Below are 60,948 nucleotides of genomic sequence, written 5' to 3'. Positions count from 1 at the left end.
CTGAAAAAGTTACAGTGAAGAAAATCCTTCTAATTCACATAAAAAGAAACTGGAATTGCTTCACAGGTCATTTATGTACCTCATGATTATGCTTTTTAAATGATTTATTAAACTAAATTAAAATTAAATATACACCTTCTGGCCTTGACCGAATGTTAAGCTGATAGAGAGCACTAACCACAGCAACACTCCGTGTGAACTTACCCAGCAGATGGTTCTGGGCGAGCCACACATCTTGAAGCAGGATCACTCACTACAAGCAAATCTCTCAAGAGGGTGACACATTCAGCTCCCCCCAAACACCCGACAGAAACCCACAGACGTAGGTTGTCAGAAATCCCACTGTGAAAAACGGAAAAGGTTTCTTTATTTTGGCCTTTGGTTATAAATAAAAGCCACTAATAATTATGGTAATTTATAGCAGACATATAGAAAAATTAAAAAAAAAAATCAATGACTCAATGAACATTTGTTCCTTTTATTCACAAAACATAAGACTTACCCCACTGTTGAGACCCTTTTCTTTATGATTTTACACAAAGGACCTTGAGACGTATTAATTATAAAACATGTCAAAAAGAAACACCTTTAAAATTTACAAACGGGTACTTTATACAAGAGTTCTCTATAAAATCCACCAATGTAAAAAAGACGTTGGAGCTGAGTGTAAGGCATGTTCAGTTGTAGTTAGAACTATTTTTGCTTCGCTGGAGACTTCTCTCTCCTCTGGTCCTGGTTTCTCTTTGATTCTCTAGAATGTTCAGAGTGTCTGCTAGATTTTTCCCGTCTCTCAGCACCGTTCTGATACCTGTCGTCATCACTTTTATGACCTGAATGTCTTCTCCTTTCCCTTGACTTGGAGCGATCTTTTCTTCTAACATTTTCACTGTCCTGGTTTCGGGTTCTTTGCTTCTCATTGTCAGAAAAAGAGGCTCTCCTCTCCCGCCGCTTCTTCTTTGGCTCACCACGCTTGTCCTCCGGCTCTCTGTGTCCATCTTGGTGCCGGCCATTCCCAACTCTACTGTGACTATTTTCTTGGCTTCTGTCCGCCATGTACTTGGCCGAGGAATCTCTCCAGTCTGGATCTCGTGAGTTTTGAGCTCTGTGTCTTTCAGACCTTGCTCTTTCAGTCCGCCCTTCCTGGTGCCTTTGTTCCTCCCTGCCTCCTTCTCGCCTCTTGTCACGTGTCTGGTGGCCCCTGGCTGATTTATCTACTTCTTCGTTTCTGGCCTTCCCTTGTCTCTTTTTTCTTGCACCTTGAGCTGCATGCAAACAATTAATTAGTTTTTATGTTAATCTAATTTAACAATAATTTAACAATAACATTTACCAATATACCACAGGGCACTAATATTTGTGTAAACTGAATGTGAAGCCAAACTGAAAAGCCTAAAGACAGACTATTTTAAAAGATGACTAAATTTTAAAATATGTCCTTATTAATTACTAAGTAACTACAGTTTCAAACTCAACTTCTCATAGGAGCTTTCCATATAGCAAAGGAAAAACAATTCATCAAATTAGAAGCAGCATACTGCCACTTATAGACTCTGACCCAACAGAGCTTCTCGTCAATGAAGCTTTGATGAAGGCATTTCCGTGCATAATCATGAAACATGGTCACCCCCAAACCACTTCCTACTGGGAGGTGTGTTTATGCCACAGAATGAGTGTTTCCACCAAAAAGCCCCGCTCTGTGAACAGTGCTGCTTTCCAGTGCTCTCACAGTCGCTGGCCATACAAGTAAGAGCTGGGTTATGACATTTACGGGCTGAGAGCTATGGACACTTGGCTTCTGACAAAAACTTCTAAAGAGACCATGAGCAATTCAGTTTTAATGATAAGGTTTGCACATTCAGCTATGGCTCCACCATCATGTCTGCCTGCTGCCATGCCCCCTGCCATGACGGTCATGGGCTCAACCTCTCACTGTAAGCCCCAATGAACTCTTTCTCCTATAAGTTGCCACGGTCATGATGACTCTTCTCAGCAAAAGTAACTATAACATCAACTTTTATCCTGTTCTTTAGAGAATATAGACACTGAAGAACTTCAATATAAGTGATAAGAAGCTTCAAAAATGTCAAAGGAGTATGGGAGCCCTGATAGACCACTGAAATGTAAACAGGTTCCTGAAAGAAGAAAAAGGACCCTGGTGTTCTGAGTCATTCATCTACTGCTTTACTCTTCATGAAATTCAGATGAGATCTGCTTATAGTACTGTTCACTGTGAATTTTCACATTCATCAATAATTACATTGCTAATATGAGAAGCCAACACTGGGGGGAGTTGGGTAGGGAGCATATGTGGATTCCCTCTCCTGTAATCTTCTTGTAAGTATGAAGTTAGCTCAAAATGAAACCTTCTATTTAAAAAAATAAAGAACTACTTAAAAAACAAACAAACAAACAAACAAACCCAAGAACCAAAATGGCTCCACATTCAAGGAAGGCAGAATTACAGAGAAGTGAGCTATGTCATACTGACACCTCAACCCTGGACACATCTGCTGTTCCAGGGCTGCTGCTGGGGGAAAACAAAAGACAAAAGGCTCTGGCAACCTCACAGACTTACATGTGAACTGCTTGCTTGAAATATACACATTATATATAAACATACTGCAATGTATTATATGTGTGTGTACATTTTATGCAGCAACACACACACACAGACACACACACGATGGGGACTATGGTTCAAAGCCAGTCTGTGCAATGACGTGAGGAGCAGACCGTATACATACTCATTAAAAGATGCACATAGGACATCAGACACGTATGAACGGCAACCAACGTGGATGGATCAGTTATAAATGGAGAAATATTTTGTGAATGTAACAATGAAGGAAACAGTAGATATAAAGGAGTCCATAATTAACAATTAAAAAGTTAAAACAGGCACTGTCACATAGGCCTCTAAACCTAGCACTTGGGGAGTGTAGGCAGAGAGGACCAGGTTCAAAACTAGCCTCTGTCAGACAATGAATGAACAGACAATCTAGACTGCATAAAAAACTTAGAAAACGAAACAAACAAAAAACCAACCCCTCTCAAAACAAAGAAACAAACAAAAACCAAACAAAACAGCAAACAAGCCAGGCAAACACGGGGTAAAATGCTGTTTTCTGCATGACAGCTAAAACCCAGCCCTTGGAGGCTGGGGGGTGGGAATGCAGCTCAAGGCCATCCCGGGCAGTGTAGTGAGGTGGAGACTAGCTTCAGCTGTGCTGGGAGACCTTGTCTCAACAAGGCAAAAGAGGCAAGACTCACTAATGTACAGAGCAGAACTGCAGCTGCTATGAAGACAGGAGGCTGGCAAGCGCAAGAGGAGCAGGAGTTCGAAAGTACCAGTACTTCTTGAGCTGGTGGAGAGCTACGGACTGCAAAGGCCCGACTGAGCTTATTCACCAATTCACAAGAGTGGATGATGGCAAGTGGTCAAATACAGCTTGACTACCTCCGGTAAAGCCTGAATGCCTGGCTGTGAAGACTCAGCATGGCGTCGGTACGCTAGAACACAGCCGTCACTGGAATCACAGTTAATTGCCAAAGATTTAGCTGTGCCTGCGAGGAGGCTATTACAACAGACAGAACACTGCAGACTGCATCGGGACAGACGACCATCTCTAACAGCAAATATGTTTAAACAGACGGGAAGATAAAGAAGCAGCAACTGAGCCCTCCCTTGCTGACACAAGCAGGACAAGGTGTGGGCGAGCGGTACCTGAGGCAGAGCTCTGACTGCTGGCGGAGGAAGACTCACTCCCTTCGCTGGAGGACTCGGAGCTGCTCTCAGTGCTGTCGGAATCTGAGTCAGAAGAGGCCGACTCTGAGGACGAAGAGCTCAGGGAGGGCTTCCTTCGCTCAGCTTCTGGCTTCTGGGCTGCGGTGACCCTGGGCGTGTTCTTCAGATGTTCCCGCAGCTCATCCCTAACAGAGAGGCGATGTTACTCCATGCCTTCCGGCACCTGGGCCAGAGCCCTGCCAGGAAAAGACAAAGCTCTGCAAAGGTTCTTACGTTAAGCCGCCGAGGCCGATGGAAGTGAAGAAGTTGATGGCAAACCGGGTGTTCCGCGGGTTGTCTCGGGGTAGCAGTCCTTCAAAGAATGGCTGAAGAGTTCTGGGGAAAAGGAATGAAGAAAACGGAGAAAGGGAAAAACAAAAACTCCTACACCCAGTTATCAGATTTCCTATATACTGAATCACTAAGCGAAATACAAGAAAGCGGCCTATGCACTGTCATGTGAGGCGACCCAACACAGCAGGCAGCAAAGAGCAATTCACTGAAGCTCGCTTTTTGCAGTTGAGTGTGCGTGTGTGCGGGTAAGAGGACAGACATGTGGGAGCTGGTTCTTTCTCCACCATGTGGGTGTCAGGACAGCTTATTTCAGCCTTGGTCGCCTTTACCCACTGAGACAGCGCATTGGCCCTTCAACTTTATTTCTGTAATTACACAACACAGCTTTAGAAATGTTTTATATACACACTAAGACACACGCAGAGTATACAGATAGCATGTATACATATGTACATGGGTATATGCACACAAGTGTATTTTGTGGGCATGCACAGAAAAACTCAAAGGCCTTAGCTCTTTTTACATATACATATATACGCACATCTAAATTGTGTGAAAGCACGGGGAAGAGTAGGAATCAGTCAAAAAATATTTCACAGAAAAGGGTAAATTACAGGCAGACTGATTAAGTGTTTGTTACACACATCTAATGAGGGTCACTGCTTCTCCAGTCACAGTGGTAAATGTGCATGAAAACACAGACATCAATCATTACAAATTTTCGATACTGATGTGACTCCAGTGCAGCTGAGGAGGGAGATGAGCCTGATAATGTAGACAGATTATATGAAGGACTGTCTCATCAGTGCAGGCCTTTGATCAACACTTAAGAAAGGCAAAAGTGAAACACTGGCATTAGCACTATAGAATAGACTAGAATCCAATCCCAGTGATAATGAGGACTCTGAATAAACAGGTGTGAACGAGGAGTTACCTAACAGTCCTAGAACAGACCCCAGAAAGGCACGTGTTGTCTCATGTCTTGTAACATGCAGCACGCTGATGCTGCCCCAAGTCCCCATGAAGAGCATACCGTATCTGCTAACATGGCAAACCACAGGAAGACTAAGCGCCAACTGTGATTGTCAACTTACTCATCCTTTAACCTCGCATTCAGCTTAGGAAGACCCATGTATTCACACAGTTCCTGGAAAAAGATTTTGACGAAAATTCTGCTAGATGATGTAGTGGTCTCTTCACTCAGCTTTATACATTCAAGAACCTGAAAATTAAGAGAGAATAAAAAAATTTTTTTTAAAAGACTAGGCCAAGTAGCCGACCAGTTTAAGTTCTGAGAATGACCAGGCCTTTCATCTTTAAGCAACATCTCCATGTCCCCTCCCTTAGGCTGACATGTGTCACTTCTTGGGAAAGTGTAAGACTGCTTCTCTCTACTTTCCAATGCTCAGACGGTACAGAAGTAGGTTTCTTTCCTTCCAAAGGAAGGTGCTTTTTACAGCAGAGAAGATACCCTGCTGTCCTGAGCACACGGCACCATAGCAGACTGCTCACAACCCTCCTCAGCAGAGGGTGATGTAGACAAGGGACCAGGCAACATGCCACCATAACATTCCACTATGGTTCTGTTTAGCATGTCTACACAAGACAAAAGTAAAAACAAAACAAAACAATGGATGACGTATCCTGAAAACTAAGATTACAGCATTTACAAACTAACTTGTGGGCTTTAAAGCAAAACAGAAAAACAAAAAATCTCTAGCTTTTATGGGTATCATGTTCTTGAAAGCCCATTTTCAGCCAACTGTTTAAAACTTGCCTTCTTGTGTAGAACAGGAGAAATGAAGTAAAGAGTAATGACTGGCTGTGGGCTGGCTTGAAAGTGCAGTTGAATGTAGCTGGATACACCTAGTACTTAAGTGCTGTGTACAAACTTGTCCTGTACTCCTAAGACCAGGGGTGGAGCCTCATCCCACCGTCAGCTCGTGGTACTTTACAACATTATCCTCTTCCCTCTGGCAAGTGATGTCTCTCCATTAAAATTCTTCTAGTAACTTTGACTTTTTATGACATATGACTGGCATAGACCTAACTTTCCTCTTACACTGTAACGTTCCTGAAAGCAGGGACCACATAAAGCCTTTGACTGCCCACTACCAAGGGTTGTGACTGGGCATGCAAGTGGTAGCTAAATAACAGCATTTAAATGAACATGTAATAAATATGGGTTTAATGCTCAATTTGATGCATGTTTCCCCATTAGGAATGTATTTCTTTGTTCTAAGTATGATCACAGGATCTCCTCCTGTTGCTGAAACAAAAATATTGACTTTCCACAACCTCCTAGAACAATCCTTTCTCCTGAGTCTTAGTAAGAGGAACTTTGGAAAAGCTACTTTTTTCAGGAAATATGAGCAGGAATTCTGAGGCACAAGTGCCACAAAATAGGGGGTATGCGTCTCTCCTTTCTTATGTGAGTAGAGAGTAGAGACAAATGCATACAGATGTCAAACATGAAAATATGTCCTGTTTCCCCTGAAAATATTGCTTGTCATCACTCCTGAAAAGCAGCATGGGTTTGGGCTGTCATGCGTGGTGATCCACAATGATACTCCTTACACGTGCATATCATCTGACTTAGCCCTCCGACTCCATGCTACCTGAGTGTGTTTCAAGGACAGCGGCCGCAGTCAGAGTGCACTACATAATTCATTTTATTCACATTTACTGAGAGACCAAGTATGGCCACGACATATGAGAACATATTTGAAAACAGCAGAGCTAGGAATGAAGAGCAAACACTGATCCAGTACTTACACTCCATGGAAGTGAATCCGTGTATAAAAGGTGAGCAAACATCTTAGCAACATTTCTCAATTTATTTGTCTCTAAGCGATGGATGGTATCATACTGTTCTTTGAATATGCCTTCAAATGATTCCATATATTCTTTTTTCAGCATGCAAAACCGCTACAGACAAGAAAAACTAAAAGTCAACCCCAGCAGAAACTAAATGTCAATACAACTGGACTTAGTATTCCTAAATTTACTAGGTTAAATGTTTATAAACACTTCGAGAAACATCTATTACCCTATCTTTCTATGCTAAATGATGTTCAGAAAGAAGTTACAGATACAAGTTCTCTCTATCTGGATTTAAATGCTAAAATGAAATTATACATTTAGTTGATCCTAAACACACATTTTACATTATATATATCTACCTTGTGAATGGTTTATAGATACATTTAGGGACCAGAAAGATGAACAATGCTTAGTATTTCATGTGGTCTTGCACAGGATCCAAGTTAAGCTCCCATCAGCTGCATTAAGCAGCTCTGAACAGCCTGTAACTCTAGCTCCAGAGAGAAATCCATCACCTCTGGCCTCCGCAGATATCTGAACTCACGTGCACATTCTCCTACACATACACATAATTAAAATGACAAAAACGAACCTTTAATTTTTTTTTTTTTAGATCATGCTTACCCTATGCTGCCTAAACAAGTTCCTGATTTTAATAACTGCTTTGAGTTTTTGAATAAGTTTAGTTGTTTTCTGCTGGGAAATTGTTACACAATATTTATACAGCAAATTTAATGTGCTGCAAAATGAAGTGGGAAAGGAAACTGAAGGGCATGAGTAATCTCAACGAGGGAACACTGTGCTCTCAGAAAACTCATGTTGTTAGTTAAGGGTAAAGCAGGCCATAAAGCACAATCATTAATTCACTGTATTATTGTTAGGAATTCTTTGAGCTATCTATTATACCCTGACATGAGTAAGGGTTAGCAAGGCTGTAACTCACCCCGGCTAACAAGCCGAAGAACTTTTCATAGGTCCTTTGCTGGGCACAGCAGTCAAGTATCATGTTGCAGAGCTCTTTCTATTTGGAAAGAGAACTTACATTAATGACTCAGATCACAGTGAAGCTATGCTATATCCAACTTACAGGCACAACACTGAATGGATTTTCTAACCAGACTTTTAGAAATTTTGAAAACTTTGAAAACCTATTTTTAAAAACTCAATGTCAAACTCAGCATTAAAAAAAACAGCCTTTGGTCTGGCTAGTATCATCTAAACCTATTTATGAGGATTTGATGAAATAATTCACGAGTATGGAGTATGAATCATTTCTAAACAAACTAGTGCATGAAGCAGGTCAAGGCATGACTGGATATTCTGTCTTTAAAATCTTCTGCGTGGAATTCTCTAATTTTCACCAACACAAATGCCTAACAATTTAAACATAAACTGATGTTTAGATAGTTAGTATGCAAAAAGCAGAATGAGTGTTTATACAAGCATAAATGAACATTTTCAACTTAAATGACCTTTCAATTGATAGAGGGAAAAATGTACAAAAATAAAAATAAAAGAACAGAGAAAAACAGGTTTATGACTCAATTTCCTAAATCCTGAAATAAATGTTCTATGCACAGACTTACCTACAGGGGGATGGGCGCTCTGTGTATAGACCAATGTACAAGGGGCCTCTAAAGATGGACAGCCCAATCCTGTAACTGCTGAAATTTACTGTCCGATCCGCTATTTAAATGCTTTAAAAAACCTCTTCATGAAAAATTTTAGAACTAATGAATAAATCGCTGATCAGAAAATCCACTATCACAAATGGCTGACATCTAATTAACTGAAAAGTATAATTTAATAATTCGTGAAATAATCCTAATGGAGCAGACAGCAATTTCATGAGGAAAAGACTCAGGTAACATAGCAAGTACAGACAGAATGAGGCCACTGTACAAGAACCCTTTTCCATAAATCATTTATTAGAATGTCTATATTTCTACAAATATATTTACTAGAATACATTACATTCTCTAAGTACAAAACAGTCTATGCAAACTAAATGTGTATTCCTTCAGTTAGTTTTTACTTTTAAAAGTTCAATGAGCTATTTTGAAATTTTGTCACAGTCAATAACTGAGGCATGATCTAAGTAAAAATTGTTAACAGCAAAAAATAATTTCGGTAAATAAGCATTTATATCTATATAAGTAATTTGTCAGAGACTCCAGAGTGCAAATGCAGGACAGGAAGTTACACTGTCTAACTATGATACCATCAGCCACAAGCAGCTATTTAAATTATTTAAAATTATACTCTGAGGTCCTTAGTCACAGTACTCGTATTTTACATAATCAAAAGCTGTATGTGCCCAGTTATGGCTGCCGTGAACAGGGCGGCACGAGTATTTCCTCACGGAATACAGCTCTACTGTACACTGTTGCTCTAGAAACAAATGGTTTCCCATGAAGCCACCCTGCCAGAGCTATCACTTTAAAACACAGGAGTGCTTTCAGACACAAAAAAGAAAAAAAGAAAAATCACTCTCAAGTTAACCTAATTAAGGGGAATGTCTATAAATGTGTTAAGTTCTAGAAAGGTACACTTTGTCGAAACTTCATATGTTTCGGGAAACTTAAAATGAAGCCTTTCTAAATTATGCTGTTAGATTAATTTGATATTTAATATAAAATTAACTTTCAGTTTTTCCTACTAGCATTGTGTATTATAGGAGGTTTATCCTATTTTCAGCAAAATGTAGTAATAGATGGATGACCCTGGTGATTGTCAGAAGTACTCACAAAGCAAAACATTCTTTCTCCTACACCAAGTTCAATTATAAGCATTATTATCTATGGCTTGTGTTAATTAAATATTTTAACATATCAATTAAATATTTGAGCAATTTTAGGAGTCTTTTAGCATATGAAATAGACTCATTAAGTTACTTCAAAATATCAGTCAAAGTATGTTGAGGGTAATTCTAGAACAATTACCCTTTGGATTAGCACTAATAAAATTTGTAATGACTTAATTATACTCCTCAAATGTAGCATGGTCACACAGGAATTTCAGTGTCAATTCTAATTTTAAAGGTTAATTTACTAATTTTTTTCCTTCTAGGGATGACGTATCAACTGTAGCCAAGAGTACAAATAACAACTGTCACTAGTTTAAGACTCCTTTAAAAAAACTTTAAAAAGAAAGCAAAACTTTTTAATTCGAAAATGATTTGGTTTTGCAAAATTTTATATGACGGCATTTCAGTAATGAATCAAAGATTTTTCCCCCTGTAAATGCCCATACACTAGATATTTTTCAGGTCAGGGCCACTGTAGTATTGGCCAAAGGTATTCATTCTGCTGCTGTGGTATGGAAACAACAGGGGAAACAATGACCCATCAGTGAGCATGAGTATTCTTTACTCCAATAAAACTTTACTTGTGAAAACAACAGTGGGTGTGGGCACAGTGCATCAACCCCACAGGCGATCATCTGGTCCTGACGCAGCTCAGGACCAGAGACTGGAAACCAAGCAGCCTACTGGAGCACATCCATTTACTACTCCATCTGTGTGGTCTACTACATGTCAGGCAAGGGATGAGGAACATCACCACCAAAGCCTGGGCTCAGGTTCCAAAGACCTAAAAAGCATACATGATGACAACTAGGAAAAAAATACAAAAGTTTTCTTCAGGTTGGTGCTTATTGTCCTGAGCATTAGGGCTTTGATAATAACAACAGCAATTAGGAGACAATGAGAACCATGAGGCTAACAGAAGACCTTAGGTACTTAGTGACACTTTGCTCTTTGTCTGAAACAAGTATATAATCAATTTCTTTTCTTGTGAATGAATGAATGAAACAATACAAATTCTTGTGTGTCCAACTTGAGCAGTGGACACGCACATGCTGTGCTTGTTATAGTTACTATCAAAAGAACTGTTTAGCACATACATAAAGACAGGGATCAGGTAATACTGAGAAATGGAGGCCTCCTCCACCGTACTTTGCTCCTGGGTAACCATGCAGAATTATGTGAGTACCGTGTTTAGAGACTAACACTCTAGCATGCCTTCAAGCCTGTACTCTACCAGAGCACCGTGACAGAACCCCAGCAGTCCTAAGTCTTGGTTTAGGATACAATTATAAAAACTTACATTTACATGGACATTTATCATCTTATTGCTTCAATTCACAAAACCTATCAACTTCCTTAAACATTTTAATAACCAATATGTTCTTCCTAATTAAAAAAAAAAAAAGTCATTGACTCACTGTTTGGCTCTCAGCAAACTCCATTTTCAGCAACTTGTGTGCACATTCTTCAAAATCTAGACTATGGAGACAAGATGGTCATAATATGTTAAAAACCCAATAAAAAACAGTGCTCTTTACAAGTCAAAATATTACTTTGTTACTGTTGTAACTATAAATATATATAATATCCCAGCACAGAAAGAACAGTCCTTAACTGCACAAATGACAAGGCACAAGACGTCATGAGGAACCATAAACTATGCTGTGTAGAAGCCAGACACAAAGGCCACACACAATATAATCCTGTATTCCAAACAGAAAACCCGTGGACATAGAGGCTGAAGCACAGAATGACGGCTAATGGAAACAGAATTCATCTTGGAGTGTCAAAAATACTTGGGCAATGTTTAAACAACTTTGCAAATACTCTAAAAGAACTGCATGTAAGGATAGATTTTACAATACACACACACCTCAACTTTATAAAAGGCAAACACAGTGGGAAAAAGAATGCATATGCCTTGATTCTGATTATTCTCTCAAACCAATCAACCCGAAGTCACAGCAAACGGTTATATTCACCGTTATAGGAGGCCTCCCAGTCACAAAATTGCATTGTGCTTCTTCTGACTCTCACTGAGCACAACAGTTGTAAATCCCCAAGTGTTGGCATCAGGGACCTTTAAATTCTAGAAGCAGCTGAGCATAGGCTAGCTCCTATGATCCCAGCACTTGTAAGGCTGAGGCAGGAAAACCTTTTTTATTGAGTTTGGGGTCCACCCTAGGCTGGAGTGAGGTACTGGATCAAAACAAATGGTAACAGCCCTGTGAGGGATTTGGAAACTGCTCTGATCTGATGCTCCAGTAGAAAGGAGAAATGTGAACTCTAGAGATAGGGAACCTCCTGGTCCCATGAGGCAAGGAGTAACTAACTACCCATGCTCCGGATCCACCCTTTCTGTATTTGTCTATGAAATTAAGTTTAAAAAAGAAAAGTATCATTAATGTTACTCAAAAGTTTAGAAAAACAAACAAACAAACAAACAGGTAGAATGCTTAACAATGAAGGGAAAACATTAAAACTTAAAATGTTACCAGGAGTTTTAGTTTTTCCTGTTTACTTCAGAAAAGGTTTCACGTAGCTGAGGCTGTAGAGGATGATGTTGAACTTCTAACTCTCCTATCTCCATCTCCCATGCTCAACTCACTGCTTCTATATGGATATTTATAAGCAACTAACCTTTTTAAAAAAACGTTTTATTCATTTAACAATTATAAATCCACGTTGAAGTTAGCAACCTCTGCTTCTTGATTGGATAGTATTGTGACTTGGCTCATGCATCTTTAACATCTCAGGTTTAGCAACATTTGATTCTTATTTTACACTGAGAAAACCAAGACTCAGCAGTGTCTGTGAGCCATACTCCTGGACAATATCCCAGTAGTTAAGAATTAAACACAGAGATACTTATGCTTTCTAGCTCAGTGGGAAAGCTGTAATAAATACTGTACTTAAAAAGCTTCCCCAAGATGTGTTTTATGTATTTAGAGAAGCCAGGAAAAAACCCTAACTAAAACAGGTCAAATTTCTTATGCTTCCAGTATTAAAAACCTCAGCACAGAAGAGTAAGTGATACTCTAGCACAGTGGAACCCCACCTTCTGTTCCAGATGCTACAAATCTTAGCACAGTTCTACAACAGCATCTCCACTCAGCAGTGATGAGCTAGGACAAGGGGAAAGCTCTTCCAAAAGCTGCTCTACACACTTGAAAAGTTATCTCTGTTTATACCCAGACACAGGGCTTCTCACATAAAGTGTAACAGCAGTAAATGATGCAAAGCAACTTACAAGGGAAAGGATACATTTTACAATGTCTGCACAGATGAATTTAAAATATCCTCTACATAATTTAAGAGATTAGCATTTTTAATGTGAGGCTGATTCTATTTGCTAATATATCTGCACATTTGCAGACAGTTCAAACCCTCCTGATAGCTACCCAGTACAATGCCCTGGCTCTGAAGGGGTGCTTTCCTTCCTAATAACCAGCCAAAGCAATGTCATGATTCTGAAGGAGTGCTGCAGTTCATCTGTATTTCTAATGTCGAGTACTTATTATAAGCACAAATGGATAACAGTCCAGCATAGTGCAAAGCAGGGAAGAAAGAAGAAAACTAAAATAAAAAATCTTCCCAGTAACAGATAATAGGTGATACTATATGGTACCTAGAATGGACACATTTCAATACTATAACAATAACAATGAATATAATTAAACATGACCTGTTATTAAAAAAACAAAAACAAAAATGAAATACTTGGCCAGAGCAGGAGAACCTGATAATCAAAAGCATGTCAAGTAAGTGATTTAAAAAAAATTTCTGACCATGCAATGTTGGCGCATGCCTTTAATCTCAACACTCGGGATGTAAGAGTTCGAGGCCAGCCTGGTCTATAGAGTGAGTTCCAGAACAGGCAAAGCTACACAGAGAAACCCTGTCTTGAAAAACCAAAAAGATTTTACTGTTTTTATTTGAGTATCAGAGAATAGCTGTATGAGCTTAAATTTTTTTTTTGCTTTCCTTTAAAACATGATTTTGAAGTCCCATTAGCTATAAATTCTACATGAATTAACAATACTGAGTATTTTAGGTATTTTAAGTGGCTAAAAATTTATTTCTAGTAATAAGGGTTATAAAAATGCATTCCTGAACTGTTATGGTCTTGACATGCTGCCTATTTTGAAGAAGTATTTAAAAATGATTATATTGATATGTCCAATTTAAGACACATTGTCAGGAACACTGGAGTCCATCTCTCTCTGATACTACAACTTTGAAAATGCAAAACGAGACCACCATCAACAAGTAAGAAAAAGGAGCGTGATGTCACCTCCCACAGCAAGACCAACTGCTTACTGTGATGTTTTCTGTAACAAAACAGTAATTAGCTAGGCAAGCTGGTGCAAACCTTCAATCCCAGCACTCTATGAGGGAGAGGCAGGTGGATCTCTGTGAGTTCAAGGCCAGCCTGGTCTACAAAGTGAGTCCATGAGAGCCAAGGCTACACAGAGAAACCCTGTCTTAAAAGAATAAAAGAGTAATCTAGGAGTCACAACAGCAGGAGGAAAGGAACACTAGCAGACTAGTGAACAAGAAAAGAGATTTAAAACACCAGGGAGGAAAGGAACACTAGCAGACTAGTGAACAAGAAAAGAGATTTAAAACACCAAGTCCTAGATAGTTCCAGTGGTCATACTGACTTTTACCTGTCCAAGATTTCTTAAAGTAAGGTCCTAGGACAGCTCAGCGATAAAGACTGAGCATAACTAGGTTTAATTCTTAGTCCTGTAAAATCCCATGATTCCCCCAAGTGATTACACGAAAGACCCTCACACCATCTGACTCAGTCACTTCATCCCATCTATCCTGGGTGCTATAAAGACTTCAGACAACAGAGAACACTGGCCATGTGTGTGAAACGAGGACTGGCAGGATAGGATAGTTCAATGGGTAAAGAAGATTGCTGAGCCCGATGGTCTGTTTTCTCCCTTGCCTTCTGGTAAGCAATGCTGGCATGTAATGAGCCGTTTCCTGAGCTGGTTGGTCTGTTCTCAGTTAAGAGAGCAGAAGCAGAGCTCTACGTGGTCTACTTATCTTCTCCAAGCTGACCCGGATCAGACCATTTCCTACATTCTTAGCAAGTCATCATCAACTCCATCTTCAAGGGAGGCATAAACCAGACATTTGACCACATATTTTAGGTAGTGATGACCCATTTGTTTCCTTTGTTGTTCTACACAAAAGCCCTTGACTCCTGTATCCAAAAGGCTTTTGGTAAAGAGTTTGCCCATAATGATTTTGTGAATCTAGTAAAATGCAAAGCTCAGTACCACTGCTTAAAAAAGGTTAGGCTACTTCTACTTTCGATGACCAATGACAGCATCTTTGTCCAGATATTTGATGACTAGCATTTTAATGAGAGCTTATAACTAAAGGGTCTCATACCTAAGTCCTTCAAAATGTGTCTACTGATCACTTGTGCTTTTTCTTCTAACATGTGTATGGGTTTTTTTAAGTCTAATATCCACTGTCTTATATAACTGGGAAAAAAATAACTTGGCATGTACAGGCTGATATTCTTTAACACTGTCATGTAAGGTCTGTAGATGCAAAAACAAGGAAGAACCACTGTTTATAAGTGGCTGCCATTTGAGTCTCAGTGCTTTCATTTTGGCAATTTCTGTGACTTAGAAATTAGCAAAGTTCAGGCAACTTAAACAAGGGTTTCTTCTAAACAGTTATTCAGGGCTGCACTGACATTCTTCCCAGCATTAGAATGACCTTTTTCTGAGGACTAATGTTGGATGTCAGAAAAGAACAGCAGGGAGGTCAAATTAAGAAAATTCTCAACTTCTATTTGTATGGAAAATTTGTAGTTTCTTCATGTGAAAGACAAAGTAAAAGATCAAGACAAAATTTTTTTTCTAATCAGTGTTCTGCTGTTTAATATTACTCTATTTCAAGTTTTCGGACAATAAATACAAGATGACTCCTACTTTTGAATTGTTACTGCTATGACATCATCATACTCATTAGAAACATACAGAATCTAGCAATTACCAAAACTGAGAAAACAGCCTGTATGAAATGTAAACATGTTCCCAGTAAATCAATAGGCTGATTCATATGCAAACTAACAGATGGATTAAGCATTTAACATTCTAGTGCATTTCTCTTCAAATTAAACACTGAGGCTTCAAAGAAAACAGTTTTATTTTCATGATATCCTGGTACTTCTTAATACTACTTCAAAGAGTCTTCAAAACCTCGAAAGTATAACTCACAATTCCATTTCTACCCACCTGTATCTGCATAGCAACCACGCACCTCAACTTACAATCAGGATGAAAAACCACACAGAAAAAGAAACATTAGATTTCATTAACAAATACTGTGATAGCTTTTAATAACGAGTTGGTTGTTTTTAAGGTTTAATTACTAATGCTTAGCTATAAGAAACCGCACACTAAAAAGAAAAACAGTACCTATTCTGGTAACACAATTAGGAGTTTTAAGTAAGTAAAGACAACTTACTTTCTAAGAACAGAACAAATGTGCTGAGAACTCTAAGCATGGGTGCAGGACAGAGTGAGGCAAGCACTATGAGAATATTGAAATGCTGTCTGATTTTTCTGTCCTCAGACCCTAAACTCTATCACTGATCCTGCTTATTTTCTTAGCCAAAATAAAAATAAAAGATAAACTGAACTAAAGAATCTTACCTTGACTGAATAGCAAGATATATTGTACGGCGAAACGAGACTAGGTTGATTTCTGTCTTGTCATGAATTGTTAATTTTTGTCCTGAAATAAATTAAACACAACATTATAAAAGTATAAAAGTTTAGCTGGACATGGTGGTACACACCTTTAATCCCAGCACTCAGGGAGGCAGAGGCAGGTGAATTGCCCTGAGTTGGAGGCAGCCTGGTCTACAAAGCGAGTCTAGGAAAGCCAAGGCTACACAGAGAAACCCTGTCTCAAACAAAACAAAACAAAAAAGTATAAATGTTTGTTCTGTAATCAAATTCAGTAATAACAACAATGCCGTTTTTCCTTTGCAAATCAGCGTCTGCAAAGTTTATGAGCCACTGTGTGTCCATATCACTGTTAGAGCAGGGCCCACAAATATGCCACAAACGCTATTTCAGTCTCTGTATTACTAACTCATTCAGACACTACAGAAGGCTTTGTCCCAGCTGATTCTTCAGTGGATATTACTTCTAGAGGCATAAACAGATTTGACTAAGTGGATGGACTGTATGGACTTATACATAATCATATGTATTCTAAACAGTATTTCCATATAAAACAGAAATTCTCAAGGAAAATATAGTATACACCTATTTAGATGACTTGAAGATGACAGTGGAAAAATCCAATCTACCTTTTTTATAAAATATTGCACAACAACAACTTCACTCTAAGACATGTTAGCATAAAAAAGAAAGACACATTGTAATATTTCTAGAAGTGCAATTCATGTAAATAATGTGTGGTTTATGTATGCTGCTATACTACTGATATTTAACCACAGTAAAGGTCTGAGCTTGTTTTTCTATGAAGTGATGAAATCAGAGCTGAAGAGGAAGAACACCAAGCCTATTTCTGTACAAATGTAGTTGCTGGCCTCCTCATTCTATTTTGCCAAAAAGAACAGCAACTATCTGGTCATTCACATCTGTCACTTTTGCCAAGGTGACATAAATTACACGCCCTCAACATGAATGCAGCTTTAGAAGTGAAGGTCTAAAATACCAAATTAAATGCTGTTAGGAAAAAATGAATTTCCTTGCTTAGTCCTGCTGTGGGCGCAGTGTTCTGTCCTACAGGGTGGTGGACGGGCTCCCGAGTCTTCATCCACTCACTACCACTGCGCTCTTCATAACCCTTTCTCAGGGAGTGGAGAAAGCTGTTTTAGAGTAGTACCTCGAAAGCCACGTAATCCTAGAGTGTTTACAGTACACTTGAAAGACCACACTTTACCTCCCTCCTCTTCTTCTCCTTCTTCTTCATCCTCTTCTTCTTCCTCATCTTCACTACTTCCAGCTTCTTGGTCTGAGTTTGAATCACTGTCTCCTTCATCAAGAATTTCTACAAAGCAAAGTAAGTTTAAGAAGAAAAAAAAAAAAACAAAATCAATGAGCTAGATACATGTACCTCATTTTCATAAGTTAATTCTCATTTTGACAAATCTAATTTTAACTGTTTACCTGCCCCCCCCCCCAAAAAAAAATCACATAAGCCTCAGGTTATGTATGGCAAGAAAGCAATTAAAATGACTTGATGTTATTCTTTGCCAGGTAAAATATCTCCTGAGATGAACAAGGAGATGAAAAGAAGAAAAGGCACAAGATGTTCTGTGTGAGCAAGAGCACCGGGGTGGGGGTGGGGAACCGGAGCTCAAAGCAGCATTTCAAAGTTTAAATGCTATCTTCAGAAAGAGGGCAGTCTACAATGAAAGCTAAAGCCAGATACAGAACACAAGTGTGCAGAGTTAAGAATGAATATGGAATAAGGGGGGATCATTCCAGAACTTACTGTATTCACTTTAAGCAAATAGAATGAACACTTTAAATTAAAACATGTAATTGTTAAATTGAATATTACAACTAATCTAAATTTTTTTTTGCATAAAACTATGATAGAAGTTTAAATACCTTTAAGAAAATCGGTAAAACATCACTATTACTTCTTAAAATAAAACTTTTATTCAGATCTAAATGAATATACATGAAAGATCACATAAGACCACATCAACAGTGTAAAAGACACAGACTAAAATTATATACCTTGCCCAGTGGTACTGTTAGAGCTGACCAAAACTGCACTTTCTCATTTATTATAGTCACTGAAGTTTTAATACAAAGTTTTAACCCACTTTTAGAAAATTCTAATTTCTTTATATTTTGCAAAGCAGTGTAAATCAGGAACCACACACTGAATGTTAGTGGAGAATTTCCTGCTGCAGGAACAATCGTTTGCTAAGCTTGCAGGGCTTCCATTTGGCCCTTACCTGACATACAAATCTTAAAACCATTTCTAGCAAGTGCAACTCCAAGAAACAATCCAGTGTTTAGCTGATTATGCAACAGAGCACAGACTCTGAAAAGAAGAAACTATTTAGTATTCAAAAGTAGGGAGACAGGTACTCCTGCTGTCTTCCCAAATGCTGTAAAACCTAATACACAAGTACACCTGGGTCACGCGAAGCTGCTAATTACTAAAGCTGGGCTCACTCCCTGCTGCGGTCATTTTTTATGCCAGTTCCAAAGGAATGTTTTCCTAAAGATGAAGGTCAAATGGACTGTCTGATAGTTTACATCACCCTCTTTTCTCTCTCCTTAGAATTAGCTTCCCCAAATTCCATAGGCACTGGCAACTGGATTTCATTAGATGAATAAAACAACGATTCAACGAATGTTCTATGATCCCCTGGGGGAAACTGAAACCTGTCAGATGGTCTGTGAGGTCAACACTACTTTCCTAATGATTCTAAGGTATTATCTGCCCTCTCACTGTATTGCTATAACAGCAGTCTAGAGCGATGGGGGTTAAGACTGCTGCAATCTAAGAGCAAATCAAAATGCTAAGATATACCAGGAGTCCACGTTGCTTTCTGCCACACCCACAGTAAGAGAAAAAGCCTATTTTGATTATAAATGTCCCCGATGAGGATGAAAATATTACATCTCCATACTTGAACAACAATATAGCACTTGTATTTAGCACAGACAGATGGACAGTTTGGTGATTACCGCAAGGACATGGTTGGGGTAACTGTCTGAGCCTAAGATAAAGCAGAAACTCTTTTTATTTTTATTTGGGAAAAAATGGGCAATCTCATCTAGAGATATTTTTAGGTTATTTGACAAGCATTTTCAAATGTAACACAATTAACACTCTCATGCAAAAACAGCATACAAACAGTATTTGCCACCATAATAGAATTTAAGTTTGTAAGAGCAAATCTAATTTTTACAAAATTTGTATTTATCCCTCAACAGCTTCCCAATACTGGGACAAACTTCTGCGGAGATAGGTGGCAACGTTAACAAATGGGAGTTTTGATACTCTCCTAACACTTTAGCTTGACTTGGACAATGTTCATGTGCTAATAACATTTATATATTTATATATATATATATAAATTTATATATTAATATATATATAAAACACAGTGAAGCAAGATGTTCCAAATGACTAACATGTTGCAAAATGAGGCATGATGTAATGATCTAATAGAAGTGACACATACATGAAAGATTTTTAACACTTAACTTGGTGTGAAAATTCAGTGATACCATTCAAGATTTCAAATGGAAATCAACTTTTAAGAAACTACTATCAGTTAAATATTGTCGTAGTATCAAGGAGGAATAACACACTTATCTGCAAAGACTATCACAATACTCGCCCCTTTTCTAACTCCATTATATAAATGAAACTAGAACAAGCTGCAGCAGGCAGAATGCAGAAGGACAGAGGATCCATTTCCTAATTAAGTCCCTTTGCTTGATAATGATTTTCATAAAAATGTCACTTATGTTAACGTACACCAGTTGACTATTTTTAAATGAGTTAATATGTAAATATTAAAATACTGACAGATATAACTCGCAGAGACTGAAGCCCTTCAGAGTCTACTTTTAAAGACTATTAAGGACTCAAACCCACAGAACTTGAGAACTACTGTAATAAAAAAGCACAATCACGTACTGGCCAACTGCCTAGACCCTAATGGGATTCCCAAGTTTACACTAGAAAGAAATTATAGCAGGTATCCGGAGGTGGGAGGAGTCCCTTTTTAGGGAAACTATAGGGAAAGGAGTCCAAAAGCAAAGGAAGAATGGGCTTAAGAAACAAAAGTCTAAGCAGAGAAGGAACCACCCCAAGGCAACAGAGAGCTTTTAAGAAAAACTACAAAGAGTTAGCACGTGAAGAAGCGAAGAGCAGGCTTCACTGGGGCTGAACTTCTGTCTGGGGACAGTCAGGGCTATTGACATTCCTGTCAGTTTCACGGAACTATCTACTTTGCTTCGAATGACCCATGCTATTTGTCAAATTTACATACCTTTTTTAATAGCCTTGTACTTCTCTTCATTCTCCATAAAATTAGGATCCATCTTGAAAACATCTTAAAAATAAGTAAGAAGTCAGGTGTTTATTCCTGCATTGACATGTTGGTACCCACGTCCTGCTTCCCATGGCCTCGGCTTACTGAGAACATCTTCTGGATTGTAGTCATCCTCTAAAGGGAGCATATGTGTAAACTGATCATCCTCTTCCACTAAATCAAGTCCTTCTGGAATAACAGGGTGGTCCTTGAATCCGTCCTTCCTTACAGCAAACATAACTTCAATCATGTACTGGACTCGTTTGTCGATTTCAGACTCATGAAGAATGTTTCGGAGGCGTTCAAAGATAGCTGAAGTTAAAAGGAAAGAAAAGACAATAAAACTAGCTCTCTAACACTTGAATAAGAATAGGTAAGAATACAAGCTGGGCAGTGGTGGTGCAGCCTTTAATCACAGCCCTGGGGAAGCAGGGGCAAGTGGATCTCTGTCAGCTCAAAGCCAGCCTGGTCTTCAGACTGAGTACCAGGACTAGAGAAACTCTGCCTTGCAGAGAGGGGAATGTGTACTTACCATTGATTCCTCTTGGTGACACCTGGGTTAGTTTGAGGCCACACTCCTTGAGGAAACCGATAGCTACCTCGACGCTGTCATCTGTTGGTCTCTCCAGCAGCAACGTGAGCATCTCCAGGCACAGAACCTCATGTGCCTTAATGAATTGTGACACAGGAGGAGACAAATAGTTTTACACTACTGACCTGCCACTTTAAGCATAAAGTAGTATACCATAATGATTACAATGTATATAATAGCTTTTCTATACATCTCACCATGTAATTTATAATTTCTTTAACTCACTACACTGAACAGAAAGAAGCATCTGGTTTATGTCTACAAGTAGATGTATTTTAATTTATAAGTAAGAGGAAGCTGGATCCTTGGACTAGTTGCGAATGCTAGGGATGGAACTCAGGTCCTCTGGAAGAGCAAGTACTCTTAACCACTGAGCCATCTCTGCAGCCTCAATTTTTTTTTTTTTGGTATCCTTTTCATGATGGCAACGTTTTATATCTTCTCCAAATTCAATCTACTATGTAATTCTACTAAACAGAAAATAGTCCTTAACTTATGTAAAAATTATGTCATAAAATATCTTAAAAGATTACTGATGCTGAATTATGACTATTTCCTTTTTATCTATGTATTGATTTGTACTCTTTGGTGGCAGTACTGGGAAGGAACTAGGCCTGGCCCTCAAGCATGCCAGCCAAGCACATGCCCACTGAGCTGCAGCCCAGATACTTCCTCTTCAGCTGTGGAACTTCCTACCTGGATCAACTTTTAAAACGAACACTTATAAAAACCACTCTGATTAAAATACAATTTTACAGGAAGGCAATGCCATAGGATGCCTTCCATATGCATTGATGAGCTAGGTACTTCTCTGAGTTGATGGGAGGAATCTAAACCTCAATCTAAGAGAGTACCTTTACAATGCACAAAATTAGAAACATACTGCTTTTGAAGGGGCGCATACGGGGGAATGAGGTTAGTCATAAACCATTGCAAGAAAACCTTTACATCTAACTAGAAAGGTAAAAATAGTTAATATTTCAACTATTTGGTGGTAATGATTCTAATAAACTAGTAGCATTTCAAAACCAGAAAAACTTATCTGCTGTTACAGAAAGGTTAACTGTTTCCCTGATTTTAAGTAAGCAATTATTTAAATCATACAACAACTAATTAGGTTAAAATGTAAAAGATTTCCAAGAGCAGAGACTGACAAGAACTGCACTTTGGTATTCAAGAAGTAAGATTGAGTGTGCTAAAACCCTTCCATGTAAATGGTGTTACAGTAAGAATGAGGATACATATGTGAGAATCCTTGACTAGGAACATAAACAGTTGTGTTTTCAAGGCCGGATAGAAGGCAAATATAATCCACAGAATAGTGGATGAATAAAAAAATGAAAAACAAACAAAACATTATATGCACTTAAAATAGATCAAAATTACTCTCTCTACTGTATTTCACAACTATGTACTTGTAAGTGAAGTTTATGATGGTCTCGGGAACACTTAGTATAAAGGAGAGGAAGAAATAAAACTACACGCATTTCAAAAGGATGCCAATTACTTAATTTCTTATATTTCATAAACTGGCCCTAAATATGAGTATAACATTAAGTTAAATTTTTCTTTATGTCAAGTTTAATTTTTAATAGTGATTAGTATTTTTAATGAAGTTTAATGTAGTTTCTGTTGTAGGTGTTCATAATCAGCAAAACCTAACAAAATTATATAAAAATAAGTCTACCTCAACTTTTTATCTGTAAAAATTAATATGTAGCCACAACAGAAATTTCCCATATTTATTTTTAGGGAACACGTAAGTTAAAACCAATTAATGGGGACTGGAGATGTGGCTCAATTGGCAGAATGCGTGCCTAGCATGCAGGAAGCCCTAAGATCCATCCTCAATATTGGACACTATGGTGCATGGCCACAGTCCAAGCACTTAGGACTCAGAGGCAGGAGGATCAGAATTTGAAGGTCATTCTTGACTTCACAGTGAGTTTATAGCCATCCTGAGAGGAAGGGAGTAAGGACAGAAGGAAGGACGGAGGAAGGAAGGAATGGGAAAGAAAAGGAGAAAGGGAGGGAGGGAGGAAGAAAGGGAGGGAGGGAGGAAGAAAGGAAGGAGAGAGGGAGGATGGACCAAACATTAGAATCCATTTTGGTGATGGGATGACAGCAAGGGATGAATAGCCATGGGGCCTGAAAAATGTGTTCACATATTAGTTCACGTGCTCTGCCGTGCAACTGGATGCATATCCATGAGGAAGTCAGTACAACATTTAACAGGTGACATATGCTAACAAGTGAATAAACAAACAAACAAACAAACAACCTAAAAGACATGCATGACTACTGAAGTACTTGTTATCACTTTGTTTTAAATGACTTTTTTTTATTATTTCACATGCACTGGTATTTTGCCTGCATGTATGTCTGTATGATGGTGTTGGATTCCCTGGAACTGGAGTTAAAGACAGTTGTGAGCTGCCATGTAGGTGCTGGGAATTGAACCCAGGTCCTCTGGATGACCAGTCAGCACCCTTAACCTCTAGCGCCCTGATGTACTTGGTTACAGGCTGCTCACACTGAGCACTGCCTATGTATTAGGTCGTCATGAGCAACAGGCAGAGGAAGGAGTGGAGGGGACACAGAGTTAGTTCTTTAGAAAAGAGGACTTAGTTAAACACTATATGGAATAACTTGTGGCTCAGTAACCACAGACACTGCTGGGTCACATCAGTCTGACAAAACACCTTACAGCACACAGATTTCTCTACATTCAAGAACACTAGGTGCATCTAAAACACAACTGAAATCTCACCCAAGATGATCAATACTGTGACATAGGGAAATGCCATCAAGACCATGCTCTTATGCCACTGAATCCCACCAAGTTTTGAAGATAATTACTTACCACATTTTGGTTAATAAGATGTGCTACAAATTTTGAAGCAGTCAGGCAAAGTTGCTGAAAAGTGAGAGTAAAGACAGTTAACCCAAAAGCTATCGACTTTCCTGTGCCAATAAACTCTACAGTGGATTACCCTGTTCCTTAAAAGCGAACAGAGGGGTAACTTTTTATCCAGCAGTAACACACACGCAGTAGCTATGAAAGCTGGGAGTCAGTCAGTTCTCCTCTTAGTGACAGAAGGTATGCCAAGGATGAGCAGTTTACATGAGGCATACGATGAAGGCACTCACTCCTGGGCAGAAGTTCGCACACTTAACTTTTATTGATGCTGGCTTACTGCAATAACCTCATGTGAGTCTACTTACAAGCCACTCATACACACCTTATCATTCCTTCGATATCCTTTCCGAAAATTAAGAATTAGTCTTTTGAGGATTAATTCTCCAATTTGTGGGAATTTTGAGTTGATTATTGCCACCAGAGCCGCATAAACATGGGTGAAGATTGGAGAAGCACTCTGAGCTTGCAGAACAGATCTGGACAGTAACCCTCTATTCAAAACATGAAAAAAAGAGTCAGTCAATCACTTTAGGAAAAATACGTAAAACAAGGAAAAGCATTCCCTAGTCATGAACAGAAAAAGCTAAATCTTTACTTTTGCTGGGAAAAGAGTTTATCTTGGTAATCAATTTTAAAAAATGCTTTTATGAAAACAAAACTGTGCTTTTTTTTTTGTAAAATAACATGAGGATAATTTTTTCAAAAACCTCTCTCTAAATAAATTCCTCTTTTCCTATTCACATTTCATCTAATTAGACGATAAGGATTGGGGAAGACAAAAAACATGATCAAAATATATTGTAGGAAATCTTAAAGAAATAAACCAAACCCAGAGAACAGTCGAGTGAACAAACTTGCTTGAGAGTACAGTGTAGACACACGAAGTCTCTGCCGCGTGCCTGTCATTGAACAACAGTTCTGTGCTGGGACCCAGGGCCGAGCCTTCAGTTGGTGTAATTTTAGAAGAACAGAGGTAAGGCTACGGAGTGGCCTAAGATGAAGTGACAACACTGCGAAGGGAAACCCACCTGAAAACGATCATGTTTGTATATGCATTTGGTAAGGAAGAGGGACGTACAGCAGGCTAATTTACATTATTCTGAGCAGCACAGTGACTGGACCGCAACATACTAGGGACCGCTGAGGAGGAAAAGAAGTGAACCTAGATTATACATAAGACAGAACAACCCAGGCCACTTGTCTGTGCCTGCTTGTTTTCCATGGAAAATGAACAGAGCTCTGCTATCTCCAAGGGCAGTGGGAGGCTCTGGGCCAAGCTTCTGCTCCCCAACACTGTACACTTTAGTAGTCCTATTCTGTAATAATTGTAATCAAGGTAATGTGAAATCACACAAGACAGCACTCAGATTTAAACATAAAAGATATGTGACGTATTATTTCTACTTCTTTAAAAAAAAATCACCAGTTGCTTCAGTTCAAATACAAAATGATGATTTCCCCCCCCACTTTTCTTCAAATGTATTGTTCATCTTTCCCAGTTATCTCTCATTCTTATTTTGCTTTAATTAGACGTGAACTGGAATAATGGACAAAATAACAAACCTAAAAGTAACAATATCTCAACAGTAAGAGGCCAAAAATTCTTCCTCTAGAATCAGGAACAAGCCAGGCTGCTTGTCATACTATCCAAAGTCAATATAATACCCATCAAAGTTCTAGTGTTATTTTTCAGGGAGGAAGAACCTAAAATTAATATAGAATATAAAAGAATCCAAACGGTCAAGAAATCTTCAGCAAAAAGAAAAAAAGCAAGAGGCATCATATTACCTGATTTAAAACCTAGTACTACATAAAGCTATAGTAATCAAAACAGCATGGTACTGGCACAAAAGTTTATAGAAACCAACAGAGAACAGAGCAGAGCACCTAGAGATAAATTCATACATTTATATCTAATTGGTTTTTTTTTTCCTATTTACAAAAGCCTCAAAACATACAATAGTGTAAAGGCAGTCTATTCAACCATGGTAGAAAGCCAGACATCAATATGCAGAAGAATAAAAACACACCTTAATCTTATGCACACACACAAAGCAACCCAAACTGATAGATAAACAGAAAAAGAGAATCTATAGAACCACTAGTGGGAAGCTCCATGATATTTGTCTAGATTGATAAGCCACAAATAACCCAAGAAAACTTGACACATTAGAGTGCATTAATTTAAAAGGTTTCTGGACAGTGCAAGAAACTGTCAATGAAGTTGAGAGACAAATACAGAATTTGAGAAAGGATCTGCAAGCTATTTGTCTGACACAGAGCTAATATCCAAACTATCATCTAGTAGGGAATAAACAATACAACCCAGTTCTGAGTATCTACAAAGCTTCTAAATGGCCTAAATGGACATTTCAAGACAGTGCCCACACAAACTGTGCTGCAGCACCGCCACCACAGACAGGGTAAAGCCACATGATGCACCATCTCACACCTAGGAAATGGCTGCCATAAATGAGCAAAGGCGAGCGTTTCCAAGGATGCAGAGAGCAGGAAACACTCATGGACTAGGAACAGGAATGCACAGTAGTGCGGATGGTAGGGAAACACTATAAGCCCCGGAGCTACACAGCAACCCCCTTCAGCATTATCAACATGAGCCAAATGGAGCTCCATCCACTGACAGATTGACAAAGACGATCCATCACACACAATGGAAAGCCCTTCAGCTCTAAGGGAGAAACCCAGACACCTGTGACAACATGGGGATGGACACATCAAAGCATCACATCGTTAATAACAAGTTTATAAAGATTTTATGTCAACTAAAAACATTAAAGTGCATATCTTAATAATTATTAAGTCTTGTGGATTTAAATTACTGGAGACATTATTAGAGTATCTGTGCAAAACTATGGCATGATAGCAAATCTCAAAAAGCACCGGCTTTATAAACCTTGAACAATATGGTGTAAGTTACTTAACAGCCTGCATTTTAAAAGGACTACACTTCAAATAAACATTCACGAACACCTTTTAAAGGAAGTAGCATCACAAATCAATGTTTACTGCTCACAGAGATGCTATGTTTCCTTGAAAAACTTCCTGTGAGAAACACAAGGCAGATAACTACTACTTACCTCCCTCTGACTATGTTTTCCTGAAGGAGCTCTTGGATAATAATTTTTATATTGGAGATGTTGACCTTGTTGATGAGACCATTGATTGATTTCTTCAGGGCCTCCCAGCTCATCCTCTGGTATGCTAAGCTAAAAATTGCCAAAAAAAAAAAAAAGAAAGTCACATGGGACCGTGGAGCTGAGATACTCCGCAGCACCTGAAAGACCTTCTGCTTCTGCAGCTACCCCAGAGCTGCACAGCTGAAGTCAGACGGCTGTAACTGGCTGTACTGCTGGTAATTTACATTTGGGCATGTTAGTCTCACCTGAACTTTTCACACTTAACTTGATAATGCCTAAAGTCTTTTAAAGCTCTAAAAGTCTACGGCGTTTATTATTTCTCTGTGGAATTCAACTGTGACTTGACTGCAGAAAGTCAGAGCCTTTCCCCCAATGCTTCTGTTGAAGTCCAGTGAAACTAGTAGGCTTCATGAAATGCATATAACACACAGGGTTACAAAAGATACTGAAATAGACCTTAACACCTGAAAAGAATATGCTTGCTACAGTGTGCTGTGAGCATCTTCCGACATGAAGTAACAAGAATCAGTAAAGGCCGAGTATCAATTTTAATTCCAAACAGCATGGTCACAATATGTAGCATCACACAGTATCTGTGACACACTGTTCGGGACTGCACGACATAGTTACACTTCCAATCAAAGAAATGGTAAAATTTAGTCGGGGATTAATAAAAATAAAATGCATTTTTCCTGATCAAGATTCTTAAACCAACTGCCTGAATTCCATGTAGGGACCAATGTAAGACTGGTATGTCAGAGTTCCTGCGAAAAGGAGCAATGAGGATGAGAACAGGGCTGGTAGGTACTAGGTCACTGACACTGCTTAGACCTGCCAGGAAACCACGAGGAAGGGGGCAGACCAACAGACTGACTTGCAATTAATGTTCTGTTGCTGCTTCCAATCAATTAAACTCTTGCTGATTCCTGCCCACCCATGGCAGAGGTCGCACTGTCCCAGTCCCTCTTCATTTTCTCTAGAGAAACAGATCCTCGCTGAGTAACTAACCTAACAGTAAGATATGCTGGCATGTAGCACAGCTCCTGAAAACTGTGACGTCAAGTCCAGTGGCTTTTCCCAACTCAAGAGCTGTCCTCCAAAGTAAAACCTACAGACTCCTCTTCCATTTCAACGTATTCCTTCTGCCATGGACAGACCTCCATTACCTATGAAATACCTCCCAAAACTGATTAAAACTGCCTACTGTACCGAAGATGAAGTGATTTAGTAACACATTTTCTTTCACAGCTGAATAAACTGCTTTGGACTGGCTTGGGAAAAGTGATTACTTCTCACTAATTTTTCCAGTGATGCCTTTGTAAAAACACAAAATGCCTAAGGGATGACGAATTTGCACTAAGGGGGGGGGGGGGTGTCGTCTCTAAAACACTCGCAATACTACATTTCAAAGACTACTGTCGGGCCCTATGACACACCAACAGAAACACAGGAAGCTAAGTTCAAATCTCCAAGTCCATGTAAAAACTGCCTGGCACAGTGGTATCCACTTGTAATAGATATGAAAAGACAGAGACAGGTGTGTCCCTGCGGCTTGTTGGCCCGCCAGCCTAACCTACTTGGCAAGTTTCAGGCCACTGAGAGACCCAGTCTCAAAAAAAAAAAAAAAAGAAAAAAAAAAAAAAAGGCAGTGCCTCAAAGCTGTCCTGTGGCTTCCATACACACGTGTGGGGACACAAATATGCATGTGTGTATGCACGTGTCTGTTACACGTGTCTGTTACACACACACACAGAAACATGAAAAACTTAAAAGCTAATATCAGAGCAATCAGTACACAATGTTCCAAAGGAGTTTCTGAAGTAAAAAGACAAGTGGACTGTAATTCCTGGTCTCTGTCCCGGTAAACCAAGGGCATTCTTAACGGGCAAAGCTGACGACACTCCTCTATCCCCGGCTCGTGAGGCTGTCTCTGCTTTGGAGAGGCCGCCCATCAACACACCTGTTTTTATCTGTGATCTGCTCCTGCATCATCCTGAGCTTGGCGGGAGGAATGTATGCTCCCCCGGTGCGAGTGAGCAGCGGGTCCAGCTCCTCCTTCTTCTTCTTCAGGGAAGGCTCCTCCTGAGTAGAACTCTGCTTTCCTGCTCGTTCCGGGCTCCTTCTTCCAGGCGATGGGGATTTCCGGGACCGTTTCCGATCCGAATCTCTTTCTCTCTCTCTGCGTTTTTCTCGGTTCCTACTTCTGTGAAGTGGGATGGGCAAGTGGGGGTGGAAAAACATAACATCATTCTTACAACGAACTGCACAGAAAATGAGTGCGAGTGTCAGGGATGGACGGTGCAGGATGGTGAAGCAATGCTTCATAGGGAAGAGGATCCGTCACCGCAGGGCTAAGGCTTCAGCTGCCATTTGCCCCGGAAACAAGCTGGCGGAGGATGACACTCCTCAACTGAGAGAAGCCCACGTGCTGCAACCTGAGCACGTCCAGACCAGGTGACACCATCCAACAATCCTGACGAATCCAGCATGGCAGCAGCTGAATTAAAACGAGTCTAAGTCTGACTGAACTCTGAAAAGCCAACCAATGTCCTGTGAGATGTTTACACTGGAGATGATGGAGAATATTAAGTTTCTAAGTGGGAGAAAGAGTGGCATGATAATTAACACACACTGGTTTGTGGCAAACTGAACACAGAAGAAACGAGTTTATTTTCATGCTGTTAAAGGTAACGATTACTCTCCTTCAATACAAGTATTCATCTTCTCTTTAACACCTTTCAAAACTCGGCTTATTTTCTCTAAAAACATAAGGAACTTAGAAAAGACAATTCTTGGTGTCTGCTCTTTCCTCAGAGAGCAGTTTGTTCATTTAACTTTAAAAAAATAGACTGTCTTGAAAGTATTTCAAATATAACCCCCAACTAGTGGGCGAGAGGGATACTGCAAACTCCGCGCCATCTGCGTGTGGCATGCTCCCACAGCAGAACTATAGAAGTCCCTAGCGCTCCGTGTCTGTGGAGAAGCTGGGGTGGCCCAGCCGGGCAGTCCCTTCCCTACAGTGACCTTGCTTGTTCTCAGTGTGCAGATGCTAGCCGAACTGAAACATCCATGACATTTTTCAAGTATTAGCTTTGATATTTGAAGCAAAACCTAGTTTGCTGGCTTCACAGTATGCCTGAGGGCCATGAGACTTTATACTCCTATACCGGACCAAAGGCAAAGGGTAATGCAGCAGAACCTCAGTCCGGGGTTACAGAAACCCGTGGCGTTTAGAGGCAAAGTTAAGAACAAGCTGTAGAATCAGTTATCAATCAGAAAACTTGTTGCCTAGAGAGATAGAGTAGACAAATTTTCCAAAACTCAAATAAAAGCCATTTACTTAGGAAAAAACAACCTTATAAATCAGGAATTTCACTCACAGTATTCCTCTGCCATATTATAGAAAAAAAAAAAAATCACTCTGTATCTGAAAACCTCCACTTTCATTTAGTGTAGTTCCTAGGTAAAATGACAGGATGCAATCCATGCAGAGTACAACATTCAAACACCTTGGTAAAGGTCAGATATATCTGGGCTTGACAATGTTGTGTTTCAAAACCATCAATTACTAAGCATTTTTAGGCAGGAGTTTCTTCAGCCCTAAAACAGGTAGCATCTACTGCGAACACCTGTTGTCTAAAGAGTTAATTCACATGAAGCCCTTCTTAGAAGCCTGGACTCGATTGTTTTAATCGCTGTTTTCATTATACAAAGTAAAGACAATCTGGGCTGGGCTGTAACTTACTAACATGTACAAAGGCCGGAGCTAGATCCCCAGCACCACAACCACTGGGCATGACAGTGCACACTGCAATCTCAGAGCTCAGAAAGTAGAAGTCAGAGGATCAGGTTCAAGGTCACTCTCAACCTTTTCAGTTCAAGATCAACCCAGGATACGTGAGACCCAGTCTTCAAAACAAAGCAAATTTGTACCATATAAAAAAACCGTTACTTTTCTGCAGTTAAGATCCACTCACCGTGAGTCCCCGCTGTCATCGTACCCTCTTCTGGAGCGCTCGTGGTCTGAGTGGCTGTAATCTGAGTAATCTCTACCCCGGGGAGACCGTTCTTGTTCTTCATGTCTAACACACAAGAAAACCCACGTTATACACTCAAAACAACTGCGATGCTTGGAATATACTTGTTATACTTGGGTATCAATGATGCACATCTTAATGAACTGCTTTAACTAACAGCTCACTGTCCTGGCACCTATCCACAGTCTGAATTACAAAAGCTTCCAGCATGGGCAGAGCAAAACAACTCCTGAAAATAACCAAATTTACGCATCCCGATTCACACTGCCCTTGGTGAAGAAACAAGTCTGGAAATTATACATAACAGGCAGAACGAGGCTACTTTACAAATACTTACTTATAGCCATGCTAACAAATGAGACCAATCAATCAATAACATCCCACTGTTATTCTACCTAAGTCTAGCCCAAACATTTTAATCACTAGATGTTATTCTGGAAACTGCAGTACTGGGAACACTGAATAGAAAAATAAGGATAGATCCCATTAATCTATTGTTTGACCCTTAAAACTCAATAGAATCAGAGAACATTAAGAGAAATTAAATATAAGCCTATATGGTAATATAAGTTGTGTTTTGTATACATGGCTACAATCACCTTACACTGTATGTGTCTGGGGCTGACAAAGAGCAGGTGACTGGTGAGGGCAGGAAGTGGTCACAGCCGACTCCTAAAGTAAAGGGCCCAGAGAGATTAAGCAGAGCGGAGTAGGAATAAAGTGCTCAAGGCATAGGGCGCTTCCCTTTAGGAATCATCTCAGTGACCCTCATGTAGTAAGCGGCACAGCTGTCGTGCTGGTGAGACTGCATGGTTCACATCACTGGCACTATTTCTAGAGGGGGTAGTTTAATATAATTATACTATAATGCAAGTAAAAAGCTAACTATAAAAGGTCACGTGAATGTATAAGCAAGCCATAACAGCAAAAACAGCACTTCAATGTCAACCTGAAACTAAGAAGCAAGGAGGCCGGTGGTGGTGCACGCCTTTACTCCCGCACTCAGGAGGCAGAGGCAGGAGATCTCTGAGGCCAGCCTGGGCTACAGGACGAGCGCCAGGACAGACAGGGCTACACAGAGAAACCTTGTTTCAAAAAACAAACAGACAAACAAACAAACCTCAAAAGAAAAATTCACCCCTGGCACACAGACAACAGTTACCTGTCTTCTGGGGAGGAGCTCCGGCGGTGCGAATTGTGGCTCTCCCTTCTGTCATGACCTGAGGAGTGCTTCCAAGGAGAAAAGGAAGAAGGAATGTTTCACAACTGGTCATGTCGAAAATATATACACAGTGATATGTACATCAGCAAGATGGCAGTACCTTAGAAATTACTTAAAATCTTTATTTCACTTAATTATTCAGTCTATGGTGTGTATGAGTGGGAGTGTGGGCATGCATGTTCCATGGGACACATGTAAAGGTGAAAAGACAAATTTGGGAGTCGATTCTCTCCTTTCATGAGTCCCAGGAACTGAGTCCAGGCTCTCAGGCTTACACAGCATAGCAAAGATTGCTGGCCCTCAAAACATTTTTCAAACACAAGACTAATTCATGTTACTTAAAATCTGGGTTTTAAAAAAATTCTTTCTTGCCAGGCACAGTGGCCCACACCTGTAATCCCAGCACCCGGGGAGGCAGAGGCAAGTGGATCTCTGTGAGTTCGAAGCCACCGTGGTGTACAATGGTAGTCTAGTACAGCCAAGGCTACACAGAGAAACCCTGTCTGTGGAAAAAAAAAATTTTCTTTGTGACTCAACTATAGGCCCATTTGAATTACATCAGGTCCTGTCTCAAAAGATTATTTATCCATTTCTTTCTTTCTTCCTTTCTTTCTTTTTAATAGATTTCACCAAGAAACACAATAGAGGGTGAGGAGATGGGTCAAAGCATAAAAACATTAACTGTGTAAGCCTGGTACGCTGAGTTCAAGTCTTAGGGCCTATATAAAAACTGGATGCAGACATACATCTGTAATTCTGCACTCCTGTGCTTTGTGGGAAGTGGAGACTTTTAGGCAGCCAAGGTTCCTATAGGCAGCACAGTGGCAGAATCAACAAAATACCCTGCCTCAGGGAGCAGCCACCTCCCGTCCTCCATTCATCTAAAACACAACCAAAACATCCTAAAAAGTAAAGAAACAAAACGAAGCGGAATTGTTTGCTATGTATGATACAGTTTCTATAAAACTTTTTACTAGGGGCTGGAGAGATGCTCAGAGGTTAAGAGCACTCGCTGTTCTTCCAAAGGTCCTGAGTTGGATTCCCAGCATCCACATGATGGCTCACAGCCACCTATAAGGAGATCTGGTGCATAATGAGATCTTGTGTATACATAATAAATAAATAAATCTTAAAAAAAAAACCCACAAAACTTTATACTAAAACCGTAAGCCCCAAGCTGAAGTAGTAGCCCACTGCAAGAGAATCTGCTCCACTTGCCTCAGCGTCCTGCATCCCACAAATTCCCCATACCTCAAAACGTCCTAAGTCAAAAACACACAAGATCCACCAAATTCAACAGATAACACAGAATTCAGTATTTACTGATTATTTCTCATGAGCTAGTCATGAGAACTGTGCAGTCATTCAGAGGGACACAAAAGACAGGAAAGATGTGGGAACCGAAGATCTTCACACTCAGAAATTAGTTCTGTTTAGTGTAGACATTTTACCCAGATTTGTACTGAACATATCCGATCATGTATGTGAGAGATAGAGGCAGACACAGAGGGGAGCCAGGTAACAGTAGTTATCCACATTTTCTTTTACAAGCGAGGTAATTATTTTGACTACATTAGGAAGACAGCCTCAATTCTGTGCTAATGATCTTTAACACATCTCCGCAACAGCTGTTGTGAAGAAGTCGTGAATCAGAAGGATTATGTAAATATGACAGAGTAACAAGCAACCGGCACATTACAGTAATACTAACTGGAGACTGTCAGGAGGGAATAATCACCGTGGCCCACAGCTTTGAACGATGATGATTTGTGTGCAGATGGGGTGGTGACAGAAGGTCACTAATTGAAAAACATTTGTAGGTATAATCCAAATATTAAGAACATAAATTCCCTTGTCATAGTTTTAGATTAAATCAATGCAATAGTTAAGAAAGAAAGAGTCAAATTTATTTTTAAAATTCTCCAAATTTGTTAGCAAACATCAGGTAAGTCTTCAGTCATTTGGTCTAAGGACTTAAGAGAGCAGAATGGGGAGGTGGGTGGAGCAAAGAGCTGAGTCTCAGAGCATTTCTAGTAGGTTCAGAGCAGTCTTCAGGGAGGACAGAAAGACTGGCTCCGGCCACACTAGTGAATTGCTAATGGCTAATTCAAATGAGTGAAGAGCACAGACTGGATACAACTGGCCATGGAGTCGGAAGGACACGCTGACTAAAGCCACCTACTTCTTGCCCAGTGTGGTGGCACAGAAGAGCCATAAGGACCACAGGGGGACCAGGAAGATTCTGAGAAGGGTTCCATGTTCCTCTCCCTGTAAAGGTGTCAGTTTAAAGGTGAGTGCTTGCATAAGGTTCAAAAGAGTTCTCACAAGTCTCCCTCCCCCTGTTGATGCCTGCTTTTAACTTTCTGTCAACTACCTGCTGAGCCCGCGGTAAATTAACTGTAGACTAATGAGCATAAATCAAAAGCAGCAGATTTCAGATCAACAGAGGGAAGAATCGACTGAGAGGGCCCCTGAGCCCCTGCCAAGGGAAACAAGTAAAAGGAGGCCGACTGTCTACTGAGCACACAGGCCAGAGGTTCACACCCTGGGGAGTGGAAAAGACAGAGCAGTTTTGATAAGCACATGCTGCGTACAGGCCATGGAGTTCAGTCTATCTGTCTCCTTAAAGAAGTGTAAGGGCCCAGAGCGAGTGGAGCAGTGGAAGGGATGTGTGCATGTGTTTGTAACTAAATAAAAGTGTATCTTCCCTTTCACTGACTCCATGTCCCAGTAAACAATACAATGGCTTATCAACCACACAGGAGAAAGAAGACCACTCACAGGCCGACTTCTCAAAGCCATGGACTTACTCTCCCAGTGACTGCTCTGACCTCACATGCTACAAGTCTCTCCTCCACATCTGCTGCAGTCACGCTGGGCTCCATCGATGCACTTCCTGTTTCCACTTTCTGGAACATTCTAAGAAGCCTCTCCTCACATGGCTGATGACCTGCCTTCACAACTTCCTATTACAAGCTCTAACACACCAAGCCCTAGCTCTACTCTATTTCTTTTCTCCACAGCTCAAGTCTTACAGGTAACATTCTAACAAACTGCATGATTTACTTTCTGCTTCCTCATACCAGAAAGTAAAACAATGATAAGGATACTATTTTGTTCACTACTTTGTTAGAAGTACTTAGAAGAGTCACTGCAACAATTCACTCTTCATTTGTTGAGTAAACAAGTATCTAACGTAAAGTACAATATAAAAGCCCACTTCCATATATACTAGACAGTCATGAGAGAATCTAAACTGAAAGGAGCTACTTGCCTTGCATATATCCCTCAAGAAAGCATGCGCCATGAGAATGTTATCATTGCTAGCACTATCTGCTATTATTTTCACATGTGCTGCAGGATATTTGATCCCACTGTGAACCCCAAAATTGTGAACCCTGTTGTAAAAACTTTGTTTCTTGTTTGGTGTGGTCGAGCTCTATCACACACCTTTAATCTAAGAAATTTCTGTTTATTGTAAACCAGTAATTATGATGTGGTTCACCCAGGCCTACCACACACCTATAATCCAAGAGCTTTCTCTGACCTGAGCTTCGAAGGAAGGAGCTTTCTCTGCCTCTCTGAGCTAGCAGGTTTTCACCACAGCACCTGACTCCTGATTCTTTACTGGTAAAATAGAATGGCTGGGATTTTCATTTTTGTTTATAACATGTACACATTCAAATGATTCATGTAGAATCTCATGCATATAATTTATGTATGTCTGTACATGCATTATGTACATATGTATATACATATTGTGCCGGTTAGTCTTATGTCAGCTTGACATACAAACCAGAGTTATATGAAAGGAGGGAACCTCAATTGAGAAGATGCCTCTATCATAAGATCTGGCTTTAAGGCATTTTCTTAATTAGTGATTGATGGGGGAGGCCCCAGCCCATTGTGAGTCGTGCCATCTCTAGGCTGGTGGTCCTTGGTTCTATAAGAAAGTAGGCTGAGCAAGCCAGGGGAGCAAGTCAGCAAGCAGCAGCCCCCATGGCCTCTGCATCAGCTCCTGCCTCTAGATTCCTGCCTTGTTTGAGTTCCTGTCCTCAAATCCTTTGATGATGAACAGTTCTGTGGCTATGTAAGCCAAATAAACCCTTTCCTCCCCAATTTCATTTTTGGTCATGGTGGTTGGTCATATCAATAGAAACCATAAGTAACACACAAACACACATACTACTTGCCTACCAAGGTCTTAGGTTCAATCTCTAGACACATACATACACAGAGAGACAGAGATAGAGAGAGAGAGAAAGGGAGAGAGGAAGGAAGAGAGGAGATATCCAGCATATTTTCTCAACTGCCCCTCTAATTAATACTATTCCTACCTGTTCCACTTTGTTTGAAATTGTGATGTTGGGAGTATGCATGACACCCTCCTGCTGTCTGACTGTAATGTTTTCCTTCTATAAGAGCATTTTGTTTAGAGGACAGGCACTAGCTGACTATCAGCTTCTATCTTTAGCTTGTTTATCTTTACTTACTTTCATGTGTGCCGTACTACTTTTCATTTTCTGCTGTCAGCTGATACAATAAACCGGATTCCTCAAATTCATTCAAATAATAAGTACTCAATGGCCTGAGCTCCTTGACACGTTTCTCTTTCTGTCTCCACACATCACCTAAAAAACAATAACATAAGCTTGTTAACAATGATTAACAGTACATGTAATAATCGCATGCTTCTTCCACATAGCAGGTACCCAACCACTTAATTTTCCTTAATTAGTACGAGAAGATACAATAATTGAATTTTTTAAATTAAATCTTTAAATAGTTGCACAAAAGGATGCATACCTAACATGTGTTAGTAAAAGAGTCCAAAACTAAGAAAGCAAATAGAAGGCTTATTTCAACAGGACCAAAGTTAACTTAACAACAGAGTTCTTAAAACACTGTGATTAAAATGCTTCAACAAGAGAAACGTATGCTTATATCACCAAGTACTGTATTTAAAAAAAAAAAAAAAATATATATATATATATATATATATATTAATAAAACAAGGGGCTGGAAAGATGGTTCAGAGGTTAAGGGCACTTCTTCTGGCTACTCTTCCAGAGGTCCTGAGTTCAATTCCCAGCAACCATACAGTGGCTCATAACCATCTACAATGGGATCTGATGCCCTCTTCTGGCGTGCAGACAGAACATAGTATACATAATAAATTACATAGTTTATGGTGTGAGGTAACGAAGTCACAAAAATAAAAGAAACAGAAAAGTCTAAGAATCATAAACACAGGGAGCACCAAGAGCTGTAGTTGGTACTAAAGTAAGTGAATGCGACTGGGAACCGTGCTAGGCTGTGTCGCACCAGAAGTGGCATTTCACAGTCCTGCCTATCTCCCAGATCTCCCGTTCTTTCTGCCTCCTCTTTCAAGATACCCGGAGTCTTATAGGGGATGTATGAATGCTTTATTTAGGGTTCAACACTCAAGAATCACTTATTTTCAGTACCTTTAGAAGCTGGGAGGCTCTGCTTTTGCCCCCTATTTACTGGACAATCTTTAACCAAGAGAAGATGTTCTGGCTAGTTTCTACGTCAACTTAACACAAGCGCGTGTCATCTAAGAGAAGAAACCTCAACTGAGAAAGTGCCTCCGTAAGATCAGGTGTAGGCAGGCATCTGGGCCACTGCTGGAGCGATGCTCTTGTGCACTGTGTGAAGGCTGTCCTCGCATACTCAAGTGCTCGTTTCTGTCCCAGCAGAGAGCTCAACACAGACAAGGCCTTTGGTATGGTTAAACACCACCTGTCTCAATCTTTTGTAAACATTGTTCTCCATCACCTTCTGAGTGGTTACATAAAGAGCTGCATGGCCAATAGCTGAGACAGGAGAGACTACACAAGTCTTTTGGGAAACTCTGGGAAAGAGGAATGAAAGGATTCGCCTAGGAGACATGGAGAAAGTCAGACTTATGAAAATAAAAAAAAGGTAAAGAACCACGTGGCAGAACAGTCCAAACACAGGCTATACAAGCTAGTTAGGAACGACAGTAAACTACGGCCAAAAGCTTTCATGAATAAATAAAAGTCTCCGTGCCATCACTCAGAGCCGGGGTGGACATACAGAGTCCATACAGTTACAGAACATTTCAGAATTACTGATTGATAGGAGCTGGTGCAACCCATCATGGCTGGGGCCATCCCTGGGCTGGTGGTCCTTTATTCTACAAGAAAGCAGAATAACCAAGCCACGAGAAGCGAGCCAGTAAGTAGCACTACTCCTCAGCCTCTGCACCAGCTCCTGCCTTGGCTTCCCTCAGTGGACTGATTCAGGACGTGTGAGCCAAATAAACTCCTTAGTGAGCTGCTTTTGGTCTTGGTGCTTCATCACAGCACAGTAACCCTAACTAAGACAGTAGCATTTACCTATAGTTATATTTAGAGCAGTCACACACTACCAGCTTACCTGCTGAGTAAGCTCCCCACTAAGGCTGTATCTGACTGGGTTTACACTTTCATGCATGAGTCTCCTGGGGAACGGCCTCAAATCAATCTGAAAGTTGGTCAAACCCATGCCAGTAGTGAGCAGTGTCACTAATACACGAGTGTCCACTTCCTGCCTGACAGGTTGGTATTGAAGTCTGTAGGGTTCACATGAGAAGTCTCTTTCCTCCCTCAGCAACCTGTACGACGTGTTCCAGCCCTCTGAAAGCCAGTCGGCAGGGAGGAAGTTTCCAGCTTCACTTCCAACTAGTTTTCTCTGCGTCTTGCTATCAAGGTATGTGGCATCTTTAGCAACATGGTCTTAGCTTATTCGGGTGGGCAACCAAGAGGGATGGCAAAAATGTGTTTGCTGTTTTTAATTTAGTTTAACAGAAGTGAGTTGGGCTAATGTTGAGAAAATTCCTTAATTATAGTTAGTAAAGAGCATACCTAAAATTTAAAGCGAGATTTACCTTATGCCCACATCATCTAATAGTGAACCTCAACAAAAATGCCAACATTCGTACACTGATGCCACACTGGCAAATTATAGAACAGAAAGTTTAGGAAACGTTCTTATCCCAAAACGGGTCCACCTCCAGATTAGAAGACTATGATGTTAGTAATACTTCTTTCTGAACATCAATAAGGAATCCTTAATCAGCATCCCTAGGATGTACCACGCAGACATGACAGAAGTAAACCAATCACTTGCCTCCACTGTGCCAAAGCTAGCACTTTCCTCTGTGACTCTATTGACTTTTTAAAGGAAGTTTGTCTTTGATTTTTTTAAAATTATTAATTTTTAAAATTTTCAATTTACCTTACATCCCAAGGGTTCCCCCTTCCACTCTCCCCCCCCCCCGCCCCAGGAAAGGGTCCCCCTCATATCAAGTCATATCAGGACTGCGCATATCTTCATCCCAAGGCCAGGCAAAGCAGTCCTGTCAGGGGGGAAGTGATCAAAAAGAAGAGTCCATCTTAGAAACAGCACCCCACCCCTCCACTTGCCAGGCGACCCAGCTGCCCACTGGCCACATAGGTGCAGGGCCCTAGGTCCAGACCATGCATACTCCTTAGGTGATGTCTCTGAAAGCCCCCATGGGACTGGGTTAGTTGTTTTGTTGGTCTTCTTGTGAGGGTCCTGTCCCCTCCAGGTGCTTCCATCTTTCCCCATCTATTGACTTCTTAAACATGGCTTTTTTCCCCTGCCTCTCCACACTAAAAGCAATCTTTTATGTGTTTTCCTTCCAAATGCTTTATTTATTTAATTTTAATGAGTTTTCTTTCTAATTAATGTTGTCCTTTCTGTTTGTACTTTTCAACATTCATGAGCAAGAACTTTCAGACACTCCCCTATAGTCTTCTATTTTCATGTCTCAAAATGTAAAGAGCAAAGCTGGTAACGCTGTAGATGGCTGCTGTAGTAAGGAGAGGCACACAAAGTCCAACCACTGTCCAGATGGGTACAGAGCGCGCCTGAGGAAGGTTGAGCTCAGCATGCGCAAGCCTCACACTTAGACTAACAGGAAATTCCTGTAACGAGAGCAATCTATATAGAATTTAAAGCTCTCACTGCTCTTCCCAGCACCACTATGTGGACTCTGTGATGAATTATTAAATTCCTTGCCTTGTCACAAGTAAGCAATTCAGCAAAAGCACATCTGCTTCTCTGAGTAAAGAGGGTATTTTACAACAGAAGATGCAGCACTCCTGGGAATGGTACTTTACCATAATGCCTATTTTCCCAGTCCAGCAACACCAGAAAGCAAGTATGTAGGTTTGTAGTAGCATTCCTAAGATACACTTCAAACTGTGAACCAAAACCTCTAAAATTACATATCTGTCAATTACATCAAACCTTCAGAACATGAGGACGATGGCCAGACTTCACTGTCCTCTTAGCACAGTACTTCTAGCACCATTAAATATTCTGTTTTTTAAAAAAAAATCCAAGTTGCCTGATAGGGAAATGGTAATCAATATCAGCCTAATCTAACGTAGGTCCATGGGGGCTCAAAGAGACTAACTACCAACCAAAGAGCACATATGGACTGGACCTAGGACCCCTATAATATGTAGCAAATGTGCAGTGTGGTCACCATAGGGTCCCCTAACAATTGGAGCGGGGGCTGTCTCTGACATGTACTCCATTGCCTGCTTTTGGATCACTTTCCCCGAGCTGGGCTGTCTTGTCTGGCATCAATGGAAGAGGATATGCTTAGTGCTGATGGGACTTGATGTGCTGGAGTGGGCTGGGGGGAGGGGCAGTTCTCCTTTCCTGAGAAGGGGAGGGGTAAACAGAGAAAGAAGGTGGAAGGGTGGGACCAAGAGGAGAAGAGGGAGGAGTCTTTGATTAGGATATAAAGTGAATAAGAAAATAAATTAATGAGAAAATTAAACATGTATAAATAAATACATAAATAAATGAAAAAAATCCAGGTTGCCTGATGGGGAAATGGTAATATTAAACAATACTCAAACTTTCAGAGCAATCTGCAGCTGGTTCTAAAGGTCAAGGCAGTACAACAGGATTCTCTGGAATGTGCTTTCCCTTTCCAAGTAGGAAATGAGAGGAAGACTAGCCACAGTAACAGTAACACACACACACACACACACACACACACACACACCCCTAAGAGACTTATCCCAGGACATGCTGAAAAGGAAATGATTTGAATTGACTTCATCACAAAGAATTTTGCTACAGATGTGACAAATCATTTAACACCAAAACCTGGCATGCGCCATCATGAGTTGGTGCTCTTCTTGAAAGATTAATATATCTGATTAGAAAATGTTGACCTAGACCCCAAAGGGAAAATGCTTAATACACCTTGGACTCTATTTCATTTCTAAACTATGAAAAATCACACATGTCAAAAGGGGTCTGATGCCAACGTCTGTGCAAGGACACGCAGACCACCAGTGCTTCCAAGTTGCTAACCATCAGATACCTGTCCTGTGTCTGCACCTGAACTCAACCCCACGTTCCCTACAGGATGCTGAGCAGACAGGTCAAGATCCTGCCTCTGTCTGAGGCGGCGACAAACATTTGATCTGGTCTCCGATTCTATGTGCAAAAAAAGCGCTTCAAGTTAAAATTGTACTGAGCATTATATATCATCAACTGGGAGGAAGTATCATCTGCCTTCAGGTCTTACATTATGAAGCTAGTCCACATTTAAGTAGTGAAACAAGTTAAGGAGTAAATGATACAACCACTTCACTTTTTAAAAAGTTTTGGTGATCTATGATCTGTGAATGTGTTCCTTTTTACCAAGGCATATTATCTATAAGAATCTACAGATTCCAAGAACTGGAATCTGACCATTTTTATTTCAAAATACTAGCCAGTCACTGATTTACATGACTGGTTTCCATTTTAGGTTTTAAATAATAATTAAAAAAAAAAAATCTTCATGTTGAACTTAGAGGTACATTTAAAAACAAATTATGACACTTACGGACAATTTCCTTTGATCCTGTCCTCTGGTCCTACTTTCTCTCTCCCTACACAGCTGAGATGGTTTTTATTGGTCTAAACTTGTCCCTTATTCTTAACATCACTAACTCCTCTTCCCCACTGTACGTGGCTTTCCATCCCTACCTACCTTCTCAGCATCGATCAGGGTTATAAATGAACTGTTGTAAAATCCAGAAAGAACTCCCTATTTGACCAGACACTGCTACATGCCTGGTACTGCTGAGCCACCCCACTTCCCTTCCAAGTTTTCAGTCCTCAGCTTATACATCACCCATCAGCTCTTCCTCTGCCTCCTGCTCTGCCTCTAATTTATACTTTAACTATAAGTTATACTGTAACTGTTGCTCATAGATTCTTTTGTTCATTACTATCATCTTAACACTGGAAGCTTTTGACACGTGTTACAAGAACAAGTGACTATCATTGGCCTTTTTCTCCCTGTACTCTGTCTGAAGAGCATCTCCATCGCACAGTGTCAGCTGACACTTCAATCTAGCCCAAGTGTCTCTATGGAACTCCAGTCATTGAGAAGAAACTTCTATGTGGGTCTGATGGGCTTCCAAAAGAAGGCAGTACAAACTGGAGCTCATTTCCTTCTTTCCATCTCAAGCCAGTTTTTCCTCTAGCTTGTCTCCTGTAAATGTTCCCAAGTGGCAATTCTTTTTTTCTTTATTCCCAATCAGTCATTAAGTCTTGATTTTATTCATTCTCCTAGGAGAAGAAAAAAATCTGCTGTTTCACCCTTTCTCTGCCTCTGTATACAGGAGGCTGGTGGAAGTTTCCATTTAGGGAACTTCAGTTTCTAATGGGACACTTCAGTTTCATTTCAAAGGCAGATTGGGTTTGACAAGTTTTCTCAGTCTTTTCGCACAGGATGTAAGAATTTCTAAAGTATAAGTCCCCTATGCAAATTAAACTTGGCATTCCATTTATGGAGGGCAAAAGGATCCTTTTAAGTATCTATAAAGCTGCCCATGGGGGAAATCGGGTTTTGAAATCAAGCACACATTCCATTAGGACGTGTGCAATATTACCCCACACTTCCCAGAAGTCCTTAAATGCTTTAAAAACAGAACCTTTGTTTCTGTTCCTACAGTGTTTCACTTTATAGTATTTTAACAGAAAATAATTTCTCAGTATCAGCCTTTCTGCTACTGAGCAGAACAGAGCCTAAGGGGGCACCTCCTTGCTACCATCCTCTGAATCATAGAGCTGGAATTAGATCCATTCTCCTAAGTCTATCTCTTGGCTTACTTTCCCATATATCCCTGATTTATGGTTTAAGTGGCCTGGAACAGGGCTTAACTTCATTCTGTAGCCTGGCATCTCATTCACTGAGCAAAGGGTGTCATTGCAGTTTCTCTTGATCTACTGATTTAACCTGAGTTTCTACCCATTTTCATGATAACAAAGACAAAACAAAGAAACAAACAAACAAAAAAACCTTACATTTAAAGAGAGGCCCCTCCTCCCCCATAATACATGCCTTCCAATAAGACACTTTAGTACTTCTAACTATGTCAAATGTTTACTTCATTTGTTCAAGCTTGTATTTGTGCAGAAGAGTCTCTTTGAGGCTATAACAACTGAAAAATACACAAGAGTACAGGACCCCAAAACAATGAAGCCACAACAGTTAGTGTTTCTGCTAAAAACAGTGGCAGTGGCTAGGGAGGTAATATTGACATTACACAGCACACAAGTCACCAAAAGTGGATGTTTTTATCCTTAAGGTGAGGAGGTATCTAGATGCTGCAGCTATTCCACAAACACTGCTGCTGTAACAGAGAAAGTTTGGGGTGTACAAAAGTAAGAGGGGCTGAGGTCCTCATGGACAAGTAGGAATTACATCCATACAGAAAGAGGAAGAGGTCATTTTCAACAGGGACCCACATGCTACAGGCTCAGAGACATCTGAAACAAACAAAACTGTGACTTCAAGTAATTCAAGTAAAGGCAGCATGTAGAGGAATTTTCATCCAAAACATGACTGTTCTGGAAAGAGATCACATCCAAAGACCTTCTAGGTCTGTGTGATCCATCTGGACTACAAACACGACTTTAATCCAGGAGGCAGAGGCAAGGAGATCTGAGTTTTCAAGGGCAGCCTGGTATAGACCAAGTTTCAGGAAAAGAGAAGCTTAGGTCCAGGTGTGGTGGTACACACCTTTAATCCCTAACAATGAAGGTAAAGTTAGTTTGTAGAAGGGAGCACCCATGTTTAAAAGTGATGTCTAACTGCGTGGCAGAAACAATGATGAATCAGAGAAAGAATTGACAGAATAGGATATGCCCGACTCTCAGGAGAAGAGAAAGGAAAGGGAAGCTAAGGAAATGATGAGAGACAAGAAGAGGCAGTTTTACTGGGAGAGTTTTACAGAGAGAAAGGCAAAATGAGCCAGAGAATGAGAAGGAGCCAGATTAGAAAAGATTGCTGGAGTTAGTTTAAGGCCAAGCAGAGCAATTCTGGGGTTGAAAAGGAGAAGTCAAACTGAATAATTCAGCTGGGAAAAAGAGTGAAAGCTAGAACAGTTGATTGAACCAGCCAGCACAGAGCTCAAAAAAAGAACAAGAAAGGGTAAGTTTAGTAAGCAATCTCAGAGGCTAAAAACATTCTAAGCCTAGGGTAGATTGTATGGAGGATAGAAGCTTCCAGGACTAGGCCTCAGTTAGCAGACAGAGGCAGTAAGCCTCGCAGACAACAATTAGCTCAGGAGAATAAAAGTTCCTTTTACAGGAGCATATAGGGAATGAACATAAACATATAAACTAGGTGCAGGGCTGTACACCTGTAATCCCAGCACTCTGGAGACAGAGACAGGTGGATCTCTGTGAGTTCGAGGCTAACCTGGTCTAAAAAGTGAACCCAGGACAACCAAGCTACACAGATAAACCCTGCCAAAAAAAAAAAAAAAAAAAAAAAAGGAAGGAAAGAAAAGAAAAACGAACATAAGTGACATGGACCACAAGAGACCATGAAGTTAATCATGAAAGGCTTTTTATGGATACATCGCATCTTTGAAAGCCTTAGTCACTGCTATATACACTATATATCACTGCCAGTGTTTTTACCAGAAAGACTATAACTGCTGTAGCTTCGTTTTGGGGGTCCTATACTTCCCTTCCAACTTCCCAATCCTACATAGGAGAAAGAAGGTTAGTAGGGAGAGGGAATGTAGACCCCTTTACTTCTCCCAGCTGTTTAGGGCAGATGGATCTTGGATATACCAGCAGCAAAGTGCTGCACCCCATGATGCCTTTCTCTCCATCTGTCTGCTCCAAACCACCACGCTGTCCATTTCTGCAAACTGCTTCACCCTTCAGGGCCTTAATCCCCTACATGAGATAACTATCAGCTGTGAACAAACTACAGCTCCAACTAAAATCCCAAACATGGGATTAAAACAAAAATATATTTACACAGCACAGCTGAGTTTACAAAGAAACCAAAACTTCCATTACAGTCCTGTACTCTTGTATATTTTTTCAGTTGTTATAGTCCCAGAGACTTTTCTGCACAAATACAAGCTTGAACAAATGAAGAAAATATTTGCTACATTAGATATTAGATATTACTGTTATGTGTGTGTGTATATATATATATCTCACACAGACACAAACATACATACATATATGTGTGTATATATGTGTACATATATATTATATGTGTGTATTCTAGGACAGTATCAGATACTTAACAAGTTCCAATTCTGAAATTAAGTTTTAAAATTGGAAGGAGCCACAAAGGACCCAAGTTATTTTGACAACATACAGAGAACACTCCTCTGCCCCTTATTCTTGGAGCCACCAAGCTGTCTGTCATCATCTATATCAAGACAGCACTATGAGATGCTGTGCCCTTTCAGGTGTTAAGAGAAAACTGGACCCTGATGGTACAAACACAGCCATGCAGCATAGGCCTTCATCTTATCTTCAAACTACTTTGTGTCCTCCCCAACTCAAAATCAAATCTGGTCCTCAGCTTTGCTAATTAAGTCTGCTAACTTGCACAGATGGACTGAAATAACCTTTCTAAGCATACTGTGGCTAAAAGGAACTCGCCATAGAGAAATTTACCAGGTAGCCTCTAGACACCTAGCATCACCACCCAGCACAGAAGCTCTGGTCTAGAAGGAAGCTACCCTCATAAACTGATTCAGAGCACTCACGGGATAAGTTTCCAGAGGGGAAGTACTGAACTTTGCCTGCTTAAAGCCACTACCAAGTTGTGCTTGAAAGTAGATTAACCATCAGTTAATTCTGGGTCTCTCATATTAGGTAATTAATTCTTTAAATGCTGAAGCTTTTACTAAAAAGAGGAAGCTTTCTTTCCTGCTTTCTGTTCACCAGGTTTTACTAACATGGCACAAAAGGCAAAGGCTTGTTTAAACCCACTCCCCTGCCTATGTGCTAACTTTTTTTAAAAAACTGCGTTCAAAGTTTGTGCTGTGGTAAGCACTAAGCTGTCGCTTCCCATGTTCACCTGGAGATGTGTTAACAAACCTGTTTACTGAAGCCCATACTAGAGGCCTTCATGATCCATCACCGTCCCATGTTAGTAATTGTAGCGAACCTCACTGTCAGCTCAAGATACCCCAAGTCCATGTTCTCAGCACAAAGGAGATTTACTTGCTCCAGAGGCGAAAGGGACAGGGAATAGGAGACAAAGACGGGAGAAGAGCACGAGGGGGAAGGGAAGGGAACAAGGGAGAGGGAGGAGGGTATTTGTCCCAGAACGGGTCAAAGAGGACTATCTCTGGATGGAAAAGACGAAGACACAGCACATAGGAAAATGAGGCTTATAAAGGTAAAGGAAAAACCTGTGTTAGGATGAGGCATTTATTTTTAACTAAGCGTGCTAATGAGGTAAGCCAAAGGAGGCTCTTGATTGATGGACTTCAATACTTTGATTGCTGGACCTTGTCAGGCCAAATAAGGGAATAGACTTTTCGGGGTAGCCTTAGGAATATAATCTAATGGTTTTCAGCAAGGCAGGGGGAACTGGGGAGAGGGGCACGATCTGCCAGAGCCAGGCCCACCACACTCAAGCTGGCCAGTGTCTGTAGTAATCTCAGACTTAACACGGAAGAGAAATTTGACAGAACAACCCTCAAAAACTTTAGTTCCAATCAACTATATTTATCACTTCTTTCTGGAACTAGTTTATTCCCAGACTGAGTATGACTGGACTGGGCCAGTCACGAGTAAGTTAGGAATAAACTAGGTATTAAAATGCAGTCTGGGCGGTGGTGGTATGCTTTTAATCCCAGCACTTGAGAGTCAGAGACAGACCTCTGAGTTTGAGGCCAGCCTGCTCTACAATGTAAGTTCCAAGACAGCCAAGACTACACTGTGTGGAAAAACAAAACAAAAAGCAGTCTAAATACAGTGCATAATTAACAGAAAATATAGCTCCCTTTCATATGTATGTTTCATATGTATGTTTCGCCTTCACGTACATATGTGCAAAGCCCAAGTGGCTGGTACGAGAGGCTACCGGATTCCCTGAAAATGAGACTACAAATTGTTGTGAGCCAATATGTAGGCGCTTGGATATGAACCCAGGTCCTCTGCAGGAGCACCAAGCGCTCTTAACCGCTGGGCCACCTCTCCAGCGACTTAAATAACTAAATTCTTGCTTCTACAAATACCTCTGCCCCAAACAACAACAACAAAAAGTGAGTGGCTATAATGTATTAAGAGTCTTGCACTTAGCGCTGGTACAGCGCTGTTTGCGAAAGTGTGCTGTGGAGCCTGCTGCTCGCCAGGGACAGGGGCTGCAAACCCATGTTTGGGAGTTAGTAGCTGGAACATTTAGAGTCAGGCGGAAACACACACACAATGCGACACATGGAGAACTAAGGCGAAACACGACAAAGGTTCAGTCAAATCAATGAAAACAAAAACCCATAAATGAAAATGTAATAGAGTTAGCCCCTGGGATATCGCGCTGGAAGGGGGCAAAAGCGTTATCAGCACAGTTTATTGGGACCAGTCCCGGGAAGCCGACTGACAAAGACCCGCGGATTCGAAAGCCGCTAGAGACGCGTGCCTGAAGCACTGCACCGGGAGCAGCGGGGACCTCCGCAACAAGGACTGCGGGGACGCGAGCCGGGGAGCTCCCGGGACAGGCGTCCACCCGCGACAACCCCGACCGAGGCCCACTCGGAGCACGGCCCGCTCCCGGCGCCAGGCCGCGACCGCTCGCCGCATGTCGCGGTGAAGACACGCAGCCCCGCGCGGAAAGCGAGGCGCACCGGGCCAGCGTCCCCTCGCATGCCCCTGCCCTCTCCACGAGACTCAGCAACCCGCCGACCCCCACTCTGGCTCCTACTCTCTCCTGGGTCTCCAGAGTTCCGTAATTACCTAAAGCTCCACCGCGCCGCCATCACACCGGAAATGCGTCACTTCCACTTCCCGGGTGAAGGTAGCGCGTGAAATTCGTATAGACCTAATAGTGAATGGACGCCGGTAGGTTATACTATTAACCTATATCAATAATATGATAATGCCGTATAGTTTCACCAGAGTCACAGCAACCTAGCTAGGCACGCGAGAAAATAGAAGTCCTTGTGAACTACAAAGTCCAGTAACCTCTGGCAGCACGGACGGAAATGAGAAGAAATAATGTGCCAAAGAGAGCCGCGGTGCATGATGGGAAGTGTAGTTCATGCCGGTGGGCAGTCACAAGAGAGAAACTTGATCATGAGCTAGGTTTCGATTCCTTCAATTTATTTCAACACGACTCATCTTCTATTACCATAAAAAGTAGCTCTTCGTAGTCACCTTCCCTTTAATTTATTTTGCCGTGTTGAAGCTTGACGCTAAGATACACACTAGGCAAGCACAGTACCACTACTATCTTGTCTGAGTATCTTAAAAAGAGTGGAATAGAGAGCACTTTCAGACTTTCAGGGAAAGCTTTCCCCAAAGTCTGTCTAGTGGCAAGATATTTAACATCTATTAATTTCCAAGATTTTAAAGTCAACTGAATGGAAAACTATCTGTTGATAAACGGCACGATGTAATGATAATGAGAAGTAAATTGAAGGCCCAGAATGGTGGTAAATGCCTTTACTCCCACCACTTGGGAGGCCAAGACTGGCATTGAGATTTCCAGGACATCAGACCTACTTAGTGAGCCCCTGTCTCAAAAAGAGAAGAAAAAAGAGAAAGAAAAGGCTTCGCTTCGGCAGCACATATACTAAAATTGGAACGATACAGAGAAGATTAGCATGGCCCCTGCACAAGGATGACACACAAATTCGTGAAGCGTTCCATATTTTTTTACGTAGGAAAAATAAAAAAATAAAAAAAAAAAGAAGAGAAAAGAGAAAGAAAAGGGGAGGGGAGGGGAGGGGAAGGGAGGGGAGAAGAAAAGAAAGTACATTGTATACAGATTGTGATTTTTCTGTTTTGACTACAATAAAGAAGTGACAATTTTGCAGGGTTGGAAAGTGAAATCTGTAAAGAGCTCATAGCACTGGCATCAATAATACGTCTCTCGAATCTTTGATTTTCAGTGTTGACAAAAATCTAAGTATTTAAATGCTTGCTAATGTGATTGGAAATCTCTTCCTAAGAACAGCATTTTCATATTTCCAAGCCAACCAGGCTTGGCTTTCCCAATAATTCTTTTTTTTTTTTTAAACAGGGACAAGATCTCACTATGTGGTCTTCGGTGGTCAGGAACTCATTATGAGGATCAGGCTGGCCTTCACAGAGATCCACATCGAAGGCCTGTGGCACTAAGCCCTACTTCTCTGTTACAGTTTGAAGGTGATTTAGCTTTATCCTTTTCCTAGAGACAGTATGTATTAGGAGGGTTTCTAATGTGGTGAAGAGACAGCATAACCCACAACAACTCTTACAAAGGAAGGCATTTAACTGGGGCTGCTTTACAGTTCAGAGGTTTATTCCATTGTCAGCATGCTGGGAAGCATGAAGGCAGACATGGTGCTACAGAGGTAGCTAAGAGTTCTGCATCCAGATCCGCAGTCACACACTGCCCAGACTTGAGCATCTGAGACCTCAAAGCCTACCCTTAGTGACACACTTCCTACAAAAACATCACACAACAAGGTCACACCTCCTAATTGTTCCCCTTCCTGTGGGCCTATGGAGGCCATTTTTATTCAAACCACCAGAGGGTATGAATAAAACTAAAAATCCTGAGCTAGGCACTTTAAACTCAGAACTTGAGAGGCAGAGGCAGACCTGTTCTTTAGGAATTCAAGGGCAGCCTGGTCTAGATGGTGAGTTCTAGGCCAGTCAAGACTACATAGTGAGTTTTTAATCCAGTACTTGGAAAGCAGAGGCAGACAGATCTCTTAGAGTTTGAGGCCAGCCTGGTCTACATAGTGAGTTCTAGGCCAGCCAAGGCTACATAGTGAGATCATATCTCAAAAAACAGAAAGAAAACGAAACAAAAGCAAAAAGAAAATATAAATACTATAACTGGTCCTCACTATTGTAAAGGAACACACCAGATAGAATGAATCTATGATAAGGAATGTATCAGACTGGTTTACAGAATATGGTCTGGATAGTTGTCTTGGTTAGGGTTTTATTGCTGTGCGGAAGACCATGCAACTCTAATAAAGGGAAACGTTTAATTGGGGCTGTCTTACAGTTTCAGTTTAGCCCATTATCTTCATGGTGGGAAAATGGTGGTGGCGTGCAGGCAGATATGGCACTAGAGAAGCAGCTGAGAGCTCTACAGGCAGCAAGGAGACTGTGTGTCACCCTGTGCATAGCTTGAGCACAGGAGACCTCAAAGCCCACCTCCACTCTGACACACTTCCTCCAACAAAGCCACACCTGCTCCAACAAGGTCATAACTCCTAATAGTAAGAGTGTAGTAGGTTTTTCCTTCTACAATAGTGCCACTCCCTATGGGCCAAGCATTCACACACATGCGTGGGGCCCTTACCTACTTAAGTCTCCACTATAGTCCGACAACAGCTGCCTCACAATGAAAAGGCCATGAATTCTGTAGCTGTGTCTTTATCTGTAGTCCTGTCTGGTGGTGGCGTCCTGGAGGACTCTTGAGAAGCTGCTGTCTTTCAGTCTGTGTTGGAATCCTGAAGACACTGGATTTAATACAGGAGACAATGGGATAGATCAATTTTCCAGTGGTGGTGAGGACAAGCAGACAAAAAGCAGTTTCTCTTTTATGTCCGTTTATGTGGACTGCCACCAGGAGGTGTGGACTGGCTTAAGGATGGGTCTTCTGTCCTCAAATGATCTGATGGAGATGATCCCACTGGAGTGCTCAAGAGTCTCAGTTTTAGTTGATTCCAAATGAAGTCAAGTGGACAACTGCAATTAGCCATCTTGAATCCATGTGTTACTTAGCTTCTGAAGAAACAGCTCTGATTAACCAGCACCACTACAGTGAAACCTTTGCTCTGTTGGGATAAGTGGCCCTGGTTAGCTAGAGATGACAAATTAGACCAGATTAAGAAGAGAACAGCAACCAGGCATGGTGGCACACACCTGTGATCCCAGCACTCAGGGCAGCCGAGACAGTTGGACCTCTGTGACTTCCAGGCCAGTGTGATCTACAAAGTGAGTCCAGGAAAGCCAAGGCTACACAGGGAAACTCTGTTGCAGTGGGGGGGGGGGGAAAGAACAGCATTAGGTGGGTATTGGTAGCACACACCTTTAATTCTATCACTTGGGAAGCAGAGGCAGGAGGATCTCTATGAGTTTAAGGCCAGCCTGGTCTACAAAGTGAGTTCCAGGACATCCAAGGCTACACAGAAACCCTGTGTCAAACAAACAAACAAACCCCAAAAACAAAGAAGGAAGGACAGAAAGAAAGAAAGAGAGAGAGAGAGAGAGAGAGAGAGAGAGAGAGAAAGAAAGAAAGAAAGAAAGAAAGAAAGAAAGAAAGAAAGAAAGAAAGGCATTACTGAGGTGAAATCTTCTGCCCTCTAATATTTCTTCAGAGTTAGGATGCTGCCGTCCACTGGGGCCAAGGCTGCATCCCACACTGACAGCCAAATGTAAAGTGTTGAAGACTCCCATGTGGTACTGGGTTTGAAAGCACAAACAAGTCATGGAGAGCAGCAAAGGCTCACTAGGTAAGGCCATTGGTGACTTTGCAGCCTTAGTTGCAGTGAAGAAGTGTCATGGGGAGAGCTAAGACTTGGCATCATGTGACGGGATCAGAGTCCCTGAGGAGAGTCCAGGAGGCCCTTAGTGAAGGTGTAGTCTGTGGAGATGTCCTGCATATTGCAGACGACAGGACCATGGCATGACTTCCAGGGACAACAGCTATGGAGTAGAGCTGATCTGAGAACTTACCTGAGGCTAAAATGAAATATAATAGACTAATTTCTTTGGTGGGGGACACTTCAAGGCAGCCTAATATTGAATCTGAGGCATGGTTATTATTAATGAGAGTTAGGCAGGTCTACAATGAAGGAAAGCAAATGGGGGCAAAAAGAAATATAAAACTTATAGTTTGAAGAGAAAAAGAGAGGTATGGAATTTAATGTTTCACCCAAGGCTTAGGTGAAAGAGATAAGGAGATTAAAGAGAGAGAAAAATCTGCATTGGAATAAAGGGAAAGGTACTCTCAGGCAAGACCCCACCCAGCTAAGCTTCCAGCTTAGGAAAGAGTATAAGGTGAGTCCTGCTCCTGTCTAGCAACAACAAGCAAAAGCTGTTGGAATGTCATCCAGGGGTCCAGGGGCATCCCAAACTGGCGGCTGAACTTGGCATTGTTGTCTACTCAGTGCTGGCTTTAAGGTTATTAAGGACAGGAGAGTAAAGAGTCACAGATTACCCCCTCATGGTTTAAGAGAGCCACTGAGATGGATAGCGTGGGGCGGATAGTGTAAGGGCCTCGAGATGCTATTACGTGGAGCTGTGGAAGTAAAGCCGAGATTGCACTGGGGCCTAGAGATGCTGGAGATGCCAGAATTGTGGGTTATCTGACAAGGAGAGCTGCACACAGGAAGTGGAACTATCCCGAGAGAGGTGTACACTGCAAGCAGAAAAGCTGGGGGAACAGAGCCATCTAAGCCCTTTGATACTGGACACAAAGCTATAGGATTTGACATTTGTTCTGTTGAGTCTTGTTCTTACTTTGATTCAGTATTTTCTTACTATGCCCCCATTTCTTTCTTCTTCCTAAATTCTAGGCCATTATATGTTGAAAGTATATAATTTGCTTTTTTTTTTTTTGTAAAATTCAATTTTACAGGGGGTTATGATTAAGACATTTTCTGTAGTCTCAGAAGAGACGTTGGACTTTGAAACAGTGTTGAGCCTGAAAGAATATGGGGAGTTTTGAAGTATATCTAAATGCATTTTGTACTGTGATATGATCATGAGCCTGTGAGGGCCAAGGAGTCATACACTCCTTGGTGTCTTGAATGAGCTACCACATAGTCCTGGGGATCTGAATACTCAGTTTCCCATTGGTGCACTGTTTAAACAGGTTTATAAGGTGTGGTCTTGCTGAAGGAAGTCACTGAGGGAGGGTTTGAGATTTCAGAAGCTACATCCCATTCTTGGTTCACTCCCCATGCTTCTGACTGCAGTTTGCAGATGTGAGCATTCAACTTCCCGATCCAGCGGCCAGCACTCCAGTCTTCCATCTTCCAAGGCCTCTTATCCCTCTGCAACCATAGACCCAAACAGATACTTTCTTCTATACATTACCTTGGTCATAATATTTTTATCACAGCAATAAAAAGGTAACTAATTTAACTACTGTGTGAATTATGGATCCAATTACTCAAAACTATCCACCCATCCAAGTTACTTCAAATTCTTATACTTACTTTCTAATTTCTTATACTTGCTTACTCTATTTTAAAGAGTAATCGGGACAATCACTTTCACTGCCACATTCAAGCTGACCACTGAGTGTGTCACCCATTATTTCATGTTCAAAGCATTTGTCCATTGCTAATGACTTACTTTAGGTTGTTCAAATACTTGACTTAGGAAATTTTAGTTACATTAGAGGTGAGACAGGTGAGGGGGGCTTCGGCAGACGTGAAGCTTTGTGAAAGCACCACTCTGTTAAAAATCACTGCCATGGTTAAGAATACATTCTTCCAGGGTTATTGCAGTCAGTCCCTCTCATATCCACGTCTCTTTAAGCAAGAAAGTACTGGGTGATGAAACAATTTGACTCCTAGATTGGCAGCTGTTAAGCTCTCCCTTGTTTCCTTGGCTGTCTTAAGCAAAAGGACTGTCAGCCAGCACAGACAGCCCTGTGTCAAGATTTCCTAAACTTTTTCTACTCACAGTCTTTCTCTGCCCAGGAAAATTATATGCAGCCCAGGTATATAGGCATGTAAAATAGGTGAACTAATTCTAACTACATAACTGGAACCACCTCTGATTCCAATTGTCGATTGATCCTGTTGGTGATGCTCCTATTGCATTTTCAGTTTGAATCAGTGTGTGACTTTTTAATTGCTTCCATCTGTTGATTAAATTTCCCCATTAGAGTATTGAATCATTTCTGTGTCTTTCTGAAGCTCAAGTTTCCTACTGGTTGCTATTTGGGCTTTTTTTTTTTTTTTTTTTTTTTTTTTTTTTTTTTGGCACTTATTGTGGCCATGAGGCAAGGTTAAACTTCTTAAAAGCTCCTGATGCTTATTGGCATGAGACACAATGTGGGATTTGAAAATTTAGGTATTTATTCCAGTTCTTGTCACATGGCTTTTTACATTTTCTTTTTAAAAATTTATTTATTTATTATGTACACAGTGTTCTGACGGGACGTACACCAGCCAGAAGAGAAACCAGATCTCATTATAGATGCTTGTGAGCTACCATGTGGTTGTTGGGAATTGAACTCCCGGCCTTTAGAAGACCAGCCAGTGCTCTTAAGCCATCTCTTGAGCTATCTCTCCAGCATCAAATGGCATTTTTTTTGGTGACTGTTTTCCCAGAAATCTAAGCAGGTTGCTTATTTTGTTTGTGTGAGTGTGTGTGAGAGCTTTTCCTGACTTTCACTTTTTCAGCACTAGAGCAGATATTTCCCAAGCCTACTGTTTGTATGTTGTCATTGTTTCATCAAGAGAGCCATCAAAAACTGGATTTGTCTCATATCTGTAGATGGTATTTCACACAGGGCCTGGGGCTTTCAACTAAGGATAGTCCATTTGTAAAATGACGTTTCATTCACCTGCTTCAGTTGTTATCTGAGAGGCTTATTGCCTCTGTCTGCTAACCTAGGCCTATTACTGGAAGCTTCAAGCTGCTGTACAATCTAACCTTGACCTAGAATGTTTTCAGCCTCTGAGACTTACTGCTTAATAAGCTCACCCTGTCTTGTTCTTTCTGAGCTCATAGCTGGCTGGTTCAATTCAGCTGTTCTGGCTCAAACTCCTCTCCCAGCTAGTTTATTAACTCTGGCTTCTCTCTCCACCCCAGAATTGCTCTGCTTGGCCTCAAACTAACTCCAGAAATCTGTTCTAATCTCCTGGGTCCTTCTCATTCTCTGACTCATTGTGTCTTCACATGAGTTCTCTCTCTCTCTCTCTCTCTCTCTCTCTCTCTCTCTATTGTTCTGTGCATAACACCTGATTTAAAAAAATTAAAAGAGAAAAAGGAGGGGATAATAAGGAGCACTGGGATTCTCTTTGCTTGATTACTGTTTGGTGTTACAGACCCAGCCCTTCCCATTGTCATACCTTCACTGTCATGAAGAAATGTGAGCCAAAATAAATGTTTTTCTCCTTTATTTTTTTTAAATCAGGTGTTATGCACAGAACAAGAGGCCCCAAAGAGACTACCAGACTACCAGAAACACAAGTCCAATGCAAACACACAAGGGTCTTTATTCCAGCTCGAGCTAGGGCTTTCAATCATCCCTGATTTAGCAGTTCAGAAAGAGCGGCCCTGAGCCTCAGGAGGGCAGAGTTTTTAAAGGGAAAAACCATGAGCAGGGAATTCTAAGCATTGGCATTACCATTGGGTAAAGTGGGAGTGGGTAGATTGGTCTTTAAGGGTTCGGGCTGACTGCCCAAACCAAAAGGGGAAAACAGGCTATTGAAAAGGAACATCTTGACCTAGGCAATGCCTGGAACTATGTGTATACTTTTATTTCATTGGTTGGCTCCAGGTGCTGGGCCTAATTATTCTTGCCAAGTTCCTCCTGTGAGCCTATTTGCTCTTGCTAAGTTCCTCCTGTGATTTTTCACTTGCCAAGTTCTTTCTGTGGGTTTTTTACTTGCCAAGTTCCTGGTGGGGGAACTTGGGTCACCTAACGGACAGGTCCATTCAAAATGGTATCTGAGAAACAAGATGGTGTTAGTTCTGCTCTTGCTCTCTCATTCTCCCCTCTACTAATAATTTCTGATGTGCAATCATGGGCCCCTAAAGTCTTATATTGTCTTCATGCAGTTGGTGGTACTGAGATCTCATAACAATTAACTGTATTTTTCCCAATCTCTGCTTCATAAAGGGCATGTAACTTAGGCCAAACATGCTTGTGAGCTCATTGCGTTGCTTTAATCCTAAATAACAAGTCATTATCTTTCAGTTTAGCAATAGCAGAGCCCCCAACAATGGGAGCTGGAATACCATAAATCATTTCAAAGGGGGTAAGTCCCATTTGGTAAGGAGAATTCCTTACCCTATAGAGGGTGAAGGGGAGGAGAGCCACCCAGTCCCTAAGTCTCTAAGATCAAATTAGCTAAGGTCCTTTTTAGTGTTCTATTCATCCTTTCTACCTGTCCCGAACTCTGGGGCCAATATGCACAATGCAATTTCCAATCTGCCCCAATGAACTTTGCTACGTCCTGACTTACCTTAGACACAAAAGCTGGTCCCTTGTCTGACACTATTATATGAGGAAATCCATACCTGGGTAGAATGTCCTCCAGGAATTTTTTAGCTATTATCTTGGCCGTTTCAGACTTGGTGGGAAAAGCTTCTGTCCATCCAGAGAAGGCATCACCAAATACCAAGAGGTACTTGTGGCTGAATTTTCCAGGTTTATCTCTGTGAAATCAATCTCCCAGTAGGCTCTCAGCCTCTTACCTCTGAGTCGGGACCCCAGATGTTTGGGGCTGCTTCTGGCATTGGTCAGTTGACAAGCTTTACAGTCTGAAACCGGTCAATTATGGCATGCATATCTTTGAAAGTCACTTTGGACTGTCTCGCAGCATTAGCCATTCTCTGGGCACCCATATGCGTAGCCATGTGAATCTCATTGAGGATGACTTTAGCTAAAGAACCAGGAAGAATTACCTTACCGTCTGCAGAATGCCAACAGTCTTCCAATAGCTGGCTCATGGGCAGATTCCATGCCCATTTGACTTCCTCAGGGGTATATTCTTGTTGTCCTGGTAAATTAGGGTCATACAGTCTGGGTGCATGGGTTTTTGCAACCGGCTCAGACTGACTTTAGGGTCCTTTCCTGTGTTACACTGAAGAGACAGAAGCTTATGTCTCAGGTATATAGGCCAGAAAAGTAGCCCTATGAGCACTAAGTAGAACTTGGTGTTTATAGGACTCAAGGCAGCTTCCAAGATTTGTGCGGTACGTACTCTCTCTCTTTTCTGGAAATGAGAAATTGTAGGTGTACCTTTTTTTTTTTTTTTAAAAAAAAAAAACTTCTATTTATATTTCTGTTGGTATAATGTTCTTTTGGAATGTATACAATTTATCCTTGTTTATTCAAATGCTGATTTCTCTACCCCACTATCTGGTTTCGATCTGAACATTGCATTGTGATGTTTATTCTAAGCATCACCTGTCTCAAGTTTGTGTAAAAAGGCCACCATTTGTTCTCTATATTGTCAATTAAACAACCAGTCCCAATGCTGTGCAATGGAGAGGATAGGGTGGGAATCCTAGTAGGGAGAGGAGAGAGAGGAAGCAGGAGGGAGGAGAGAGAATCCACAGGAGAGGTCTTGGAACCATGTGAAGAGATGGATTGGACATAAGATATGACTAAAAACAAGTATAAAGGCTGAAATCTGAATGGTAGGAACTATGTGGGCTTGTAGGTTTGGGATGGAATAACTATTGCCCATTGTGCTCTGGGTTAATTAATCAATCCCCGTCTCTGTGTGGAGATTTGGGTAGACAGCTGGTTTAGGACTAACCGCTGCCTAATGAAAAGATACATCAGTGGTAAATATTAATACCCACAACATGTCTCTTATGTCTTTTTCTCCTTACTCCATACCAATACCTTCCAACACCAGGTAGGAGAGAGAAAGAGTTAATGGATAGGGGGCGGAGTTCTCTTAGCTGCTTCCTGCTGGTTGTGGTCATGGTGTTCCTTGGAGCCAGTCCAATCCTCATTTCAGGAGATCTCCAACTTCTTGTCTCAACAGCAATCAGGAGCAGCAAAGGGGAAGCAGGGGCAGCTTTGTCCTTTCTCTGAAATCTGCACTCTCTGGGCCCTGGCATTTATTCTCTCTCCAGATTCCTCAGATTTAAACTATCTACGGCTGGCAAAGATCTCCTCTCAGAGCTCACATGAAACAAACAGTCTGCTGCTTTGGACTGTCTGAATCGGTCCCACAGCACACACCTGGGACCAAAACAAAAACATGTTTATAGTCACAACAAGAAATATGGCAATTTCCCCCTTTACTTTGAAAGGGACCCCTTAGCCCTTCTGTGAGCACTGGTTTCCTAAATCATTTAAAGGGACAAGTGCCTGATTATTTATGAGGTTCATTTCCTACTCTGGAGCCCAGCTTTTGCTTGGAATGTTTGGTCAGCCTGGTAATATAGATCAATATAGCATTCTACGGGATTGCCAAATGATACAGGTGTCTTTGTAATGAAGAGAAAGAAGTAAGGGGACAGGGAGGTAGAGAAAAGGTGGGGGGAGAAAAGAGAGAAGAAGCAAGAGACAGACAGACAGATAGATTACTACCTGGCCCATGTATAGAAGCTGAACAACATTGTGACTTTTAGAGTGGCATAACCATCTATCTTAGTTTGCTTTTCATTGCTTTGATAAACACCATGACCAAAAGCAATTTGGAAACTGGTTTGTTTGGTCTATACATCCACATACAGTGCATTGTCAACAAACTTGGGGCAGGAACCTGGAGACAGGAACTAAAACAGAAACAATGGGTGGATAATACTTTCTGGCTTGTGTCCCAGGATTTGTTAAGCCCATTTTTTTTTTTTTACCATCCAGAACCACTGAGTCAGGCCCTTCCACACCAATCAAGAGCATGCCCTACAGACTTGCTTGTAGGCAGTCTGATGGTGGCATTATCTCAATTGGTGTTCCCTTCTCCAGATGGCCTCACCTAACCAGGACACCATTCTCAGGTTCCTCTTGACCCATTAATTTCTTATGTCAATTAAGAAGCATCCTCATTGTGTTTCTGTATGTTTATTTCACTCTTGTTAACTATGTGCTATTAACCATATTCACAACTCCCTTTAGGTCAGTACTCCTGCATTTCTGGCTATTTTGTCATTGTGGTGCTCTGGTTTTGGAGGTTAAATGTTGACTCATCCTCTTTTGCTTCAGGGCTCCATCATTGACACTGTCAGCAAAGAGCCAAGTTCCATGCAACCTCCCCAAACCTGGAGAGAGAAATCAATGCTGGATCCTTCAAGATGTCAGCATGCCAGCCTCTTCTTGATGGTCTTGGCAAATAGTGTATTTTGGCCCTTCTTAAAAAAATAATATTATAAGGTTTTCTGTCCTCATACCAACTCTAGCATGTCCATTTCCCTGGGCTTTGCTAGTCTTTCTTTCATGGTCAGCTGTGGAAAATTGGACATTTCAATTTCCCCCCAGGCCATCACTTTCTCCAAGAGCCTTGTCACCTTAGTAACAGATTCTTCCATCCCTTAAAATCCTTTCCAGAATTCTTAATCCTATGCTGAAGGAGAGTGGACAGTGTAGGAAAACTCTCTCTTATTAAGCACTATGTTTTGGTGCTCTCATCCAGTGAAGGATTTTAGCAATTCAGTTACTATATTGTGTCACTGAGTAACTGTGTCCACCTCAACCTAGAATGGGCTTGTCTATGCGCTTCAGGTAGTAAGGGAACCAGGATCAAATCCAAGTTACCATGATTGATGGCTATTCTTGGTTGTCAACTTTGCTACATCTGGAACAAACTACAATCCAGAAATGAAAGGTATTTCTGCGAGATTTACTATTTGGGTAGAAGTCAGTGAATCCACTTCTAGTCTGGACCTTTGAGGTAGGAAGACACACATCTTTGATCTGGTCTTGAGGGGGCTTTTGAGGGAAGATACACCTTTAAACTGGGTCACAGTTTCTGCTAGAAGTCGCTATAAGGACACAGAAGAAGGAAGCTTTCTCTCTTTGCCTG

At 41.0% G+C, this 60,948-nt stretch overlaps 1 protein-coding gene and 1 non-coding gene across 2 annotated transcripts; one reads left to right on the top strand and one right to left on the bottom strand.

Moving 5' to 3' along the window:
• Nucleotides 1-464: 464 nt before the first annotated feature.
• On the bottom strand, nucleotides 465-49,143 carry Cwc22 (CWC22 spliceosome associated protein homolog). Its single transcript, XM_021647152.2, has 20 exons — nucleotides 49,010-49,143; nucleotides 37,210-37,347; nucleotides 32,657-32,724; nucleotides 31,435-31,539; nucleotides 29,418-29,660; nucleotides 27,398-27,526; nucleotides 24,622-24,790; nucleotides 24,243-24,296; nucleotides 21,320-21,455; nucleotides 20,893-21,099; nucleotides 20,746-20,808; nucleotides 17,658-17,765; nucleotides 16,394-16,475; nucleotides 11,126-11,186; nucleotides 7,845-7,922; nucleotides 6,854-7,006; nucleotides 5,173-5,300; nucleotides 4,019-4,120; nucleotides 3,725-3,930; nucleotides 465-1,262 (listed from the first exon to the last, which is right to left on the bottom strand). Exons 2-20 carry the CDS (start codon nucleotides 37,234-37,236, stop codon nucleotides 694-696), a joined length of 2,688 nt encoding a protein of 895 aa, XP_021502827.2. The 5' UTR covers nucleotides 37,237-37,347; nucleotides 49,010-49,143; the 3' UTR covers nucleotides 465-693.
• A 684-nt stretch (nucleotides 49,144-49,827) lies between these two features.
• On the top strand, nucleotides 49,828-49,930 carry LOC132656170 (U6 spliceosomal RNA). Its single transcript, XR_009594093.1, has one exon. It is a non-coding gene; the product is annotated as a U6 spliceosomal RNA (small nuclear RNA).
• The last annotated feature ends 11,018 nt before the right edge of the window (nucleotides 49,931-60,948 follow it).

The sequence above is a fragment of the Meriones unguiculatus genome, chromosome 8 (assembly GCF_030254825.1).
Source record: "Meriones unguiculatus strain TT.TT164.6M chromosome 8, Bangor_MerUng_6.1, whole genome shotgun sequence".
Lineage (NCBI taxonomy): Eukaryota > Metazoa > Chordata > Mammalia > Rodentia > Muridae > Meriones > Meriones unguiculatus.
Note: the sequence above shows the minus strand (reverse complement) of the source record. Positions and strands in the feature narration are given on the sequence as shown.

What these genes read in the sequence shown, in the direction of transcription:
- Cwc22 (XM_021647152.2), bottom strand. Translation starts at nt 37,236, where the DNA reads ATGAAAAGTAGTACGGCACACATGAAA. An exon ending in GTAGTACGGCACACATGAAA is followed by an intron (nt 32,725 to 37,209) that starts GTAAGTAAAGAT and finishes TCTCCTTGGAAG; the next exon opens with CACTCCTCAGGTCATGACAG. An exon ending in GTCACCAAGAGGAATCAATG is followed by an intron (nt 21,100 to 21,319) that starts GTAAGTACACAT and finishes TTTTAACTTCAG; the next exon opens with CTATCTTTGAACGCCTCCGA.